Below are 71,453 nucleotides of genomic sequence, written 5' to 3'. Positions count from 1 at the left end.
ACTTGCCTAAGGTCTTACCCCGATCTGACCGGACTCGCCTGGGAATGGAACCCGGGTCCTCTCACAAGCGAGAGGAGGAGAAACTATTTCCTCTGGTGGGTGGGGAGGGGGTGGGGGGGGGTGACATCATCTTAAAATTAGAGCCAGGCCATTTAGGAGTGAAATCCTGGAATACAATGTCACGTTCCATTTGCACGGCGCCTTTCGTATTGAGAGGACGTCCCAAGGCGCTTAACAGGATGGGAGTGGGAACCGAGGAAAGGGAAGAGAGAAGAGGAGAGGGAAAAGATGTTCGACTGAAGGGAGGGAGGGAGTTTGGAGAGGAATTGATGACCGCTTTAAAAACGGAACGGAGGCAAATATTTGAAAAAGATAAAACATTAAAAGGTGGTGGGAAAAGGGGGAGGTGGGACTGAATGGAGAACTCTTTAATAATAATAATAATGATATGATAATAATAATCCTTGTTTTTGATACAGCGCCTTACTGCGCCGTCTCAAAGCGCTTCACAGAATATACCGTGAAGTGCAATGACCGCATGGCCTCGCTCCTCCCTACCTCTGTGACCCGCTAACCCCATAATCAACCCGTCAGCTCCCTCCGCTCAGCGGGCTCCAGCCTGCTCCATGTCCCCCTGCCCAGCCCGGCCCCACCATCGACAGTCGGGCCTTCAGCCTCTCTGCCCCCATCCTTTGGAGCTCCATCCCGCAGTCCCTCCGCCTCGCTCGCTCGTTTGCTCCCTTCAAGGACTGCCTCAATACCCTTCCTCTTTGACCAAAAGCGCCTTCGGTCACCCTCCTAACACCCCCCCACCCCTCCACTTATCCTGATCCCAAGTCCCTTGCTCAGCTCGGGTCCGCACCCCTGACTGCCCAGCCGAGCGTTTGGGGACGTCCTCCCGACGTGAAAGGCAGGCAGGCAGACAGACAGACAGGCAGGCAGGCAGCCAGGCAAGCAGGCAGCCAGACAGCCAGGCAGGAGCGCACTGCGGTGCTTGTGTATTTTTTTTTCGGGTTGAAACGCACAAGGGGAGACATTCACCTCAGTTTCCTTCTGCCTTGCGATCCCGGTAGGCGTGAAGGAGAAAACAAGAAGAGTGACAGGATTGGTGGGTGGGAGGGAGAGAGAGGGAGAGAGTGGGGGTGCGGGAAGGAAAGGAAAGTTTGCCCGACTCCAAGCGCGTACCCGCGACTACGTTTCACTTGCCTGGGTTCACCCTCCTCGTGCACATTGTCCTCCTCTTCCTCGCTGCCGCTGTACTCGTACTCCGTCTCGTCTGTTGAGTGGAAATAGAAGAAATATTCCTCCAGTTTGAACAGACTGTTTGTGGGGGAACGTCGCTGGGCGCAATCGGCCTCCGTAGTGATAAGAATGATAATAACAATCCCGCCATTTCACACAGCGCCTTCGAGACGTCTCAAAGCGCTTCCCGGGATACACTGTCAAGTGGAGTGACCTGTGTGCGCTTTGAGAGCGAAACGCGGCAGCCAATTGCGCCCAGCGACGCCACCACGCACCTCGTGGATTGAGCAACCGCATTATTATTATAAAAAATTTTTTTTGAAGGGATTACCTTGTCAATCAACCGACAAATAGGTTCCTACTTACCTCTAGGCAAACAGAGGTGTGTCTGCGCGTGTGTGTGCGCGTATGTGTATCTGTGCGGTAAGGAAACTTGCCTAAGGTTTCGCCCCGACCTGACCCGCCCGGGAATCGAACCCGGGTAGCCCTCTGGCTCGCGAGGCGAGGGCTCTAACCGCTACGCTCGGCGGGCTCCACGATCCTCACCTTTCTCCCCCCGCTTCTTGCGAGTCCTGTCGATGTGGTCCTTGAGCTGGATGCGGACCTGCCGCTCTGTGGGCTGGTCGCGAATGAAGCTGTGCTTCAGGAGCTGCTCGGTCGAGGGTCTTTGGGTGTAGTTTTTGATCAGACAGTTCTCGATAAACTCTATGAACCTCCGCGACCTGACGAAGAGAGAGAGAGAGAGAGAGGGGGAGAGAGAGAGAGAGAGACACACATACGCCACATTACGTTTCTTTCCAGAAAAAGCAAAGGAAAAGTTAGGCAACACTAACAACACGTTACATTTATACACACGGTTCGGGAGCACAACAACTTGCATTTTCGCAGCCCCCCCCCCACGCTGGGTAACGTCAGAGCGTTTGACACAATGCTGGGCCGTGGGGGTGGGGGGGAGGAGAAGCAAGGGGGAAGTCTTATGGCGCGACCCGCAGATGGGGAAGGAAGGGAGCAAGGCAGAGGGATTGAGGAAGAGTGGTCTAGAGTTCCTCAGCAACGGCAAACGACATTTACACAGCGTCTGCCTTCCACGTCGAGAGGACGTCCCAAGGCAGCGACAGATGCGCTGTGAAGCGAATCGACTGTGTGTTTTGTGGGCGAAACGCGGCAGCCAGTTGCGCACAGCAGCGTCCCACAAACAGCCGTAGATTGAGTGATCAATTTATTATTATTATGATTATTATTTTTATTATTATTTGAAGGAGCCATTTGTTAGGTCAGGGTATTAGGGGATACGGGGCACAGGCGGGTATCACTGGACTTGAGGTACAGGTCAGCCGCAATCTTATAGAACGTCGGAACAGGCTCGAGGGGCTGAATGGCCTCCTCCTGTTTCTACGGTTCAGCTGGCCACCAGGTGGCGACAGAATTGAAAAAAAAAAGATTTCTTCTCCACACACAACACACGCGCGCTCGCGCACGCACGCTCGCACACACACACCACGCGCCACACGCCGTGCGCACGCTCGCGCACACAACACACCACGCCGCGCACACAACACAACACACACACGCGCGCGCGCGCACGCACGCACGCTCGCACACACACACCACGCGCGCACACAGCGCGCGCACGCTCGCGCACACACACACCACGCGCGCACACAACACAACACACACACGCGCGCGCGCAGGGACAGACGCACGTCCAGCAGCAGTGGGCGGTTCTGAAGCAGCTGATAATACGGCTCTGTGCCAAGTTCTCAGGAGCAGATACCAGATTTACTGCTGGTAAAACAGGCGTGTGTGTGTGTATGTGTGTGCGTGTGTGCGCGTGTGCAGTAAGGAAACTTGCCTAAGATTTCGCCCTAACCCGACCCGCCCGGGAATCGAACCCGGGTCCTCTCGCTTGCGAAGCGAGGGCTCTCACCCCTGTGCTACAGGGACTCCGATAGTAGTATTTCACTTAACACAAGGAGTACGTCTCAAAGCACTTCACAGGATTTGTAGTGATGGGTTTCCGTGCGTGTGCGTGCGTGTGCGCGTGTGTGTGTGTGTGGGAGACACCCGGCTGACCCCCCACCCCCCCCCAAAATAAATAAATCACTTACCATTTCTTAGATTTTAACCTGGGAGGGGGGTTTCTTGGGATAAGAAACAAGGCCCGCATTGGATGCATATCACACAGAGCTGAGGTGAAACAGAAAAGAGGGGGGTGGGGGGGAAAAGGAGAAAATAAAGGAGGGGAAAAAAAACATAGGATATCACAAACTGACATTCAATAGAAACAGCAATTTATACAACCCCCCCTGCCCCCCCACCTACTGAGACTCGTTTCTTATGTGGAGTTATTCAGCTGAAATAACTGGGTGTGATCCTCAGCCTTGCATTTGGTAACCAGTGTATATGTCTCAAAAGGGATTTACTATAATAATAATCCTCGAGTTTGGACACAGCTCCTTATCACGTCGCTGAGACGTCTCAAAGCGCTTCACTGAATATACTGTAAAGGGGAGTGACTGTGTATTTTGTGGCCGCCTTCTGTGCTGTAAATCTAAATGGTTCCAATATAGCTCTAAGGTATTTTGGTGGACGAAACGCACTATTTATGAATTGCAAAAGGTAAACAAATTACCAGCATTTGTAGGTAATAATGTTATTACTAATAATTTGGCATTAGCGCCATCCGAATGGGCCCAGAGTCAGAAACCATCCCCTTTTCGCTTTTAATTCCATACTTCAATTATAGCAATAATAATAATCCTTGCATTTGATACAGCGCCTTATCACATCGAGACACTTCAACTTCACGGAGCATACCGTAAAGTGTAGTGACTGCGTGTTTTGTGGGTGAAACGCGGCAGCCAATTGCGCACAGTGACGTCTCACAAACAGTCGTGGATTGAGTGACCAAATTATTCTTTGTGGAGGGTTTATTATCCCCTGGTAAAGCGATCCGCCAATCGACTAACAAGCAGGTTCCGGCTTACTGCTGGTAAACAGAGGGGTGTGTGTGTGTGTGTGTGTGAGGAAACTTGCCTAAGGTTTCATCCTGACCTGACCCGCCCAGGAATCGAACCTGGATCCTCTCGCTTGCCACTATGCTACAGGGCTCCAGTTCATTCCGTAATTTAATTACAAGAGTGTAAATGACACCCCACCACCCCTCCACTGATACTCCTATTCAGTTTCCCCTCTTGCTCCCAGGCTGGGGAAGGGGCTGGTAGGTGGGTGGGGGTGAGGGAGGGGAAGAGTCAACGAGCTGTGACATTTCTGTCTTCATCTCCCACTCCCGTCCAAGGAAATACTTACGTGGTGCACCCTCTGCCATTTCAATGGCTGTGATTCCCAAAGACCAAATGTCACTCTGCAAAGAAAAACAACATGCGTTGAGTTCAAAAGCAGATGTTTTGGCACTCTCGAGATCTATGGCAGTTATTATTAACAGCACTATTATTATTAGGAGGCTATTATGATCATTATTATTAACGACAGTTTGTGGGACACCGCTGTGCGCAACTGGCTGGCGAGTTTCGCCGACCAAATACAGTCTCAATTAGTATTAATAATAATAAACCTTGCATTTGATATAGTGCCTTATCAGGTCTTTGTGACGTCTCAAAGCGCTTCGCAGGGATACACTGTAACGTGGAGAGGTGCGCGCGCATGTGTGTGTGCGCGTGTGTCTGGCGCAAGGAAACGTGCCCAACATTTCACCCGGCTTTGGAACGGAACCCAGGTCCTCTCGCTTGCGGGGCGAGTGCTCTGACCACTGGCCTGAGCTCAGCTGCCCACGTACCCTGTAGTCATAGGTGGCGTCTGGGTTCTCATCGCACGCTATTACTTCGGGTGCCATCCAGTATGGGGTCCCGATGAAAGTGTTTCTTCTTCCCACTGTCCGGTCCAGCTGAGCACTCACACCAAAGTCAACTGCAGAGAGAGAGAGAGAGAGAGAGAGAGAGGGAGAGAGAGAGAGAGAGATAGAGAGAGAGACCCATCATTCCATTGTTCAGAGTGTCCATCGAGCACAATGTAGCCCAACAAAAAACAGGGAGAGAGAGCAGGAGAACGGAGGGGGTTAGAGGTGAGAGCTCCAGCGTGTGGGGGGAGCGAGCACCAGCATAGACACGATGTAAGGGGGGTGGGGGGGAAGAGAGAGAGAGAGCAAGGGAATGGGATTAAGAGTCGCGAGCACCAGCAGACACGGCTCAAATAACTCCCTCACCCACCCCGCCAAACCCTTCCATAGTGAAACACCGAGTTGTTGAGACTACAGAAGACGTTCCCTTTACAAATCGCGGGTAATGCCGTCACCAGTGACTAGTCCATAAGAGTGCTCCTTATTCTAACGTCTGCCAGGGGAGGGCACTCACCTAGCTTCACCTCAGCGTTTTCCGTCAGTAAGACATTCTGTCCCTTGATGTCTCTGTGAATGACTTTGTGTGCGTGTAGATGTGTCAATCCCTAAGGGAGCAGGGAGTGGGGGAGAAAAGACACTTCACGTCAAATCTCTTCAATAATAAGATTATTATTATTATTATTGCATTTGAAACAGCCTCATCGGGAGGGTTGGAGGGCAGGGGTCGGGGGAGAGAGTAGGAGGGTGACCGAAGGTGCGGTTGGTTGAAGAGGAGGGTTTACGAGAGGTACCTTGAAGGAAGGGAAGGAGGGAGCGAGGTGGAGGGACTGTGGGATGGAGTGCCAAAGGGTGGGGCGGGGTCGGGGGGTGGGGGCGGAGAGGTTGAAGGCCCGAACACCGATGGTAGGGCGGGCAGGGCGGGGGACGTGGAGCAGGCCGGAGCCCGCTGAGCAAGGCTTACCCTCAAGATTTCCCGGCAGATGTAGGCAATCCACTCTTCTTTTAGAGCATTTCCTTTAGTGTTCTTCACCAGGTCCGTCACAGATCCAGCCCCGCAGAACTCCATCACCAGCTAGAGAAGGGGCGAGACAAGGCACAGCCTGGATAAGAGCTCCCGCTCTGAAACCTTTCCCCCCCCATTGTAACACTTCTCTGCTGGCGCTCACTCACATCCCCACTATCACCCCAATTCATTGCTGGGGCTCGTTCCCCACACTGGAGCTCTCTACTCTAACCCCATTCCCTGCTCTCTCTCTCTCCCCCCCCCCGCCCACCTTTCCCCTTTAATCTTCCACTTCGTTCCTCATCAAAGCTTTGGATCCAATTCCTTTTCAAATGCTCTGGCCTTAAAAGCTTCAGTAGCCACAAGGGCATTCCTTCCTCTAACATAACATGTAGGAGCAGGAGTAGGCCATTCGGCCCTTCGAGCCTGCCCCGCCATTCAATCATGGCTGATCTTCTAATCTATCTCCAGCTGATAACCTGACCCTGCCTTATCCCCATATCCCTTAATCCCTTTTGCAATAAGAAATCTATCTATCTCAGTCTTGAATATGTTCAAGGACTGAGCGTCAACAGCCCTTTGGGGTAGCGAGTTCCATACATTCACAACAGCTTTCATTTATGTAGCTCCCTTCACGCGGGTTAGTGTCAAGCGCTTGACAGTGGCCGAATCTGACCTGAGAGAGGTGACGGTCAAAAGGTGAGGTCCTCACGCAAGCTACACAAACGAAAGCTGCACGTTAGACGCGTCTCCTTACCCAGAGTTGATCGTCGTGTCCTGGAGGGCTCTTTTTGATGAAGGCCCCATAGTAAGTCGCTATGTTTCGGTGGTGTGAGTACTTCTTCAGCATGTTAATCTCCTGCTTGATCTCTTCTTCTTCATCCTACGGGAAGCAGGCACAATAGACATTCAATTCACTTCACAGTGTATCCCGTGAAGCGCTGCGAGACGTCTCGCAGACGCGATAAGCCGCCGTACCAAACGCAAAGATTATTATTAAGATGCCGTTACGTTTGCCTTTCAAAACACACAGTCTCTACGCTTTACAGAAGATCCTATGAGGCTCTTCGAGGCGTCCTCCCAACGTGAAAGGCTCCATATAAAATGCAATGAATATTATTTATTTTACCAGAGCCTTAAAGCGATTTCGGTTATTTTGAGGTGTAGTAACTATTACTGCGGCAGTGTTTACTGTCAGATGCTGGCGTGTGCTCATGCGTTGAATCTGAGTGTCCTGGCAGTTGGGGCCGTACGTTTAATATGACAATAATACTAGTAATAATCCTCGTATTTGATATAGCAGTTTATCACGCTGTTGAGACGTCTCAAAGTGCTTCACAGGATATAATGTAAAGTGCAGTGACTGTGCATTTTGCAGCCAAACGCAGCTGCACACATCGATCGGCGTCCCACACACAGCCATGAAATGAAACAAATGATTTTTTTGTGATGGGGTGGATTGTACAGTCAATTCACTTTACAGTACATTCTGTGAAGCGCTTTGAGATAGGATAATAATAATGATAATAATTATTATTTTTATTGTTTGGACAGGACACCGGGAGAGAGATGTCGTTGAGACATCTCGGAAGACGCGATAAGACTCGATATCGAACGCAAGGATTATGATTATATTATTATGTTCTAATATATATATATGTGTGTGTATTTTAAAAGAGAGGCCAGTTTGGTCGGGTGTGGGGTTGTGAGCAAATAAAAATCGGGTTGTGGCTTCAAAGCTGGGCTTCGAAATGATGACTAACAAGCAGCAATTAGAGAGAACGTGCTGGGTTTAAACTCAGTGGCCACACAGTGTGAATCATTCCCGAGGTAAAAGCAGACAGCCAACGTAATCGTCAAAGGTGCCCACTTGGTGGTGAATCACCACTTCAGCCCTGATGCTTTCACCTCACCAGCGACCAGTTTTATCCCACGAGCAATCAATGCGCTGAGTAACCAGCAAATAACTCTGCAGATTGCTGGTGATGATAATCCTTTCGTTTGATGCAGCGCCTAATCAGGCCATTGCGACGTCTCCAAGCCCTTCACAGGACACACTGTGAAGTGTTGTGACTGTATATTTTGTGAGCAAATGCGGCAGCCAATTGCGCACAGCAGTGGCCCACAAACAGTCAACTGAGTGATCGAAAAATTATTTTTTTGCTAGAATTTCTTTTGAAGGGATTATTTACCCCCAACCCCCTCCCCCCCCGCCCGTGGAGGTGACTGTAAGCACGGTCGAAAAGGAAGGTGTAGCAGTTACCCCCAACTCACACTCTGGGCTCCCCCCACCCCACCCCCAAGCCTTGGCTCTCGTCAACCTGCGCCTAATACTCTTCGGAATTAGGTAACCAGGATGTGTCCCTCCAGGGAAAGAGAGAGTGAGCATTCCAGTACAACCATCTATTTCAGGAATTTCTATATGTAGGTGGGTGCGTAGAATTCTCAGCTTGGTTTTGGAGACGCTTAAGCGACGGTGATGGCTTTCCCGTGTCACAGACACTCGACTCATCCCTCCCCCAATAAATCTCTCTCTCTCTCGCTCACCCCAAAAGTTATCTCGGATCAATGACAACACGGGTTTCACACATGTGGGTGAAGTTCCCCTTTACCACATTGCAGGCCTCAAAAGCAATTTGATTCTCAAAACGGATTTGAAGTCACAAAACCACAACGATTGCGAGATTCGCTTCGCAGCAGATCAAAGCTGGGCAAAGTGTGAATAAAAGGCAGTGGGGACAAAACAACATTTGCATAGCTCTTCCACGTCAGGAAGATGTCTCAATGTACTTCATATGCGCTGAGGTGACTAGAAAGTGCGGTCGAAAAGAAAACAACAACAACACATTACATTTACACGGCGCCTTTCACGTTGGGAGGCGCTGAACAAGAACAACAACTTGGATTTATATAGCGCCCTCCACCCCGGACGGCGCCTCAGAGCGCTTTACAGTAATGGATCCTGGGACTGAGCCAGGGGGAGGGTGGGGAGGGAAGGTGACCAAAGGCGCAGCCAAAAAGGTCTTCAGCAGAGACCTGAAAATGGGAAGGGAGGGAGCGAGACGAAGGGAGTGAGGAAGGCAGTTCCAGAGGCATAGTGGCTGAAGGCACGGCCGGCCGCCGAAGGTGGAGCGGAGGACTCGGAGGAGGCCAGACCCGGAGGAACGAAGGCAACGGGTACTGTTTTGAGGAGAGAGGACAGTCATGGATTTGCACCCGAGCTGGGGGTAGGGATCAGGAGGAGGTGGAGGTTGGGATGGGGGGGGTTGACCGAAGGTGCGGTCGCAAAGTAGTCTTGAGTTGGGTCCTTGAAAGAGGCGAGTGGGGGGATAAATTGTATATTAAGAAGGGGCTTTAGGCAGGTATTAACGGTGGGGAGAGAGGAGGCCAGTGGAGGGACCGTGAGGTGAACAAAGCACTTGCCAGTTATCCATTGAGGCATCTTGGGCTAATGGAAAGTTAATGACAACTGCTCACCAAAAACAGTGCTGGTCCCAGCATCCAGGACAACCCCTGCGTTGAGGGCAGTCCCGCCCAGAAGTGACCAAAGGTCTGTTAGAACGCTTACAACCAAACGGTGGGCTTACCTCCGTGACATCCATGACTTTGATCGCTGCGAGCTGCCCTGTTTTGACATGTCGACCCTGGGAAGAGGGAAACAAGATGGAACAAGATGTCAGATTATCTCTGGCTATTTGGAGAGAACAGACCTGCAGGTACCGGCTGCTCATCATCATCATAATAATCCTTGCATTTGATACAGTGTCTTATGTTTTCGAGACGTCTCAAAGCGCTTCACAGGATATAAGGAGGGAGTAACTGTATTTTGGTAGGAGAAATGTGGCAGCCAATTGCGCACAGCAGTGTCCCACAAACAGTCGTGGATTGAGTGATCAAATTATTTTATTTTTGGAAGGGATTATTACCCCCGCAAAAGTTTTGCTCTGCCAGGAATCAAACCCAGATCGTCTTGCTTGCGAGGCGAGTGCTCTAACCACTAAGCTACAGGACTCATCCCCACAGAGCTCAATAAACACAAGGTTCCTTGTTGCCTGCATAACATGTGAACTTGTTGAAACACATTGAAAATGCATCCATCTGACTTACGCAACATTGAATCCCGTGGCCTAGTGGTTAGAGCACTCGCCTCGCAAGTCAGAGGACCTGGGTTAGATTCCTGGGTAGGCCAGGGGCAGAGGGAGTCTGACATCGAGTCAGGGGGTGAGGGAGGGGGGAGGTGACCGTAAGCACGATCAAAAAGAAAAGTCTTTAGGTGAGGTTTGAAAGGGGGAGATAGGGAGGGGGGGGGTAGCTGGAGGGATCGAGGGAGAGAGTTCCAGAGTTTCGGAGCGTAGTGGCTGAGGGCACGGCCGCCGATGGGTGGGACGAGGGACAAACAGGAGGCCGGAGCCAGCCGAGCGGAGGCAACGGGTGGTGGAACGGGTGGGATGGGTGGGTGGGCAAGCAGGTCGGAGAGGTAGGGAGGTGCGAGGGAATCGAGTGATTTGAAGACGAGTGAGTCACGCCGACCGAAAAGTCATAACACGGGTTTTTATTGCAATCCCTGAAGAGCGAAGCGCACAAACACACACCACACGCACACTTGAGGCTGACTGCATCTGTGGAGAAGAGACTGCAGTGCAGACATCACATGATTCAACTGGCATTTACTGGTCTACCCAGCACGGATCGAAAGGAATCCTTCCCACTATGCAGCGAGCGAGATCTTGGGAGGAAGAACGGCCCAAACAACAACAACAACAACAACATGCATTTATATAGCGCCCTTCACACGGAAATAGCGTCCCGGAGCGCTTGAACGTAAGAACTGGAACATGTCGCCCACAAAATACAGTCACTGCACTTTGCAGTATATTCCGTGAATCACTTTGAGACGTTTCAACGCACGGTGGGATTCCGTGAAGCGCTTTGAGACATCTCGTGGGCAAACGTGGCAGCAAATATGCGGCAACAAACAAAGAAGAAGAGACGTCAATTAATCAGGCTGCTTACTTGAAGCTTTTGCCATCTTAAAATTCACTAAGCTTTTTAAAAATGTAAACCAATTGAAACCCGATTTGTCTCCTGGCCAAGTGTCTCGTCTCTAAAAGCAAGTGAAGCAGAGCCCAATGCTTATATAATTCCCAGCTGGTTCATTTACAGAGGCCATATTGTGCAGAATCTGATTCTTTTGTATTGTAAGTCGCTCTGAAACCATCACAAGCACAAACTGCTCATAAGAGGAAATAACACGCCAAACAACAACAAACGACACTTACACATCCACGTCGGGAGGATGTCCCAAGGCCCCGGACAGTCAGGGATTTGGACCCGAACTGGGGGTTGGGATCAGGAGGGGTCGGGGTGGGCGGGGAGGGTAGGGGTAGGAGGGTGACCGAAGGCACGGTTGGCCGAAGAGCATCTTGAGACGGGCCTTGAAGGAGGCGAGGGAGGGAGCGAGGCGAAGGGACCGTGGGATGATGCTACGGAGGGTGGGGGCAGAGAGGCTGAAGGCAGAGTCAGCCGGGTCCATGTGTTAGCACCACGTTATAAGCCAGATGGTGACCTACATCACCTCCCTCTGCCCCCCCCCCCAGCTCGGCATCGTGCTCCGCCACTTGTCAAGCGCTATCCTGCGTGAGGTGACGCTGTGTAAATGCAAGTTGTTGTCTTCCACATGTTGTGCCACTGACGTCACTTCCAGAGTAAACACCAGCAGCACCATCATCACCACCCAATCGTCTGGTCTGGTGCGTCGGTAATATAACAATCCTTGAATTTAATACAGCGCCTTAACACGTCTTCGAGACGTCTCAAAGCGCTTTACAGAATACACTGTAAAGTGAATTGACCGTATATATTTTGTGGGCGAAACGCAGCAGCCAACTGCACACGGCAACGTCCCACGAACCCCGTGGATCGAGTGACCAAATTATCTTCTTTGGAGGGAATATTAACCCCGGAAAGCGATTCCCCCCAATCGACCAACAATGGGGTTCCTTCTTCCTGCGAGGTAGACCGTGGAGTAAGGAAACTTGTGTAAGGTTTCGCCCACGAACTGACCCGCCCGGGAATCGAACCTGGGCCCTCTCGGCTCGCGAGCTAACCGCTGAGCTACAGGACGCCATGTAGTGTTGCAAACCCACTGAATCACTCACTAGGTGCATTTTTTTTTAAGGCTCTGCCTCCTCACTGATCTTTGACTCCACGACAGATGATTTCTTTACCTTTGATCCCACTGTACTCTGCGAAACTACAGAGTCAGAGAATAATCACTTCAGATCAGATTGGCTCCTGCCATGACTCACAGTGAGATTAGAGCACATTCCAGGGTTGATGGCCTGGACATTCGGAGAGGGAAACTCCCTTTGATTTCAAGCTCCTCTCGCTCGTCTTCAAATCCCTTCACGCCCTGGCACCTCCCTACCTCTCCGACCTGCTTAGCCCCCACTCCACTACCCGCTGGCGACGCTCGGTTGGCTCCGGCCTCCTGCTTGTCCCTCATCCCCTCCACTCCTGGTGACTGAACGAGGCTGACACATGGGGACTGAGCCAGGTGATACGCACGGCGACTGAGCCAGGCTGCCTGTGATATCTCTTTGAAATAAAATAGGTCACCCATCGCCGGGTTGCAGAAGCGATTACATTAAAATCGCTCTTCCTGAGCGTCAACTGGGCAGAACAATGCTGGTTCCAGGCATGAGTGGAAATTTGCCAAATAAAACAAACCTCAAAACACTGTCAAGGCAGCAATTCTGTAGCACTTTCAATACCAGGGGAAATTCTCCGCAGCTTGCTTAACTAATGCAGGTGCGAGGCACATAGAACCAGTAAGGTTGGATGTCACCAACATGTTCTCTGGTCTTTAAGCTTGCCCTGAAAGCAAGTTTGCGTAGCTCCACTTTGGTTGATGGAAGCTTTAGTTAGTGTGGAGTCCTGCAGCGAAGCGGTTAAGAGCACTCGCCTCGCAAGCGAGAGGACCTGGGTTCGATTCCCAGGAAGGGCGAAATGTTAGGCAACCTTCCTTACTCCACACACACTATTTACTGCTGTTTACCTGGCAGTAAATAGGATCCTGATTGTCAGTTGATTGGTGGATCGCTTTTTCGCAGGTATTAATCCCTTCAAAAAAAATGATCATTTGGTCACTCAATCCATGACTGTTTATGGGTCACTGCTGCGCACAATTGGCTGCCGCATTTGCCCCACAAGATCCACAGTCACTCCACTTTGCAGTATATCCGATGATGCGCTTTGAGACGTCTCAAAGACGAGATCGGGCGCGATATCAAATGATAGGATTATTATTATGATTAGGATTATTATTAATAAATACTAAAAGCGGCAGCACAGAGTCAAACAAATCTGAAGGTGGGGGATACAACTTCCTGCTTTAGCACCACAGGAACCACATGTTAGTTGAGCAAAACCACAGCGAAAGGAGCAGAGAGTCTGTGAGGAAGAGCGAGGCGGGTTGAAGCCGAAAGGAGATTCACCAGGGAATACTGTGTGTGAAGAGAGTGGGACTCATTAGCGATCGCCCTCTATGCTCCGCCATGTAAAATGATTTCAGCGTAAGTCAACTCGACTAAACTGCAGACAGCAAGACTTTAAAGAGAACCGACTGGATTCAGCTGCCAGGGCTCCGTTGCCCCACACGGGAATTACTTTTGACACGGATCAAGTGGAATACATTCACCTACAAACAATCGCTGCACTTCACAGAAATCTCTGAAACCCCCTCCAAGACGTTTCGACATAAACTTCTCTATCACACGCAAGGATTATTAACACAGGGAAAGACTGAAAGCGAGTAAGAGTTCGGAGAGGGATACGGTGCTTACAAAATCTCAAGAGGCCTCGATGAATAGAGCGCAGAGATTTCGTAGCAAGATTATCCGGGGTTCATTTGAAACCCGCCGACTATTTGATCGAAACGGATCGATTCCTGGGAAGGTCAAGTCGGGGAGAAACCTTATACACACACGCACGCAATTGGCTGCCGCATTTCGCCCACAAAATAGGCAATTCACTTTACAGACGTGATAAGGCGCTCCATCAAACGCAGTAATAATAACAATTATTATTATGATTATTAATTAACCTGGACTCAATAAATAATAATCTTTGCACTTGATAAAGCACCTTCTCATGCCGTCGAGACGTCTCAAAAGCCATTCGCAGGATATACTATAAAATGTAGTGACTGTATTTGTGCTAAATGCAAAAGCCCCAATTGCACACAGCAATGAAACAAACAAACAATTTTTATTTGGGGGACTGTTGGCCAGGTAACTGGGAGAGAGACACTCCCTTCGAAGAGTGCCGCGGGAAATGTTTGACGTCTACCTGGACAGAGGTGGGACAGAGGTTTAATGTCTCGCCTGAAGGTCGGCACTTAAACACTGCATTGGAGCTTCAGACTAGACTAAGTGAGTTCCAAGTCCTGTCGTGTGGCTTCAACCCACAACCTTCTGACTCAGAGGTGAGTGTGCCACCAACTGAGCCTTGTCCAGCTAGGACCACCCTACCCGTTAAGGCTTTGGCTTGCAGGGTTAACAGGAGGTGAGTCGGAGGATTCCCTAAAGAGGAAGGAAGGAATCACGGCAGCTATCAACGGACATTGATATCCGAGCAACGACTTGCATTTGCAGAATGCCTTTCACATGAAAGAACGTCTCAAGGCAGACCAGTGATCAGAATGGCATGCCGCGTTTCAGGCCCATCTTACAGCAAAAGTGGTTTTGGTGGGGAAATCGCGCTTGAACAGATCTTTACTTGTGGAGTCCTGTAGCTTAGTGGTTAGAGCACTTGCCTTGCAAGCGAGAGGACCCGGGTTCGATTCCCAGGCAGGGCGAAATGCTAGGCTAGTTTCCTTACACGCAGGAACCCGGTTGTTGGTCGATTGGCGGATTGCTTTCTGGGGGTAATAATCCCTCAAAAAAAAGTATAATAATTTGGTCATTCAATCCACGACTGTTTGTGACTGCTGTGCGCAATTGGCTGCCGCGTTTCGCCCACAAAATGCACAGTCCCTACACTTTACAGTATATTCTGTGAAGTGCTTGAGACGTGATAAGGTGCTATATCGAATACCGGGATTATTATTATTATTAAAGCCTCTGTGGTCTCATTTCAGAAGTAACTACATTATATAAATTCTCCTTTGAAAGGAAGTATTTTCTGCAAGCAATTCGTGCAGCAATGCTGTCCTTTTTTAAAAAAGAAACTCCATTTCGCAGTTGCTTCTAAAAATACTGCAGTGCAGTTCAGGGACGCAGTGTTTTTTTTTATTTTCCTCGGCTAGCCTTAACCCTTTGGGGACGTATAGCATCACTGCACCAAAATAAAAAGCACTTTGCAAAGAAACTAGTCCTGTAGGTGTGGAGTCCTGCAGCATATTGATCAGCGCACTCGCCTCGCAAGCGAGAGGACCCAGTTTCGATTCCCAGGTGGGTCAGGTCAGCGCGAAGCCTGACAGGTTTCTTGCTCCACGCACACCCTCCTCTGTTTACCTAGCAGTAAGTAGAGCCGGATTGTTAGTCAATTGGCTGATCACTTAACCGGGGGTAATAATTCCTTCAAAAAAGAAATAATAATAATTTGGTCACTCAATCCATGGCTGTTTGTGGGGCATCGCTGTGTGCGATTGGCTGCGGTGTTCCGCCCACAAAAAAATATTGACAGAATATACTGCAAAGTGAATTGATTATATATTTTGTGGGTGAAACGTGGCAGCCAATTACACACAGCAGCGCCCCACAAACAGTCATGGATCGAGTGACCAAATTATTATTATATATTTTTTGAATGTGCTTTTTATTTTAATAATTTTTTTTTGAATGAGCATTCTCTCTCGCTGGAGGGATGCACCCTGCTTACCTGACTCTGGAGAACATTAAGTGCAGGTTGGCAAGAGCCAAGGGCTATTGAACAGTAAGGGCAAATTATAGACTACACCGTTATTTATATAATAACCAAGAAATTACCCATCGAGAAGCCAGTGATGGGGGTTTAAAGGGCTTGTCTACAACCACTTGAAGTGGCTTTTGTCCGACATCAGCCATTATTGGGCCAGTTTGCCAGATACCGCCTGCAACCGACATTTCCCCTTTGGCAAGGTTAGCGTTCAAACAACAAAGCCAGGAAGGAAGACAATAGAACAAAAATCACTTAGCAAAACACGTTGCGTAACCTGAGACAACTGAAACTCACAGGGTGAAATGTGCAGCCCATGTGATAGTGATAAAATAATAACCTTTGCATTTGACACGGCAACAACAGCTTGCAGTTATATAGTCATAGCGCCTCTCACGTAGGGTAGTGTCTCAGAGTGCTTGCGTAAATCCAAGTTGTTGCCGAATTACCTCCTCCTTTGTCGCAAAACGCCAGGTCTCAGGACCTCACAAAGGTTCGGTGTAAACATCTGGCCGAAATCACCTCGTCTCCCAACAAGAGATTCTTTGAAATCCAGGAACAGCGATTTTGAGGGATTATGAGGCAATAATAATAATAATCCTTGCATTTGATATAGCGCCTTATCACGTCATCGAGACGTCTCAAGACGCTTCACAGAATATACTGCAAAGTGAATCGACTGTGTATTTCTGGGGGTGAAAACGCAGCAGGCAATTGCGCACTGCAGTGCCCCATAAACAGTCGTGGATTGAGTGACCAAAATATATTTTTTTTAAAAAAAACAAGGCAAGCACATGGGACTCGCGCCCTGTTGCAGCAGCACAATCATCATCCCATTTCCTGTATCCTCTGGGAACAAGTCATAAGTTTAGACAGCTTGCCACTTGCTTGTGCAAACCCTATACCGGCTTTAAGAGTTACGCAACTGTGTCGAACAGCGCAGAGTTGATGTTTTTAAATGCAAATTTCACACGTCATTGATGTCCACATTTCTGCCTCAAAGCTGGTTCAAACAAAACTGGTTATTGCCACGCGTAAGTGGTTTCAGCAGCGAAAGAGTTTATGGATCGTTTGAGTATTCGGAAAAGAATACAACTGCTTGAGTTTACATACAGCGACCTTCACGGGGTTAGTGTGGGAACGCTTTAACAATGGTGGAATTTATAATAATAACAATCCTTGCCTTTGATATAGAGCCTTATTACGGCTTCGAAACATATCAAAGCGCTTCACAGAATCGACTGTAAAGTGAACTGACTGTACTTTTTTGGGGCGAAACACAGCAGCCAATTGCACACTGCAGTGTCCCACAGTTGTGGATTGAGTGCCTAAAGTATTATATATTTTTTAGAAGGATTACTACCCCCGGAAACGTGACCTGTCAATTAACAAACAACGGGTTGCTATTTACTGCTGGGTAAGTAGAGGCGTGGGGAGTAACAAAACCTGCCTAATGTTTCACCCTGCCTGGGAATTGAACCCAGGTCCTCTCGCGTGCGAGGCGAGCGTACTAACCAATATTAATTTGACACAAATCCAGAAGAAAGGGGAGATGACGGGCAAAGAGAAGGGCAAGGCAGAGCGATTGAGGCAGGGAGTTCCACATGATCGGGGCAAATAATCCTGATAATCGTCGAGCTTGACATAGTGCCTTTCGGGTGAACCCAGTACTGCAAAAACGGTTGACTTGACATTTCATTGGATAAATAAATATGTTCCGGGTGATAAAAGGTTCAGAGAAAACTTTCTTTTTACCTTGTATACTTGTCCGTAGGTGCCATTTCCCACAACTTCCACCAACTCAAAGATACCAGCGGGGTCCTGTGCAAAACAAAATGAACGGGTTTGAGCAAAGCAGTCAGAATGCACGACACAATTTAGATTAGGCAACGCCTTTCACGTCGCGGTGTCTCTAAATTCTCAATAAAGTTGGATGGGCAAGTGCGAAGCGAGTGTTGTAACCGCTGAGCTACAGGACACCACAATGGCTAATTATGAAGAGCTAAATGAAGCCCCCTTGTGATATAAAAAATTCACACTATTTTGCTCAGCAGATGGAAAGTGATGAAGCACCAGAAAAAAAAAACGTAATCTAAACAGCGGCAGCTGGTGAGGCTGTGGGCGAGACAACACACATAGCAGCAAAGTCTGCTTGCGGTTTATGACTGCAGTCTGCAGAGGGAATTACAGGTGCAAAGCCACGCACACGCACACACTCACACACACACTCACACCAGTGAACAGACAGCAACCAAAGCAATCAAGCTGAACCCGAAGGTGAATACCGCCAGGATAACATCAGAGCTGAGCTCTGACCACAGCAGCACGTTGGAAAGTTACGTACGTATATAACAAGAGCATGGCGGAAGTCAAGGTCTCTCGCTCAGAATGGTAGATGATACTCCTTCGATTTGATGTAACACCCGATCAGGTCAAACTACTTCAACAACAACAACAAGTTACATTCACACAGCACCTTTCGCGTTGGGAGCACGGCCCAAGGCGCTGGACAGGCAGGGGTGTGGATCTGAGCTGGGGGGGGGGGGGGGGTTGGGGATCAGGAGGGCTGGAGTCGGGGAGGGTGGAGGGTGACCAAAGGTGCGGTCGAAGAGGAACAACAACAACAAAATTCCATTTACATAGCGCCATTCACGTCGGGAGGACAATCCGAGGCGCTGGACAACCGGTGTTTCGAACCTGAGCAAGGAAGGTCTTGAGACGGGCCTTGAAAGAGGCGAGGGAGGGAGGGAGGAGGGAAGGAGCGAGGCGGAGGGAACTGTGGGTTTACTGAAAGGGTTTACTGGGTAGGTTATAACAGGATTGGGAGGTCCAACCTTTTGGCTGCCGAGAGCCAGATGCCCCATTTGCGAAACATCTGCGGGCCCCATAAGCAATATTTTTGCGTTTCCCTTTCAGAAACGTAACACAGGGGTTAAGGAGGGAGCGGATGGGACAGATGAAATGGGGGTGGGGGGCAATTAAATTGATCCACAGGCCACAAGTTGAACCACCCAACCTCACTCTCTCTCTCTCTCTCACACACACGCGCGCGCGCGCGCGCGGGCAGAGTTCAATCCATAACGGTCCCCGTTAAAATTCAGGGCTCATTCTCCTCACAAAGAAATGTATGGGACCATTTTCTAACCGTTTTGGGGTTATATTCAGTCTCGAGGGATGGAAAACACCCACACAGCCTAAAAAAAATAACACTGCAAGACAGCCATAAAAGAAACTCCTTTATCCTCCTCTTCCCCCTCCCCCAGGAGAAAATAAGCACGACACGGAATTTTTTCAACTGTAAAAAGACTGGAACATGTCCTCAACTCAGCTGTTTTGTGTGTCAACAAGAACTCATTGAGTTTACGGACTTTCCCTTCAATGGAGCAGATGGGCTGAATGACCTCTTAGGCTGGAAATTGCTCCGAAAATGACAAAACAGGCCTCAATTATCCACGACTGAGGCAAACCATAAATGACTGTGCTTTCTCGGTTCCTTGGCCCCATTGTCGGAGAGGCCGTCCGCGTAGACACACAACACAACACGACTACTGTATTGGCAATTTGGAAATCATTTCAGAAGCTGCAAAATTGCTTGCCTGAGAAAGGCAGGATTTGAGAGGGTTTTGTGAAATCGACATAAAACTCTTCAAAACAAAGACGGCTTTCATTCCTGGTATTTACCACCCCTGGAATATTTTGCCCGATTAGTAGGTTTATAAACAGGGGGCACGCAATTCAGCGGCAAATTGCTGCCTTTTAAAGGGACGGGTTGGAAACCCGCCAACGTTTCCGCCAATCGCGGAACGTTCGGCAGATTCCAGTTGCCCGAGAAAATGACAATCTTTTATGCCGTTTCGATAATAATCCTTGCATTTGATAAGAGCACCTCATCGCGTCATTGAGATGTCTCAAAGCGCTTCACAGGATATACTATAAAGTGGATTGACCAAATTATTTTTTTTTAAAAAAAACTGGAGAGACTATTACCCCCGGAAAGTGATCCGCCAATCAACTAACAACTGGGTTCCAACTTACTGCTCTGGAAACAGAGGCGTGTGGAGTAAGGAAACTTGCCTAAGGTCGAATAAAACGAAACAAAACACGTAACCTAACAGTTTAAAACTACTGGTGTGGAATGAGTGCAGGACTGAGGCGGCGAATAAAGATGCCTTCACACAGAGGGAAGCTGGAACATGCAATTCACTGTCAGAAACTGTTCTTGGAAGCAAAATCCATCAGTGTTTTTTTTTAAGAAAAGGCAATTGGATAGATACTTGAGGAGGAGGAATATTGAAGGGTGTGAGGGAGCCAACAACGATTAGATAGGCTACTGCGGAGGAAACCTTTCCTGTAGCTCACTGGTTAGAGCACTCGCCTCGCAAGAGACCTGGGTTCGATTCCCGGTAGGCGAAACGCTGGGCAAGTTTCCTTACTCCACACACCTGTTTACCTAGATTGTAAATTGTAAATTGAACCCAGGTCTCTTGCGAGGCACACATAGAACCTGATTGTTAGTCAATTGGCAGATCGTCTTTCCGGGGGTAATAATTCATTCAAAAAAATAATAATTTTGTCACTCAATCCACAACTGTTTATGGACAATGCTCTGCGCAATTGGCTGCAGCGTTTCGTGGGACAAAATACGGTCAATCCACTTAATAGTACGCCCTGTGAAGTGCTTTGAGATGTCTCGAAAACGTGATAAGGCGCTATGAAATGCCAGGACGATTAAAAAAATCTCCAGACCAGACTTTGATAGGCCCGGTTCAGTGCCGTAACACTCTGGGACTCAATGAGACCGGGCAACCTTCAAAACAGCCAGTGGAAAAAAACGAGGCAGACAACAATTAGGTTTGTCATGATATTTTGGGTTTTAGGAAATTCAGATGAGAATATCTGTGCATTTCCTGAGAGAAACCAGCCCGCTATACATTTGACTCAGACATCCTCCACAACAAACCTGACGGGCTTGGACTTAAAGAGGAAGTATACCCTGTCCGTCATGCTTGTTGACTGTCGCACAATTCTATTGTGGTCTGCGAGAGTATATCTGTGCACTTAAGACACATTTCATTCAGCTAAGTTTTAAGTCATACCACTGCTGCGCACTATGAGGGGCACTTACTCTTAAGAGTCCTGTAGCGTACTGGTTAGAGCATTCCCTCGCAAGCAAGAGGACCCGGGTTTGATTCACGGGTGGGCCAGGTTGGGGTGAAACATTAGGCAAGTTTCCTTACTCCACACACATGCCTCTGTTTACCTAGCAATGAGTAGGAAGCCGGTTGTTAGTCGATTGGCGGATCGCTTTTCCGGGAGTGGTGGGGAGGGATAATATAATTTTTTAAAAAATAATAATTTGGTCATTCGATCCACGATTGTTTGTGGGACGCTGCTGTGCGCAATTGGCTGTTGCGTTTCGCCCACACAATATACAGTCAATTCACTTGACAGTCGAAGGCTTTATATTAAACGCAAGAATTATTATTATCAGTTCCCAACGCACACTTTGGTGCGCACCCAAGCCTTAGCTTTTGCCAACCTGAACCTGATACTCTTTCCGAATAAGGCAAGCAAGGCTGCAAACACACAATTTTATAAAAGTACAGGATTTGGATAACATTTGGACTCAGTTATTTTAAGTGGTGTCACAGTCAAATCTCGCAACTGATAACATGGCTGCAATTTCAGCCACTGACCCTCACCCTGTGACCGAGCCGAGAACGAACAAAATTGTTCAGGACAACACCCTACCCCCGAACACATACCCTACCCACTGCCCACCCTCACCCACGCACAACTCAGCCTCACAAACGCACACCTATCCGCAGCCCCCCCAATACACACACTGCCTGCAGCCCCCTCCCCTGCACACACACAACACGCACAATCAAATTGAGGCATTTCCAGAGCAGACAAAAAGATTCACACGCACACGTTAAAAAAAAAAATTGATTCCAAGTAACAGCTTCTCTGATAGGAAAAAAAAAGATTAAAAATACAACAACGTGTGTTTATATAACGCCCTTCGCACGGGTTACCGTCTTGGAGCGCTTGAACCCGAACCAGGGGGAGAGGGAGCGGGGAGGGGACCGTAAGCACTACCAAAAAGGAAGGTCTTTAGGTGGGATTTGAAAGGGGTGAGGGAGGGGGCAAGGCGGAGGGATTGAGGGGGGGAGAGAGAGTTTCAGAACGGAGATAGTTATTGAGGAGTAGGCACATTACAAGGTGTGGGGGAGCCAGCTGCAGATAGAAAAAAATAAAAGGAATCGAGATTCTAGATGGCTAGATTGCTTTTATTTCTATACGCACTGTCAGCTTACATGTCAACAATGGTCTGCAAACCACAACCCTCGTGCAAGTGGTGGGATTACATGATCGAGCAAAGGTTAGTACAACTCTTTGTCAAATTACCAAAGATTAGCTGAGCACATGATTCACAAAAGCCCATTACAAGGTTGTCTAACTACAGATTGCAGTGTTAGTCAGGTCACGGCGGATGGAGGCACCAAATGATATAGACGAGTGGGGGATGTGATGGAATTTGTGTCGTAAATTTAGCGAGGACGGTTTAACAACAAATTACATTTACGTAGCACCTTTCACACCCCAAAGCACTGGACGGTCAGGGATTTGGACCCGAGCTGGGGTTTGGGATCAGGTGGAGTGGAGGGCAGGGAGGGTGGGGGTAGGAAGGTGACCGAAGGCTCGGTCGAAGAGGAGGGTCTTGAGACGGGCCTCAAAGAAGGCAAGGGAGCGAGCAAGGCTAAGGAACTGTGGGATGGAGTTCCAAAGGATGGGGGACAGAGTCCAGCGACCTCAACCAACGCATAACCGATTTGTCAGCTACATTGTTGGCATAGTGCAATGCAACTCCTGCAACAAGTTGCATTCGAGTCAAACACTAAATAAAATATTGTATAATAATCCTTGCATTTGATATAGCGCCTTATCACTGCGTTGAGATGTCTCAAAGCGCTTCACAGAATGTCCTGTAAAGTTGATTGGCTGTACATTTTGTGGGTGAGACGCAGCAGTCAATTACGCACAGCTTTTTTCCGGAGGAATTATTATGCCCCGAAAAGCGATCCGCCAATCGACTAACAAATGGGTTCCCCACTTACTGCTAGGTAAACAGAGGCGTTTGGAGTAGGGAAACTTGCCCAACACTTTGCCCTGCCGGGAATCGAACCCAGGTCTTCTTGCTTGCGAGACAAGGGCTTTAATCACTGAGCTACAAGACTCCAAAGAGATATATGTATATATATATATATTTCTTAAAAAGAGCTGTCAGTTGTCAGTGCCTTGGTTAAAGGAGGAAGCAGCCAACTGAATGCCAGCTCGGAAGCTGGCATTGAGGAGCTGGTAGGTGGATGCATCACAGGAGGACATGGATTGAATGCTCCAGCAAGCTTTTACTCACGTGACAAAGCAAACCACTACAAGACTGGAGTACCCATTTGCTTGAGCCTAGGTAATAGGCAGAGAACTTTCAAAATGGCAGCACGGTACTGAGTGTTTTGTGGCCTGCTTCCTGACGCTCCTTACTTTTCAGCTAAATTCACAGCGCTGCAATTGCGCAGCCACGGAGAAGACCATTCGGCCCATCGCGTCTGTGCTAGCAGTCTGCAAGAGCTCTCGGTTTAGTCCCACTCTATTCCACCTCAAACACTTTATGTGGAGTCCTGTAGCGAAGTGGTTAGCGCGCTTGCCTCGCAAGCGAGAAGATTTAGGTTCAATTCCCGGGCGATGCAAAAAACTTAGGCAAGTTTCCTTACTACACGCACACGCGCCTCGGTTTACCTAGCAGTAAATACTTACTGACAATCCTTGCATTTCCTATAGTGCCTGATCAAATCAAGGCGTCCCAAAGCGCTTCACAGGATATACTGTCACGTGGATTGACTGTGTAATTTGGAGGCGATATGCGGCAGCCGATTACTCACAGTAGCGTCCCACAAATAATTGTGGATTGAATGCCCACATTTTTTTTCAATGCTTGGGGAGCCCAGAGTGCACGTCGGGGCACTGCTGGAGTCTAACCAGCTAAAATCATATAAAGTATGAGTTACGTCAATCTTGCATAGAATGCAAACTTTTGGACAGATGTACAACTTAGGCGATTATACGGGTTCTGCAGATCAGATGCTGTTCTTCAGGTGAGACGTTAAACCGTCTGTGGCCTGTTAAGATGCATTTTTAAATTTCCCGCGTCAGTATTCGTAAAGCTGTCAGCTTTGTATTTTATGAAAGAGTGAATGAAGATTACCTTATCCACTGGATTAGTTTGGAGAGTATCCACTTCAAAGAAATTCCACTTAAAATGCAGACCACATGGTAAAATAATTTATCTTTAAATAGTAATCAGATAAAAAAGCGTAACCCAGTGTGCTTTAAAGATTATTTTTAACTTATTGTGTGTTCACAGCCTAAACCAAAGAGCGTCCATAGTATTAACGCAAAATTACCGTCCATTACTACTAAATTCTTTCTTAACCAAATCTAGAACTAAGTTTGATGAGTTAATTCAGTGAAAATATTGCAGGTAGAAAATAAGTTTCATTTACTCTTGATTAGAATTTGAGTTATGTAGCTCAGTGGTTGGAGCACTCGCCTCGCAAGCAAGAGGTCCTGGATTCAATTCCTGGGCAGGAGGAAACCTCAGGCAAGTTTCCTAACGCCACATGTCTCTGCTTCCCCAGCAGTATGTAAGAACCCGTTAGTCAATTGGTAGATTGTTTTCTGGGGATAATAATTTAGTCACTCAATCCGACTGTGTGTGGGACACTGATATGTGCAACTGACCACAAAATATACAGTCAATTCACTTTACAGTATATCCTGTGAAGAGCTGAGACATATCAAAGATGTGATAAGGTGCTATATCAAGTGCAAGCATTATTAATTTGCTGACTTCAGTTCTTTTCCGTACTTAAACTCCCCGAGGATGCTACTTCTGTGATAATCTTTGTTTTTAGCTTTTGACATTCCTCTGTGTTTAATTTAGCCACATATTAAAGTGTTGAGGGCGAGTGTGAGATTTAATAAGCGATTTAGCACAAAGCTTTGCTGAGCATCTTATAATGATCCTTGCATTTGATGTAGCGCCTTATCATGTCACTGAGACGTCTCAAAGTGCTTCACAGAATTTGTGGAGCCCTGTAGCATAATGGCTAGGGCACTCGCCTCGCACGTGAGAGGACCTAGGTTTGATCCCTGGGTGGGGTGAAACTTTAGGTAAATTTCCTTACTCCACATCTCTCTGTTTACCGAGCAGCAAGTTGGAACCCGATTGTTAGTCGATTGCCGGAAAGCTTTCCGGGGCTAATAATCCCTTCAAAAAAGAATTTGGTCACTCAATCCACGACTGTTTGTGGAACAACGCTGTGCGCAATTGACTGCCGCACTTCGCCCACAAAATATACAGTCAATTCACTTTACAGTATATTCTGTGAAGTGCTTTGAATTGTCTCAAAGACAATAGCTGATGGTGGAGTGGACTGGACGAGGGACAAACAAGGAGGACAAACAACTCATTTCAACCCAAACATTGTGTATTCAGGAGAGTAGAGCCTTTGAAAAGCCACTCACTGGTTCCCCAAAGGTTCATGTACTTTGATAAGCAGCATTTACACATCGAACAAAACCTTTTGAAAAAAAAATGAGGTTACATATTTACTTCGGAGACAGTTTACATGTAGATTTGACAGAATATTTGCACGGCCACGGTTCCAGTGAATTCACGAGTTAGTCACCCATTTGCATCACATGTCGGCAGAGTCATAAAACATGCATCATCGCCAAAAAGCAATACCTAATCTTCGAGACCAGTGCAAGCAGGTAGAGAGTGTCAGTCACTAACACTAACACTGAATCATGTTGCACTGGGGTAGGGCTAAAGGAAATTGATTGCTCAAAAATCTCCAGCATCGCTGCGTCACTGTGACCCTGTTTGAAACGTTCATTTCATTCAGGACATTTTTTTTTTAAAATTGGTGAGGCACAGAATTACATACAGTGTTACAGCAAAGAAACAGGTTTTTTTTAGGCCTGAATAGTCTGTGCCAGTGTTTCTAATCCACTCTGCCATACCTCTCTATCTCCTCTGCTGGATTAGAGGGGGCTGTTTAACCCACATCACACCCAACCCCTCTAGGAACGATTAATGCAGCCGTAGAATATTGGAAGCAATGAAATGTTCCATTCCCACTGCCAACATTGCTCGTCTTGACAAAATAAATGGTTTGAAGGATTCCCGTGTTGATCTCTCGAAGGATGCCTTTTAAGTTTGCTTCTAAACTGCCAGATTGAAAAAAGGAGAATGGACGGAAACAGTCACTGAACAAGTGAGAAAATGCACTTGTTTGGGGGGGGGGGGGGGGAGGAGGGGAGAGAGTAAGAGAAAAGATGGGAATAGAACCAAACTTTGATTTGCTATGACACCTTATCACTCAAGACATCTTATAGCACCTCACAAGAGTTTTCTGTAAAATGCAATATATAAGAATAATCCTTGCAATTGATTCAGCTCCTTGTCACGTCTTCGAGACGTCTCACTGCACCTCACAGAATATACTGTAAAGCGAACTGACTGTTTATTTTGTGGGCGATTCAATGACTGCATTTGTAGGACCCACAAATTACGGCAGAACTGCCTTCACAGAAACGCATACTACGCCTGCTGCCTAAAGGCTTTAATATCATAATAATAAGGCTCTAATAAACAACCATCAGAGAGTTGGCTAACAACAACAAGATTGCATTTATAGAGCGCCTTTCACGTCGGGAGGACGTCCCGACGTGATAATTATCTTTCCATTAAAAATATTACCAACATTTTTGCTTACAACAACAATTTGCACTTGTATAGTGCCTTCCAGGCAGGGCAGCATCTCAGAAAGCTTAACAGTCGCGGAGCCAATTCCGAGCCTGGGGGAGTGGGGAGGTGGCCGCAAGCACGGTCCAACAGGAAAGTCTTCAGGCGGAACCTGAAAGAGGGGGAATGAGTGGGCAAGGCATTGCACGGGATTTCAAAAAGAAATGGGACTTTACTTCAGAGATATACAACACTTTGAGTCAGTAAACGCGCTGCGAAATGCTACGTACAAGATAAAATCTTCATCGGTTGTTGGATCTTGTGGCAATCTCCACTGGCTCAATGCAAGAAGTATATATCAAACGCAAGGATCATTATTATGTTCTTTGAGGACATCTCTTCACAGAATATACTAAGTGGATTGATTGTATATTTTGTGGGCGAAAAGTGGCAGCCAATGCACACAGCAACGTCCCATAAACGTAGGAACAGGAAGCCATTTGGCCCATTTTGTTTTTTGTTGAGGGGAGGGGGGGTGGGAAGTGGATTGAATCAAACCCGAGCCTTTGTATGCCTCATTGTTGGAAGTCAAGTAAATTGTCTACTGCTTCTCCAGGTTTCTAAAGATCACGTTAGAACATGCCCGGCTCTGCACCGCAGAACAGTCAAACTGATAAAGGCTCAACAGCAGGGCTGACTTCATTACAGGGTCCATGTTAGCAATTGCAATTATTCAGTCGCTTCGAAGACCAAAAAAAAGTCCCTTCCACACCGTCGTCTCGAGTTCACATCCAGTACAATATTTCTGCTGTCAATTTTGGATTGTATAGTTAACCAGTCACCAGAGCAAGTACAAAAATCTGAAGATAACAAGTTATAATTGTTCTGTATGCTAAAACGTCCAGTGTAAACAGGACAGCTAGAAATAACTTTGCAAGTTGATTTAATTTTATTCATTGACACATCCGATCATGCGGCGCTCTCCATTATTGCCCTGGACTGTCAACCTCAGGACTATGGAGTCCTGTAGTTCGGTGGTTAGAGCACTCGACTCGCAAGTGAGAGACCTGGGTTCAATTCCCGGCAGGGCAAAACCTTGGGCAAGTTTCCTTACTCCACACGCCTGACAATAATCCCTCAAGAAGAAAAAAAAATAATAAATTGGTCATTTCAATCCACGACTGTTTGTGGGACACTGCTGTGCGCAATTCGCTGCCTTGTTTGGCCCACAAGTTTAGTTAATTCACTTTACAGTATATTCTATGAAGTCCTTTGAGACGTCTAGAAGACGTGAAAAGCGTTATATCAAATGCAAGATTATTACTATTATTATTATAACCTAGACTACAAGCTCAAGTTTTGATCATACACTATTTGGGGTAGTGGTGCCAACGAACAACAACCAATTACATTTACACAGCCCCTTTCACGTCAGGAGGACGTCCCACAGTGTTGAACAGTCAAGGATCTGGACCCGAGCTGGGGGTTGGAATCAAGAGGGGTGGAGGCCAGGGAGAGGAAGAGGATTGAAGGCGCGGGCGAAGAGGAGAGTCTGGAGACGTGCCTTGAAGGAGTCAAGGGAGGGAGCGAGGCAAATGGACTGTGGGATAGACTTCCAAAGGGTGGATTAGAAACATAGGCTGAAGGTCTGGCAGCTGATGGTGGGGTTGGCAGGGTGTGGGACACAAAGCCCGCTGAGCAGAGGGAGCAGATGGGTCATCGCTATGTGATTCTTCACTGCAAATTACTATTACAGTACTAGTTTAAGAATTGGTGCTGTTGTACCAGCATACAGATTAACGTGTCCCGTCTCGCCCGCCCCACCATTGGCAGGTGGGCCTTCAGCCAGTCTGCCCCCACCATCTGGAAGTCCATTCTGCAGTCCCTCCGCCTTGGCCCCTCCCTTGCCTCGGTCAAGCCCCGTCTCAAGACCCTCCTCTTCGACCGTGCCCTTTGTCACCCTTCATACTTCCCCTGCCATCCACCCTCCCCGATCCCGACCCTCAGCTCGGGTCCTAAACCCTGATTCTCCAGCGCTTTGGGATGTCCTCCCAACGTGAAAGGCGCTATATAAATGCAATTTTGTTGTTGTTGTAAGGTACGGGATTCCACGAATGCAAGGAGTATTATCTAAACCAGCTCGTGCCCTACGTATATATTCAACCTACTTCGCAGATTTTCCTGCATCTGGAATGGAATGTCCACTTACTCCCTGAACGAACCCAACAGATTATTAGGTGCAAGTTGGCAAGAGCCAATGCTTGGGGTCCACCGGGGTGTTTAATGCAGCAACTACTGGAGTCTAACCAGCTAAACCACATAGGTCGCCATTGTGAACACTGCTTATCCAACTTTGGGATACATTCTTCCCATTCTGGCTTTAGGTGACAGGGTTATAAGGAGCCAAATGCCCTCAGCAATTACTGCCCCTCCAAGTCCTACCAACAGGCCAGCTGGTCTGCGATCGGCAGTGCCAGTAATAAGGTCCATCAGGGTATCTTTGTGGCTTTTCAATCACTAGAATCACTGCTCAATTTTAACACCATTAGGCTCTACATATATTCGTTAGTCCGGGTCTGGCCTCCTCTTCGTCCCCCGAGTCCTCCGCTCCACCCTCGGCGGCCGTGCCTTCAGCCACTGCGCCCCGAGGCTCTGGAACTGCCTTCCTCACTCCCTTCGTCTCGCTCCCTCCTTTCCCATTTTCAGGTCTCTGCCGAAGACCTTTCTTTTCGACCGCGCCTTTGGTCACCTTCTTCCCCCTCCCCCTGGCTCGGTCCCGGGATCCGTTACCGTGAAGCCCGCTGAGCGGCCGTCCGGCGTGGAGGGCGCTATATAAGTCCAAGTTGCTGTTGTTATTCACAAAATATCTTTATCCCGGCAAGAAACTGGAGCTTTTGCCAGAACTTCGCACTCCGGTGATCAAATGTGTGGCCACCAACTGGCTTATTACATGTGGAATCAGGTGACCCTGAGCAATACAAGATGGATGTTTTAATTCAAAGGAAATTATTTCTTGCATAGACCCCAGACATTTTTTTTTCTCTCTCCCTCACGCACACACACACACACCACAATAGCAGATGGTAAGGGGATAAATTACTGCCCACGTATATCAGTGGCTCAAAGCCTAGGTGCGAACTCTCAATTTGGATATTATTAAGCATGGTGATGAATTTTTGCAGGCGTCAGGACATCTGACTGAATCCCCCCCCGCCCTAAAAAGGTACAACATAAACTTCAGAGACCAACTTCGCCATGAGACTTTACATTTTATAAAACAGTCTCCCTAAGAAAGTAGCACTAATTTGAAACGTGTAATATTCTGTGTGTATCACCCTGTCCCGGCGCTAAATTCCATACAGTACATCACTTCGAAATCCAGAAGGGCAACAATTGAGCCGAAGGATGATTTTTTTTGTCTAATCATTCAACAGAACGGAAAAAAGCATTTCGACTAGCAGCAAAAACAAATCTGTGGGCTAAAAAGCAATGCAGATATGAACCTGGCCACTTGCAAAAAAAAAAGAAAGACTTCACATCCAGTCTAAGCAGCCCGCTTACATAATACTAATAATAATCCTTGCATTTGATTCAGCGCCTTATCACGTCTTCGAGACGTCCCAAAGCGCTTCACAGAAGATACACTAAAGTCAACTGGCTATATTTTGTGGGCGAAATGTGTAACATAATAAATAAACCATCAGGAGATGATTACAGACTGCAATACAACATCGGACAATCATTATTCCTTCAGACAGAATCAGACGCATTTCCTCTATTGCAAAGATCATACACACGTTGCATACTCATAACAACAAAGTATATTTACACAACGCCTTTAACATCAGGAGGATGTCTCAAAGCGCCGGACAGTCAGGGATCTGCACCTGAGCCGGGGGTTGGGAATCAGGAGGGGTGAGGGTGGCGAGGATAGGGGTAGGAGGGTGATCAAAGGCACGGTTGAAGAGGGTCTTGAGACGGGTCTTGAAGGAGGCAAGGAGGGGGCGAGCCGGAGGGACTGTGGGCTGGAGTTCCAGAGGTTGAGGTTAGAGCCTAATACCAAAAAAAGATATGTGAACAAGAGATAGAAGAGCAGTAACAGCAGCACTTCAATGCTTTCTGCTCAACACTATTCCTGCAACAAACCTAATCATTTTGTTCCCAAGAACATCGGATATAATGACCATACATGTCCATATCATCATTGGTTTCCTGTTGCTGTACTCAAACACGCCACAGCTTTGATGACATGTGGAAAGGCAATTTATTTATATGCATTAAATCGTGATAATTTGGAGGATTGGGGGGTGGTGGGTGGGGGGGGGGTGGAAGAGGAGAAGCTCATTTTTAAAAAAATGCAGCACAAATTAAATTCACATGAACATGCAGCCATTAATCCAGGATCTGGACAAAAAGCTTACAAAAGCTACATTATATATTAACCAAACCAAAATTTATCGTCGTCCCTCTAGCATACCGTGCCTGACTGCGGAATTTTCATTCAGTAAATGCAAGTGCACATTCTGTGCACCTTATTGGAAAGGGAGCTTCAACAATGTAAAGCCAAACTTGTCCTGCAACATGCCCGACGAGGAAAAGCACTGACTAACTAGTCTTTGCAGTTGCTTCAATTCACCACAGAGCCCTGCGAAGTTACTCTGTAAACACTATTGCAGTAAATCTTTGTGTTAAATGGAGCCAAAATCTAAACACTGGTTTTGCACAAACAGTGTATATGATAATAACAACAATATATTTACATCCGATCATAATTTGAAAGGTGGGGGTGGGGGGGTAACAAAAGAGAGAGGTGTCAATATCCTGCTTAAGATTAGGTGTGAATCAAAATAAATATGTTTCAGGTAAAACACAGTAACACAAGACGTCCATCAAGCCTGCTGACAGATTAATGGGTCATGGAAGATCTTATAAACGCACGCCTCTTTTCTCCATACCCTTCATTTCCCAAGTGTCTATCAGCCTCAACTCCTGTTTAAACAACCCAATCGATTGTGTCTGTAAGGCCTTTGGGGCATAAGTGCGTTCCACACTCTCACCACCCCCTCTCTGCATGAAGAAATGTTCTCTGACTCACATCCAATCATCCACTCTCTAATATTAAGATCAAGTCCTCACTTCCACTTTCACCTACAAATACAATTAATACACTTCACGGTAAATCCACTTCATGGTAAGTCCAGCAAAGCGCTCTGAGGCGTTTCAACGATATGATATGGGACGATATCCAATGCCAGCATTCTTATTTTGGTAAACTCATACAGCAGCACGTCAATCCCTTCCATTATCTTTTACATACCTTGAAGCTTCTTAAAGCTGCTTTACAGGCACCTACAAAATACAGTCATTACCCTTTACAGTAATTCCCATGAATTGCTTCCAGACAGCCTCCCAATATGAAAGGCACTGAATTGTTGGGCCGAATGGCCTGTATCCATGCCGCATCTATACGCTTCTACATACTACTGTATAAAGTACAAAACAACGTGTCGCTAATGCCAGCTCGACCCATTTTTCCCCCCAAATTCGATCCAAAACACACAGCCAAACAAAAATGAGCGAGCAGAGCAGTGAAAGATTTGACCAGACTTTAAAAGGTTTTTTTTCAAAGTGCTCAACAACCTGTAAGGCCACAGTCCTCGTCTTCCCACACCCCTCCTTCCCAAAAACAAACCATGCAAAAGGCAATGGTGTACCCTCAGTTCACAGTGGTGTATTAATATTAATAATGATAATAATCCTTACATTTGATACAAAATCTTACCACATTGGTGAGACGTTTCAAAGCCCTTCACGCTGGATATTTTGTGGGTGAAACATAGCAGCCATTTAAGCACAGCAGTCTCCCCAAAGCAGTTGTGGTTTGATTGACCAAAATAAATATATACACATTTTTTTTTAAGCTGATTATTACCCCCAGAAAGCGACTGGATTCCTACTTAATAATAACCCTTGCATTTGATGTAGCGCCTTATCACGTCGTTGAGACACCTCAAAGCGCTTCACAGAATATACTGTAAAGTTAATTGACTATTTTGTCGGCAAAATACTGTTAGGTTTTTTTTTACGTTTAGCGAAAACCAAAAAGGGCGAGACATTTAAAAGAGAAATTGGGGTTTATATCTTTTTAGATTACAGGTGGTGGGGGTGAAAGAGGGGGAATAAAGGGGCGCTAGTCATTCGGCAGATCGCTTTTTTTGGGGGGGGGGTAATCGTCCCTGCGAACGATAATTTTGGTCGCTCAATCCACGCCGGTTTGCGTGGGGACGCTGCTGGATGCAATTGGCTGCTGCGTTCCGCCCACTTAACATCCACACACGGCCGATCCGCTTTCCGGCGCGAGGCGCTTTGAGACGCCTCAAGGGCAGGGTGAGGCGCCGCTCTCGGCGTTACGACTTGCCGCGCCTCCCCGCGAGGCCCTGCGAGCCGGCGTCGCCACGACCCCCCGGCAAGGCGCCGGCGTCGGAGGCACGGCTTCAAGCGGTGGTCGTTCGCGGCGCGGCGTCCCTCGTCGGGCGCTTCGAGGCGGCTCCACCACGCGGGCGAGGCGCCGCCGCCGTCCGACCCAAGCGCCATCGCCGTCGTTATTATTCGTGTCAACGGCAAGACGGGTACGAACGAAGACAACGGTTAACTGACCCGTAAAGCCGAGAGGTCGATGTCATCCAGGCTGCGGGCCGGAGGCTCACTCGCCATCTTCTTGCTCTTTCTTTCTTTCTCTCTCTCTCTCTCTCTTTCTCTCTCTGTCTCACTCACTCACTGTCTCTCTCTTTCTTTCTTCCTTCTCTCTCTCTCTCTCTCTCTCAGGAGCGTATGTAGGTGAGAGAGGGAATGAAGGCGGATAAAAAAAAAATCTCAGCTAAAACACCCAACCGCGCCCCCTCACACACACACACACACACAGGGAGGGAGGGAAGGAAGGAGGGAAGGGAGGAGGAGGAGAGCCAAGGTGAGTGAGTGAGTGAGAAAGAGTGAGAGAGAAAGAGAGAGGAAGAGTGGTGGGGGGGGGGGGGGTGGGTTGAGGGGGCAACAACACTTTAATTTAGAGATTTCTTTTTTAAAAAAAAATCCCCCCCCCTTTTTTTTTCTACCCGTCAGAAAGTTTTTTTTTGTCTCTCTCTCTCTCTCTCGCTCTCCCTCACGGAAAATTAACCCCTTTCTCTCTTCCCCTCCCACCCACCCCCAACTTGAGGAGGTTCGCTGAGGTGAGGCGAGGTGAGGGCGAGGCGAGGCAGCGCAGGCAGGTAGGTAGGCAGGAGTCTTCTCCGTCTCCTCCACCACCTTCGGGCCTCCCTCAAGGCTCAGGGGAGAGCGCCGAGCTCTTCTCCTCCGCCTCCATCGCCGGCTCGAGCCGACATGGAACGAACCTTCTTCTCCCTTTCTCCTCTCGCTCGCTCGCTCCGCTCCGCTCTCCTCTGCGCAGGCGCGCCAGCCCCTCGGCGCCGCTCGGCGCCGCTCCGCGCGCCTCCTCCCCCCCCCCCGCGTAACCCGTGGCAACGCCCCGCCGCGCGTGCGCAGCTCGCAGGTTCGCTCGCGCGGCCTGGTGGGGGGGGGGGGTGGGGGGGGCGGTCAGCGCGAGCCGCGGCGGTTTAACGGTCGCCCACCAGTACAGCCAGCCAGCCTGACGGCTCTGCGCAGGCGCCCCGAGCTCGCCCGGCCTCTGCGCCGTGACGGCAGAGCCGAACTGCCACCGCGCGCATGCGCACGGTCGGGCACGCGCCACCCCCCCCCGCCTCCGCCTCCGTAACTAGGCAACCCTGCCACCGTGCGCATGCGTACGCCGCTCCTCCCATCGGTCGTCCGCTTGGCGCCAACCGCCCGCCCTCCCGCCCGTCGAAGGTCGGCTCTCCGCTTCGCACGTTTGTCCTCGTGGCTTCTCGGCAGCGGTGAGTTGAATTTATTCCGTCGTGTTCCCTCAAGTGAGTGAACTTATAACGGTAATCATGTTGTTACTATTGAGGAGTATTGTTACTTATTCCCTTCAAGTGAGTGAATGTATTACTGATTCCCTTCGAGTGAGTGAATTTATTACTGATTCCCTTCAAGTGAGTGAATTTATTACTGATTCCTTCAAGTGAGTGAATTTATTACTGATTCCTTCAAATAAGTGAACTTATTACTTAATTTCTTCAAGTGAGTCAATTTATTACTCATTTCCTTCTTTATGAATTTATTACTTATTCCCTTCAAGTGAGTGAATTTATTACTTATTTCCTTCAAGTGAGTGAACTTATTACTTATTCCCTTCAAGTGAGTGAATTTATTACTTATTCCCTCAAGTGAGTGAACTTATAACAGTAATAATATTGTTACTATTAGGGATTATTATTACTTATTCCTTCAAGTGAGTGAATTTATTCCCTCAACAACACCGTAGCACAAAATATACAGTCACTGTACTTCACGGCTGTCAATTGCACACAACGATGTCCCACAAACAGTCGTGGATCGAGTGACCACATTTTCTTTGAAGGGATTATTACTCCCGGAAAGTGACTTGACAACGAGTTCCTCCTGTGGTGTAAGGAAACTTACCGAAGGTTTCGCCCCAACCCGCCCGGGAATCAAACCCGGATCCTCTCGCTTGAAATTTCTTTGCTTTGAGACGTTAACCGTAAGGCAGAGTTCCCCCCGCGGTGACCTTCGGAATATTCCTACAGCGTCGCTGTGCAGCTTTCACCCGTAAAATCATTATTTTTGGGGGGGTCAGCGGGTTTCTGACCCCCCAAAAAGGTGAGCTGGGTTGCCTGGCCGCTGTCGAGCGCTTCGGGGCAGCTACCCGCCCCCCACGCCCCGTGAAGGGCGCCATCTATATAAATGCAAGTTGTTGTTGTCTGTTTAAAACCGCTCGATTTCTGGTGCAACTTTCTTGCCTGCATTCAGCAAGCAGCATCGAATTATAAAGCGTGTGCTTGGACCACCATCTAGTGGGCGAGAGCTACAACTATCCGTCTGAAATGCCGGCTTCCGGGGAAGCTATGCAAAAATTGAAGGTCATCATGCTCCGCCCCACCTCCCCAGGTATATTTCTCGGCAGGATTTAAAGGGGGCCGACCGGGTGTCTGACACGCATGGAAGCCCATCACCGTTGCTTAAGAGTCTCCAAACCAAGCTGAGAACTCCATGCATCCCACCTACACATGGAAATCCCAGAGATCGATTGTTGGAATAGAATACGCACTCTCTCTCTCTCTCTCTCTCTCCCTGGAAGGATGCATCCTGCTTCCCTAATTATGCGTAGGTTGGCAAGAGCCAAGGCTTATAATAATAATAATCCTTGCATTTGATACAGCGCTTTTCACGTCTTCTCGACGTCCCAAAGCGCTTCACAGAATATACTGTAAAGTGAATTGACTGTATATTTGTGGGCGAACGCGGAAGCCAAGTGCGCACAGCGATGTCCCACAAACAGTCGTAGATTGAAAATGACCAATTTATTATTGTTTTGCTTTTTTGGAGGGATTATTATTAGGTGTGTGGAGTGAGGAAACGTGCCCAAGGTTTCGCCCTCTGCCTGGAATTGAACTCAGGTCTCTCGCTTGCAAAGCGAGTGCTCTAACCACTCGCTTTGCAAGCGAGAGACCTGAGTTCAATTCCCAGTGTATGCGTGGGGTACTCTGGGGCAGGCTGCTCCAACCTTTTGGCTTGCCGAGGGTCGGATGCCCGATTTGAGGAACATCTGCAGGCCGCATAAGCAATATTTTTGTGCCTCCCTTCCAGAAAGATAACATTTACGGCTTATGGAGAAAGCGGGCGGGCCAGATGAAATGGAGGGAGGAGTGGGGGCGGATGAAATCGGCCCACGGGGCTGCCGGCTGGACCACCCTGCTCTAGGGAAAGTAACTGGGCTACCATTATTGAAAATTATTGAAAAATTGGGAAAGCACTGGTTTGTGAGTTTTCCAAATACTGTAAATTAGCCCAGTAACATTTCAAAAGTGGGTTATTTAAGGAATAATCCCTCTGAAAACTCCACAATTCCATCACACATCACCAGCTTTTCTGTACTCGTCAAACCATAATTCCCAGCCCATTCATCTCAGCCGCCATTACTGACTCACTTTCAACGCACACAAGAGGAAGAAAATCTGCTACAAGTCTATTTATAGACAGAACATTTCACAGTAAACATTGATGTTGTGCAGTAAACACCTTTTGCCGTTTCATTCCGTCAGTTAACATGGATTATTTTAATGAGGATGGATTTCTGCACCTTTTGCAGGCATGGTGTGCTGACTGTCCTCTCTCAATGCTGTCAATTTCTATAACAGAAGGAGGACATTGAGAAGGGTTCTCAAGAGTGTTAATCTACAATGTGGAGATTGTACATCAATGTTTTCCCAGAGGTTCAGAATTTTGAAAAAATCTGTAAGAACAATTATTTGTACCACCATTGAATTTTGACAGGAATATTCAGATTCTTAAAACGTATGTAACGAACAAGCTCCATAATACATAAAAATAATAAACAATGTGTAATAACAGACACCGAATCAGAATCCAAATTCATATTTTATTATAAGTATCACAAAATATCACATTTATCAGTGTGAGCTGCTGAAAGGAAACCATGCAAACACATCTGGAAACTTCTACAGCATTAAACTATGGAAGCAATTTTTATTCTTGTGCATAAGTGTACTATCTGAACTGGGTGGGGGAGAGAGGCTATTTTTCATTTCAGAATCAGTTCTAGTCTTGAGACTTCAGAGCAATAACTCATATCTCTTCCTCCCCCCCCCCTCCCCCATAAGAACATGCATACAAAAAGCATATGTAAATATATATATATAAAATGGAATGCTGCAATATAAATTGATTTTAGTCATTGTGAGATTAATCTGTCCAACTCTCCCGCTTCTTTGAATTGTGAAACTTATTCCTGAAACTTATAACTGGAGATGTTTTTCTGGAACAGGTACACAAAAAGATAGGCTGCAGACTGCAAGTAGCTTTATTTAAAGGTGATATTTACTGGTATTTACCCAGGTGCTTTACCATAGAGGAAAATAAGAATACAAAAAAAAGTTAACTACACTCTCAATTACTTTTAATAGAAAAATATTGATTTGTTCCAGTAAGTTGAAATTGTTTGATTTGTTTTATAATAATAATCATCCTGACATTTAATATAGCGCCTTATCACGTCATCAAGATATCTTTTTGTTGTAACCTCATGGATTCCAGACTTTGTAGACTTGGTGGCCGAGTGGAATTACGTCAAGAAAGTGGTCACTATATATCCTGTGCTAGTTTCTCTACCGGTGAACCGATCCAACTCCTTCCATTACCACATGAGGGCTTTGTATTGGAACTAAAGTTACATTAAGTCTAGTGTTATTTAAACTATGCGTGTTCGAAGACATTCAAAGCTGAAGTGTGGATAATCAATAAAGTCAACAGGCCTTCAAATCTGCTCCCCCCAACTCCCTCCACCCACCCACACAGTTAAATTTATAGGAAATGTCCTTATTTCTTATTCTGTTTGAAGCAGATTCCTTCCCAAAGAAAATTTTCCAAATTTCTCAATTTCTGACACATAGGCCAAACGAATTCCCTGTAACACTATTTCTCCAACTCTTTGACCGCGGTGGGCACGAGTAGATTTCTTCCTACCACAGGACGTGCAACACTTCACAAAAGACAACAGAAAAGAAATTAAGAGGATAATTAACATGCACTGCTCTCTGAAAGCAATCCAGAGTTATGGATTTAGTCAGAGTATACATTCAGGTCTTTTTCATCATCTCCCAAGTTTTCAGAATGGGCTTAAAGACATGCTGAAATTTGTTTGGCTCACCTGTTCTCACAAAGTGTCCATATAGTCCAGCAATAATGCATCAGTATCCCTCACAACGGAAGCCATTCGAGTTAATTCTATCAGTGTTTTAAGCCATTCAAACAGTCTTGAAACGGACCACTATGCAGGAATAACAAAGAAGTTCAGAATTGAAAAACTTGCAGTTTGCTGCTGGTGTAAGAACTCCAGACTACTGGTGGGGGAGACCTTTTGCTGTGCCATCAGCTAAATGGAAACCATTTTCATCAAGTCCAAACTTCCGTAGGAATCATTCCCTCCTTACTATTGAGTGGGGGAAGAAGATACTCTTCACACAAGAAGAAGAGTGGGTACTGCACCAAGAATCCTCTAATACTTTTAAGCTTTTCCCGAGCTTGCTCAGGATCCTCAGCCGCAAGAACCGGGGTCGACACAAAGTCTCTTAACATGCTAAGACTGCGAACAGAGTTGGAAGGAAGACATCCAAAAACCTAAGGGAAGAGACGGAAAGCATTTGTTCAAAGGATTTGCAAACAATTCTGTACCTGAGAATGCTTCTAAAGCTATTTAAGATGGCCCAAAAGATACTGATGCATTCTCCTGGATAATCATCACTTGCCACATGATATCAACTCATTGTACAATGTTTTGGGGTTAAAGTAAAAAAATACTTTAAAAAATACTTTAAAAAAGGAAAAATGCGGTTGAAATGGTTATAGCCATTTATTCCCTTCACAAATAATAATAATCTAATCACTCAATCCATGGCTGTTTGTAGGACACTGCTGTGTGCAATTGATTGCCACATTTTGCCCACAAAGTATACAGTCAATTCACTTTAGAATATATTCTGTGAAGTGCTTTGAGACATCTCAACGACGTGATAAGGCACTATGTCAAATGCAAGGATTATTATTATCATTGGATTCAGAAGTTCACTTGGGCATCAATTTGCACTTCCAAGAAAAGATCAATATGTTCATTTTGTAATATTGATCTAACTTGGGTCGAGGGATAAACTCCAATGACTTGGTTTCTTCCTCTTGTGGTCAAACTCACCTGATCATAAATAGCTGCATTTGTCGTGGCTGTTGCATTCCAGATCTCCTGGAAAAATCGGTCACTCACTGGATCCTGAATATCTGGAGTGTGTTCATCAAGTATTCCAAGTTGTACCCTATATGCAAGGAAGAGAAGAAAAAGATAAATGGTTCCACTGACTCCAAAAGTACCAGAAAACTGAAGAGAGAGGCAAGACTGTTGCTATCACCCCACTTTTAACATTAGCCACAATTCTCATTGAGGCACATAGAACAGACACAAGGGATTTAACGTACTTGAAACACTGGAGCCGGAGACGTAGGGCAAACTTTCCTGCTTGATACTCCTCACCGTCCATGATGGATGTCACCATCTCAGTGTCCTCAACAAGAACCGCCATCTCACTGTCACGCTTCCCCAGCATGCTGCGGTCATTGATGTTGGCCGAACCTGTTGGGAGAGAAGGAAAGACATCGAAACTCACTGTACATTACAGTAAGTATAGTCCAGACACGAAAAGTAATGCTTGAACACTTAGGTGAATTTCAGTTCCCAGCCTTACTTCTAGACGTGCAAGTGACAATGTGACATTAAATAATGCTATTTAAATACAATCCACCTAGAAATTCTTACCAGCGCCTTGGGACATCCTCCCAACGTGAAAGGAGCTATACAAATGTAATTTGTTGTTGTTATTGTTGTTGAAACTGTAAAAGGACCTTCAGGGTACACTCACCGATGATTACTTGTCTATCATCAGCAATCAGCATTTTGCTATGGACGTAGATTAGTTCCGTCACCAATTTGTTGTCCAGCTCAGCGTTGGTCCTCAGCCCAGCAAACGATATGTATTTGACCCAGTCGTCCCCCACTGCGGAACAAGAAAAAAATAACACAAGGGTGTGATAGCTTCTCTTTTCACCTCACCCCACTTGGCTCAATGACCAGGAGTGCCTAAATTATCAGAGGTTAAAGGAACGAATGCAAATCCAACTCACTGAACACACAAAAAAATGAATTGCAAATGCGAGTCTTTGATTCCTAAGTAAATAACATCACACCTTAATGTATTTCTGAGCAAGGACAGAGTTGTTCAAATGATGTCAAAAATAAACCTGATCCTGACCTTGACATGCCCACCAATTGCACCATTAAAGGTCTTTATAACCTTCTAACTGAGAAACTGAAATAACTAGCTTTTATATCTTGAATTTCTACTTACAGCTGAGTTTACAGCCTGCCTGACTCAAGAGCAATCTCGTCTGCCTGGTTTTGAACAACAGAAAAGCATTGATAGCCTTGCCCAGAGAGCTGACTTTCTCTACTTTGAGATCCCATTTGAATCCCATCTGCTTTGGGTGAAGAGTGAAGAGTGTTTCCTTTAATGAAGAGCCAGTCAGAATCCAATAAGTAGGCAGCAAATTGTAGAAACAGACAAAACGTTAGAAACACTTACTGTCGAGTTTTAAGCGTTCTATGATTGAATGCTCCCCTCTGCACATGGTGCTAGATTAAAACAAATTGAAAGAGTTATTTAGCAGTAAACGCATTTATAACATCCAGGCTCGACTATGGAAATTCCTTGCTTGTCGGCCTCCCCGACTCCTCCCTCCATCGGCTGCAGATCAGCCAGAACTATGCAGCCCATGTCCTCTCCCGCACCAGGCTCCATGACCCTATCACCCCTATCCTCGCCCGACTCCACTGGCTTCCCATCACACAGAGGATACAGTTCAAGATCCTGGTCCTCACCTTCAAACCCCCCCCCCCCCCCCCATGGCCTTGCTCCCCCCTATCTGCAACTTCCTAACCCCCTACCAACCTGCCCAGTCTGTCCGCTCAGTGGATTCCAGGCTGCTTCACGTCTCTGCCTCGCCCACCCCACCACAGGCCTTCAACCACTCTGCCCCCACCCTCTGGAACTCCATCCCATAGTCCCTCCACCTCGCCCCGTCCCTTGCCTCCTTCAAGACCTGTCTCAAGATCCTCCTCTTTGACTGTGCCTTCGATCACCCTACTTCCCCTCCGCCCTCCATCCTCCCTGATCCCGACCACCAGCTCAGGTCCGAAACACTGATTGTTCAGCGCCTTGGGACGTCCTCCCGACGTGAAAGGCCCTCTATAAATGTAATTGTAGACTGGGGTTTTAGTCCCTTTATTATTACCAAATTTGAGATTTTAGAGGCAGACGTGATAAGGCGCTATATCAAATGCAAGCATTATTGTCATAACATAGATCTGCAAACGCAGTGATCTCAGGAGAATTGGTTTACCGGAAAGTGAAGTGCAGAATGGTCTGGATTGAATTCCCCCCGCCAGTTGTTATGTCGCCTTGAAATCCAGGTAATAACGGAACGAGAATGTAAACACGATATGTCTTCCCCGCACTGAGAAAAAAAATGAAAAGATTAATTAATACGTGTGCAATATGAAGCACCATTAATGAACGTAAATCTTCTTCCTCCAACAACAAAGGAGTCTGATCTGTGAATCACATTTAGTTTGGGGGATTTTAAAATGTGATAAGGCGCTATATCAAATGTAAGGATTATTATTATTCCTCTGCTCAGCGGGCACTGGCCTGCTCCAGGTCAGGCCTTCAGCTTTTCTGCCCCCTTTGAAACTCCATCCTGGATACCCTAAGCCTCGCCCCCTTCCTCGCCTCCTTAAGGACCCACCTCAAGACCTTCCTTTTCGACTGTGCCTTTGGTCAACTTGACCTCACCCACTCTCTGATCCCAAACCTCAGCTCGGATGCAAACTCCTCATTTTCCAGCGCATTTGGACGTCTTCCTGACGTGAAAGAGGGAGGGGGTGGGTGGGGGGGGGGGAGAGAAAGAGAACCAGAACACCCTCCTCTTGAATTACTCAGAACTAGCATCAGCAGAGTTGATAAAAGGATTGTCTTTTTATGTTGTCTCACATCGAGAATAGGAAGAGGTACTATATCGAATAAATTTGACAGTTTTATGAACCCATTTGGCCCCATTCCGGGACTTTTCAAATCAATTTTGTCGCATCATTGAATCATGCATTGAAATGGCAGGATTGTTTGGGCACAAAAGTAGTTATTTTGAACTTGGGAGTTTGGAGTCAGATAACTTAGGAGATGCTTTTGAAACCAACTCACTTGTGTGCTTTGAGAATCCTATCTACAATAACATCTCCAATCCGATTGTACACATTTCGTTCATCCGCACAGCTGATGAAAAACTGGTTCTAAGAGAAAACGAAGAAGATGACTGCGTGAGATTAAATCTACATCTGCATAGTGTTGTTTAGCACAAGTTGTAAATTCAGGATGCTGACACTGGATCAAAACAAAGTTTACATGGCAGAAATGTAAGTTAAGATCAAATTATAAGCCTTTTTACTGGTTCATTTTTACCTCAATGTATATGAAGTGTTCACTGTCACGAATCACTTGCAAATAAGCATTGTAGATGGAACTTTCACATGAACCAGCAGACCAACATTCAACTGATCGGAGGACCTGAAAGAAACGTTGATCCAAACTGATTAAAGGTTTCTGCGTTACAATGCATTTGACACAATGCCATCGACAGCTCAAGTTACCACTCACCTGAACATTAGAGGTTACACAGTCTGGAATGACAAACGGCAGCTTGTCTGCAGTATCGTGAGACCTTGGCAATAGGTAGGGGAAGAGAGGAGCTTTGTATTTTGCCTTCACGATCTGAAACATTAGAATATTTGGTTTTCTATATACTTAAAAAAAACTCGGTTGAACGGTTTCCTCAAGCAGTGGATGAAAGTGAGTCAGTTTTTCCTACCTAATCGATCACTCTCTGTTGTATAGAATGAGTCAGACCTAAAATAAACCTATGCTATTCTGTCCCAACAACATAGAAATAACAAAAAAAAAAAAAAGCCACAAAATGCTCCTCAAAGCCTATTTCATTTATTTAATGTCATGTTTCCAGAATAGTTCCAGTTGTCTGTTCTGGATAACCCATTCCAGTTCTTGACGCTCGCCAATCGAAGTGAGTACTTCCTGATGTCTCCTAAACTTGTGCTTTATATGCCTGAAACTTTACCCTCTTCTCTCACTGCCTTAGAGCAATACCTCCTATACAACTACCGATTGCAATACCTCCTATTTTAACAGTCTTCAAATTTATTGAGACCAGTTAGATGGATCGCAATGTCCTTTATATTGCTTCTATTTCAGGAAAATTAGAAGTCTGTTAGCTCTCAACCGTACCCAATTATCTTCTCAACATATCCCTCAATCCCTTCTTGCTCGTGTCATAAAAAATTCAGCATTCAATTCAAATTGATTATTGTCCTAAGCATGAACAGCAGTTTCAATATTTTTCTGGAAAAAAATGGTAATACAAAGCACAAGAATGTAGCTTTGGATCGTGGAAACTTTTGGTTCCTGAGATGCTACCTTGGTGAAGTTCCATCGCTGTATGAAGTGCCGGGCTACATCACGTGCCGCTCCGCCGTGCACCACCACGCCAATGTCACGCCATGGCATGCGTGGAGTCGTGCATCGGTCGATGAAGTCTACAGAGGAGATAACAAACATCAATCTTTCAGAGTTTCAAAGATAAAAGGCTGGACAGTTAAGACACAAGATCAGTGAGCTTTATCTTACCCTCAAAAGGCTTGTCCAATTGCACCCAATCCTTCAGAATGAAGTTGCAATAGTCTTTTCCTAACCAGAACTTTTGGTTTGTTTGGTCAGGAATAAGCAGATGTTCCTTAGGCTTCTCATTGCTGAAGTCCTCACTTTCCTGATGCCTCTCTGAATGGTCTGCGTTGTTGTGATCAAGAATCTTGAAGGAAAAAAAGAACAAAAGAACAACACCTATACACTGGATTTATTACCCTCCCTGCCTTCCTCCACCGCTCCTGATCCCAGCACCCTGCTCGGGTCTATATCCCTGAATGTCCAGCACCTTGGGACGTCCTCCCAAAGTGAAAGGCACTGACGAGGGGTCGTGGACCCGAAATGTTGACTCACTTTCCTTTCTCCATAGATGCTGCCTGACCTGCTGAGTTTTCCCAGCTCTCTCTGTTTTTGTGTGTAAATGTCACTTGTTGTTCAAAATTTTTGAATCATATACCAGCTCGGACTTGTGATCGACTTGATCTGGGTTTTCCAAGTCTGTGATACGATACTCATGATCATCAAACCGCCCGTACGCCAGGTCAATTCCACCGAGAAATGCTACCGACTGATCAATCACCACCAGTTTCTCATGGTGCGCCCACAGCAGTACGGTCGAGGAGACGTGATCTGGATGCCTCATCACCTGCTCGAAGAAAGAAAGGAGAAAAGCTGAGTCATTTGGGTGAAGAACACAATGCATTACACGGGGCAAAGTTGGCAAGTCCTCGGAACTTTCCTGCTTCATGCATTTCTGCCCTCACCCTCTGGAACTCCATCCCGGGAACTGCTCCGTCTCGTTCCCTCCCTCCCTCCCGTTGTTCAAGGTCCAACTCAAGACTGACCTCTTTGACTGCCCTTCAGTCACCTTGGGACACTGGTGCGTAATTGGTTGCCGCGGTATGCCCACAAAACGTACAATTACTATACAATATGTTCTGTAATGCACTCTTTGAGACGTCTCAAGGACGCGATGAGGCACTATATCAAATGCAAGGATTATTTTTATCTTTCCCTTCCCCACTCTCGGCTCACACTCCCGGCTTGGATGCTATATCAGTATTGGGATGTCCTCACAACGTAACACACTATGCAATTGTAAATATTTATTATATTGTATTGCGAACTAACTATATAATACTTGCATTTGATATTGGGTTCCTACTTACTGCTAGGTGAACAGGCTTGTGGAAGAAGGAAACTTAGAAAAAGTGAGAGTAGACAGAGTGGGGAAATGTGATGGTAACTAAGTCTGTTTTATTGGAGGAATTTCAGAGGATTTAATTCCCAAACCATCTTCATCGGCATTTATTTCACATCTTCCAATAATCTGTGGACAGAGTGGAGCACACCAGAATCCAGCCAGATCCAGCCAAGATATAGAAAGCTATTTCAGATCCCATATTCACCACCTTCAAAAATGTCAAACGAGCAGGTTCTCATTTATGATTTAAAGACTCTTTAATTCTTGCACTTTGCATAATGATGATGAGGTACCAGTTTGGGTTGTTTCAAACCAGTTATCATAGGTCAAACAAACTGGGTTTGGCAGAGGAAAGAGCATTAGATTACATGTTCTGAACCTGTATGAATCTCTTAACATCTGTCGCTAGAGGTGAAGTGGAGCCAGGGCACGTTGCTGTCAATTTGAGACTGAGACAAATGAAAACCTGTACCGTTATATTCGAATGAAGAGATGTCAACGTCCTCTTGCTATAGTCACTGTTAATGCCTAGTGCCAATTCCACCTCTTTATACAGCAAGACAAAGATCTTCACTCCCTGCTCCTGAGAAAAAACAAACAAGCAGAACATTATCTGTACGTTAAATAGGGATCAAGCAGTTCATTCAGTTCATTTTAACCCAAAAGACGTTAAATTGGATTCAGAATCCGAGGTAAAATGAACATAAACTGTCAGATTATGTACAGATTCATACACATACACATAAGATCCAGATTAAAGATGGGAAATCCCAGTTGTCAGTGTCGTTTGGCAACTCTTACTGGTAAGAAACATGCCAGGAAGGGGGGAGAGTTGTGCTAAAATGTACTGCACAGAACATGGCAACCTAGTCTCTAGGTATTCTCAATTGATATTGAAAGTGTGGATGCATCAAGAAGAGAAATAGGCCCAAGAAGTGACAAGTTCATGATCTAGTTCTGCCACATTGACTCCAATGAAGAGTTTGTATCCCAATTGAACACGAGATCAAGATCTTCTGCGCACAAATTGGACCGTCTTATCAATGTAACAAAGCAGATTGGTGGAGTTCCATAATTCTGCCACTAGGTGGCACTAGGGCATTTGGTAAATACTTCACTATAGTTCTATATTACATTTCTAAAACATGGGGAAGAGAGTTACAGCAGCAACAACAAATTACATTTATACAGCGTCTTTCATGTCAGGAGGACATCTCAAGGCGTTGGACAGTGGAAAGGTTTGCACCCGAGCTGGGGGTTGGAGTCAACAGGAGCGAAGGTCAAGTGAGGTGGAGGTAGAAGGGTGACCGAAGGCACGGTCAAAAAGGAAGATCTTCAGATGGGCCTTGAAGGCGGTAAGGGAGACGCTGATGGGAGCCAAAAAGGAGGGCCTCGGTCTTGTCAACATTCAACTGGAGAATATCGATTCTCATCCAGGAATTGATGTCTGACAGACAATCCATCAGACTGGAGTCAAGGGTGGAGGCAGAGAGATAGAGTTGCATGTCACCCGCATACATATGGACGTTAACCCCATGTCTGTAATGATATCACCGAGCGGGAGCACGTGAATATTAAAGAGTAGAGAACCAAGGACAGATGCCCCCTTGTTCTGGCACCAATTTACCACCTGCAGACGGTCACATTATGAATGAAGGATGCCATGGTGCAATTAATGAAAACTCTATTAGATTCTCATTCTCAGACCTGATTTTTAAACACGCATTATTAGTTGTAGATATAAAATGAAGGCTGAGATCAGCTCACTGGTTACGTACTGCTTTGCGTTTCAGAACATTATCCAGCTGCCAGTAGTCATCCTTTGCTGGTCTTTTCAGGTAGATTTCAGGGCTCAGCCTGCCACAAAACAGAAGCTTGGTATTATTTACTGCTTTAACTCGATAATCAAAGCAATAGCAGAGGATAGAAATCTATCAAAACACTACTTCAGCGAGCGAATAGTAAACATATGGAACAGGCTCCCTAGGGAGACAGAAGGTGGAAGCAGAAAGTGTCGATACTCTCAAAAGCAAATTAGATCATTTATTTTTAGGAAATAATTTCGTGGGATACAGTATTTAGGACCCAACATGTGCGTGTGACTGCCAGGATGGCGGAAGCCGAAGTGGATGGACCTTGGTCTTCTTTCGTCCATCAAATTCTTATATTCTTAAGAGAGGCTCTATTCAGTAATCTCTCTATGCAGGGGTTCAAATTCAAACCAGGGCTAATTATTCCCTTTTTTTCTGATTTAATTGTAACGTTATCTGGAAAAGCCAAGGCAGTGTGGGTAGTCCAGCTCCTTGTGCCACAAACACGTGCAGTCTGCGTGTCTCTGGGGATAGAATACTCCACCCCAGACAAACGGAAACCAAACATAGAATTGACTCGGATACTGTTAAGCACAGTGACGGGTTTCTGCATGTGTCGGATATTCTAGCTGACAAAAAAAACACCCAAGCAATGGGAAAATGCTGCTTGTTCCAAACAGTCATTGAATTAGTCATTTTGATTTATGATTCCGGAGTGCACAATCTCGTTGCTGCTTAATCAACGCGTTCTGTGTAAACTGGAAGAATAAATAATCAGAGGGTGAAAGACATTAATTTGCACTTTTCTTTGAAAAAACGCAATACACAAATTTTGCATTTGAGAGATTTATCAAGTCTCAAAGTGCTTCGTAGAATATACTGTACAGTGAATTGACTGTATATTTCCTGGTAGTCAATTCATTCCCCCATCACCAAAAAAAAATCAAGAAACTCACCACCAGTCAGCGATGAAGATCTCAGCTTTAGCTTGTTCCAAAGCATCTGCTACAGCAGAGAAATACGAACTGCCATTCACAAACCTACAAGCAAGAAGCCATCATTAGGGCAAACCTCTGATGGGTTCGGTTCCTTCAGAGTCGACTGGCGTTTTTTTAGCCAGGTGCAAGGCCGAAAACATCAGAGATCTAGCTCTTCGCAAGACATTCTGTTCAATGGAGGGTGGGGGGAAAGTTAATTTCACTCTGAAGACAGGATCAGGCAGTTGACAGGAACTTTAACCAGCAGTTTAGCAGTTATACAAAGGGAGTGAGAATTACCATCGGGCCAGAATGTTGTGTCGGGCTGGAACAAAAGAATCAAATCGATGCTCCGTCAGGAAATCTTGACCGTGCCTTTCAGCCAGATTGGTTATCTCCTGTTTCCACCAGCACGCCTGCCGGTAACTGCTGCATTTGATGATTAACGTCCTGGAGAACAAATTGCAAAGAAATCAAAAAAAAATTGCGGGAATGGATGAGTGGCGTTTCTAAAGGTGCCGTGTTCACTTTCCAATCCCAGAGGAGTTAATGCCGGTTTATCACAGCCCCGCAGACACTGAATGTTGAACTAGACAAAGCCTTGATGAAAATTAAGACTTTTGGGGGTTGTTGTTTTCCGTTCTTAAGAATCTTACAGCACAGAAGGAAGCCATTCGGCCCATCTTGCCTGCGCCGGCTCTTTGAAAGAGCTATCCAACCAGTCCCACTCCTCCACTCTTGCCCCATAGCCCTGCACATTGTTCCTTTTCGAATACTGCACATATCCAATTCCCTTTCGAAAGCCACTATCCAATCTGCTTCCACCACCCTTTCAGGCAGTGCTTTCCAGACCGTAACAATATCTCCAGGTAAAAAAAAAAAGGTCCCCCTCATCTCCCCTCGGTTTCTTTTGCCAGTTATTTTAAAGCTGTGTCCTCTGGTTACCAACCCACCTCAGGGGAGCAAATTTGTCTTTAGATGTGAGTTCAGAGTTGCTGGGTTGCATTCCCCTGGATCAGAAGATAGTGGGAATCAAGCCCCACATTGGTCTGGATCTTACAGTTCATGGTGGCAGTCCAGTTGGAGGAGGAGGCACCAATAACAACGGTGCTTACAGTCACCTACCCCTGGCTCGGTGTCGTGCTTTGCCACTGTCAAGCGCTCTGGGGCGCTACCCTGCATGAGGGGCACTATCTAAATGGAAGTTGTTGTACATTTGTATAGCAGCATTCACGTCGGGAGGACGTCCCAAGGCACTGAAAGGCTGAGGCAACATTCAGATGGGATGCTAACCTGAGGCTCTACCTGCCTAGCCAGGTAGGCTTGAAAGATCCCACGAGACTTGAAAAAGAGAAGGGAGTTTGTCCCGGTGCCTTGGCCAAAAAACCCTCCGGATTAATTGGTCATTCACCTCATGGCTGTTTGTGTCTGCTCGATGCAAAGAGGCTGTTATATTTGCCTACAAAAATGTGAGCAACCTGAGAGTTTGTAAGTCGTGTGTTAAAGCTGTGAGACTGTTCTGCGTCGGCACACGGTACTTTGAGATTTTTTGCAGGCACAGAGGCATCCTGTTAAAGCTTGGTATCAGTACACAAACAAACCCCCACCCCTGAATTAGAATTGAACCAAGGACTCTGTTCGATTTCAAGATCCTCTCATTCGTCTTCAAATCCCTTCATGCCCTGGCACCTCCCTACCTTTCTGACCTGCTTACCCCCCCAACTCACTACCCGCTGCCTCCGCTCGTCCAGCCCCGGCCTCCTGCTTGCCCTCGTGCCCTCGGTTCCACCATCAGTGGCTGCGCTTTCAGCCACTATGCTGTGCCCTGAAACTCTGGAACACTTTCCCTCAATCCTTCCGCTTTGCTCCCTCCTTCCCCATCTTCCGGTCGTGCCTGAAGACCTTCCTTTTCGACCGTGCTTACGGTCACCTGCCCGCTTCCCCGGCTCAGTGTCATGCTCCGCCACCGTCAAGCGCTCTGGGACGCTACCCTGCATGAGGGGCGCTGCATGAATGTGTTGTTGTTTGATACAAGGCATTGACTATCAGCAGTCAAGCTATTGTGGGAAGGTCTAAACTGCAATCCATTTACTGGGTAACAGTACACCTATAAATGACAGACACCAAATACCGTACACAGAAGCTGAGGTAAAGAGAAAACACCCAGAGAAAATAAAGGCCTCAAACCTGGACAGATTTTCAATCATCACTCCATATTTAGCACCAGTATCCTTGCTGCCAACTTGGACATTGAATCCTTTGTCAAACAGCAAAACAAAGGAGATGATCCCATTACTGGGTCTCATATATAGCAAGAAGGAATCCTTAATAACCATCCACCTGCAAAACAATGTCAGATTTAGTGATGTTCGTGTGACTCACGTAAGGTTACATCAGGTTGGTCCAACTGGCAGACTAATTTCATCCGCCACCCACCTCTCCCAACCACCCTCTACCCGCTCCCTCCATAAGCCGTAAATGTTGTTATGTTTCTGAAAGGGAAACACAAAAATATTGCTTGCTTATGGGCCCGCAGACTTTTCTCAAATAGGTCATCTGGCCCTCAGCAACCAAAAGGATGGATCTTTGAGGGCAGACCAGTCACCGGCAGGGAGTCATCCCACTCAGTACGTTTCCACATGTGTCAGACACCCGGCTGACAAAATAAAGACTCAGTTTGGCCAACAGTCCCAAACAGCCCTTTTGGCCTATGAACTGGGAGCATTTCTTTACGTGACCTTCTCTGGAGTACTGCGTATAATTGTCAACAGTTTATTGCACCGAGCGCATCTCAGCATTGGGAAGTCAAGGGGCAACTAAACTGAATAGAATTAAGCATCCAAGATATCAAGATAGGCTAGAGAAGATTGGGGATGTCCACGAGACATCTTGTTGAAGTATTTAAGTTCCTGAAGGATGTCATTTTACCACGTGGAAGAGTGCTTAGCAACAATAACGAGCATGGAATAGACTTTGAGCTTGAATCAGTATGTTGTGCTGAACAGACAATCCACGGAATTGCTAACATTAGTGATGTTTTGTCTGAAATCTTCAGGCCATTATCCTAAAATCTGGTTTCTTTGATACTGTTGGCCCAACAGTGTTGAGGCAGGAGGGGGAAGGGAACTGAGATTTGTTTTTCCATCTCCATAAGTTTTTATTAATAGAATTGCACAGTACACAGAGTACAATGAGAACAATTGACTCCTACCTAATACCAGTTGCCTTATGTGTGCCTCCTGTCACAAAATATTTCCTCCTACCTACTACTGACAACATATAAATATTAGTCATCTACTCTGCACTAAGTATTCATGTGAAGCCACTAGCTTAGTAGTTAGAGCACTCGCCTCGCAAGCGAGAGGGTTCGATTCCTGCGCAGGGCGAAATGTTGGGAAAGTTTCCTTGCTCTACATGCCTCTGTTTATCTAGCAGTAAGTAAGGACCTGGTTGTTAGTTGATTGGCGGATCGCTTTTCCAGATGTAATAGTCTCTTTAAAAAAATATATAATAATAATTTGGTCACTCAATCACGACTGTTTGTGGGACACGGCCGTGCACAATTGGCTGCTACGTTTCTCCCAAAAGAAATATACGGTCAATTCATTTTACAGCATATTCTGTGAAGCAGTTTGAGGTGTCTCGAAGACGTGATAAGTCACTATATCAAATGCAAGGATTATTATTATTCACACTTACCTCTTTGACCACCTGTAACAAACCCGATGTCGGCCACAGCAGTTTAAGCCAGGAATCCTGTGTCCTCCGGAGCGTTTTACAATCATGCCTTCCCTGCCGATAGCAAACGAAAGCTCACACTTTGACCCCAAGACACTAAATCATGTATATTTCACTAAACTCAATGTCAATATGTTTATTCTGCTTGCCACCATCCATATTCAATGAGAGACAGCTGGCTAGGACCATTCACGCACACATATAGTTTGTTTATCGTCTATCCTAGCAAGAAAACTAAAGCCGGGAACTTTTCAGATGACTCAACTGATGTTCAAGAACTCTGCTGGACACGAGAAGACTCCTTTGGCCACGTTCTAGATTCAGGAAGTGAACCTTGAGATCGGATTCCAGAGAATCAGCTTGAGCAACTGGATATCTCCAGGATCTGTTGTTTTGCAAATCTCTCTCAGCAGATCCCAGTATGTTTCACTGATGGAAACCCCACCATCAACACTCGGGCCTTCGGCCTCTCTGCCCCCAACCTTTGGAACTCAATCCCACAGTCTCTTCGCCTCGCTCACTCTCTTGCTTCCTTCAAGGCATGTCTCAAGACCTTCCTCTTCAACCGCACCCTCCTTTCCCCACCTCCCTGCCCTCCACCCCTCCAGATCTCAACCACCTGCTCGATTCCAAATCCCTGACTGTCCAGCACCTTGGGATGTCCTACCAACGTGAAAGGTGCTGTGTAAACGTCATTTGTTGTTATTGTTGACCCCTTCTCCCAGCCATGCACCCAGACTGCCACCATCACTCTTTGCTCGGAAATGGGGCTACCCATATGAGATGCTCCGTCCCAGTTGTCCTTCATCCTGCTAAAAGGTCCATCCTTCAGATAAGACTCTAAACCGAGATCCCGTCTGCCTGTCCCATGGCACTATTCAAAAAGGGAAAGGAGTTTCTCTGTCCAGGTGACCTGGTCAACAATTCCCCCAAATAAATGTGGTCATTGCCATGGCTGTTTGTGGACATTGCTGCATGCAATTTGGCTGCTACGTTCACACCACTCTACAGTATATCTTGTGAAGTGCTTTGAAATGTCCTTCTGATTTGAACGACGGTGTAACAAATGTAAGAATTATCATTGTCATGGGTCAGATCGGACTTGAACCCATACCTTCCCCTGCTCTACAACAACCCAAATAGTTAGCATGCTGACACAAAATGTCAACGCACAAGTCGCAGTACTTGCCAATCGGCAAGCATCTTGGCAAAGCTCAAGGACACGCAATGCAGCATCTTCTCGTCAAAACATGTCACCTTGGAAAATTATACACGGGCTGTTCCGCCGATCACTTCAGCTTTGAAATCAGCTGTTCGTTTTTATAAAGGGAACAAAGAAAAAAGTGCTGCGGGGCATACTAAGATAAAAGCAATCATGGGATCAGAATAGAACAGTCAGTGCGTGTCCACAAACAATCAATTCTAATGTAAAATGTCTGTTTAGAAGACACTCATTTGTCCAGCTTTATTCTACATCACTTAGAAAAGGAGAAAACACACAGACACACACATATGCAAACAACCACCATTGGCCAAAATGTTCTGAACCCTTTCGGCTCAGTTGGCATAGTTACTCTGCGGCATTCAATTTCAATTGGACAAAAAAAAAAAAATTCACTTACAATCCTTTCGGACCCAAGTCTTGAACGAAGGACAATTCGCTCACGTCCAGAAATGCCATCTGAAATGAAATGTATGGAACTTAACTGCCGTTTAATGACCCAAAGCAAAGCATCAGACTCCCAAGCAGAGTTGCACAGCGAAATAGAAAGCAGTCAGCCTGTCAGTGTATCTCATTCCTGTTAGAATGAAGCTACTAGGTCATAGAAAAGTTAACAAAGAGCTTCTTCCAATCATGGTCAGCTACATACATACATAATTTATATATATATATATATATATATATGAACAGAAGGAGGCTATTCAACCCCTCGAGCCTGTTCCGCTGTTCTAATAGATCATGACTCAACTCCAGTTAACCGGCTTTGCCCCATATCTCTTGATCCCCTGACCTAACAGGACCTCTATCCTCAGTCTTCAAAATGTGAATGGATCGAGCCATAATCCACAGCCTTTTGGGAGAGGGAGAGAGTTCCAGATTTCCACTCCCCTTTGAGTGAAAAACTGTCTCCTGATTTAGGAGTTAGGATACAGAGGGCATGAAGGAAATCAGACGTAACCCAAAAAGCTCCTAACGGAGATACCAGAAGACTGAAATCGGAAGTTCGGAAGATACCCTTAGAAATCGTAGGACAGACATCAGGAGGAAGAGAAGTCAGGGTGTGATGTTACCATTCCATGGTAGTTTCTGTAGAAAGTCTTCTCAAGCAGTATGTTCAGATACTCTTCCAGACGTTTCTAAAAATACACAACAAAATAATAATAATCCTTGCATTTGATATAGCACCTTATCATGTCTTCAAGACATCTCAAAGCGCTTCACAGACGAAACTGTAAAGTGAATTGACTGCATATTTTGGGGGCGAAAGACGGCAGCCAATTGCGCACAGCAGTGTTCCACAAACAGTCGTGGACTGAGTGACCTAATTATTATTTTTTGGAAGGGATTATTACTCCCGGAAAAGCCATCCGCCATTCGACTAACACCTGGGCTCCTACATAATGCTAGGTCAACGGAGGCGTGTGTGTGGCGTAAGGAAACTTACCCAACGTTTCGCTCAGCACGGGAATCAAACCCAGGTCCTCTCGCGTGTGAGGCAAGTGATCTAACCACTGAGCTACAGGACTCCAAAAGCCCAGATGGATAAATTATTTAATATTTTTTTTCAAATTCATATATTCACTCCCACACATCATTATGCATCTTCTGCATTTCCTTTCGCTTCTTGCACACGGTGCCCGCAACCCCCCATTGTGAGTGTGGGTAGACAAGTCGATGTGCTGCAACCATAACCCAACAGACACACGCAGTGCAAACAGCGTGGGGAGAGCAAAGAGTTGGCAGAGTAATTTTTCTATTACCACATGTCAAACCACACAGAATTCATGACGTGGGGAATGACAAATGATAAAATCAAGGTTTTGGGTGCAGACTTTCGTCTTTAACCTTCAATAATAATAATAATAATCCTTGCATTTGGTATTATCACATCGTTGCGATGTCTTGCAGCGTATACTGTAAAGTGGATTGGCGGTGTAGGTTGTGGACGAAAAGCAACCGCCAGTTACCCTAAGCAGTGACCCACAAACAACCGGGGTACGAGTGGCCAATTTTATATTTTGATAATAATGATGATGATTATATTTGATACAGCATCTTGTCACCATCGGGCGGGCAATCCAAAGCGCTTCACGTGTTATACAGTAAAGTGCAGTGACTCTGTCATTTGTGGACAGCAATGTCTCACAAACAGCCGTGAAGTCAATGGCCAAATTTAATGGGGGGGAAGGGGGAGGAATTGTTGGCTCGGCCACCGGGAGAAACTCCCTTCTCTTTTCGAATAAGGCCATGAGAACTTTAATGTCCACCAGAACAGGCAGACGATGGAGACTCGGTTTAATGTAACGAAGAACGGGACCGCCAACAACACAGCACTGCCCCCCCCTACCACCACCCTAACCTTCTGACTGAGATGAGAGTGCTACCAATTGAGCCAAGCTCTCACACAATCCCCCGCTTGTAGTCTGGCTTTTCTGATGGATATCATAGCTGGCTCGGAGCACAGGCTATTGCATTTTGTAGACAGCAGAAATTATGTGACCTCCAGCGTCATTGCACAATTTGCAAGAAGACACAATTATCCTGAGGATGCCAGAGATTTTAATAGTAGCCCATCAATGCCCTCAGGCATCTTTTCCTTAGCTCTGCTATCAGGCAATAATGTCTTGGTGATATAATTGGATTCGGGATCATTAACGGCAACGATGCAAACCAATTCCACGAGAGAGAGAAAAAAAATCCTCCTTGTGGGGGCTGGGGGCTGGGGCTGGGGAGAGAGAGAAAAACACAAGTCTGCTTCAGGCTGAGCTGGCTCTAAGGTAACCAAATATCAGACTGAGTAAAGCCAGTGTGTAGCGGTCTTTCGCTCACTCTCATTGAGCCAGAGATGGGTTCCCCCCTTGACTTACCTGTTTACTAGAAGCACTTCTCATGGAGGTCCACTGTGGCTGGCGAGGAAGAGCTGGTACTGAGGCAGCCCTTGGTTCTTGCCTGGCTCCTGATGCATGCCCCCTCCCATGAATGGATTTAAGCCTATAGATGATAATAATAATAATATAATAATAATAGTCCTTGCATTTGACATAGCGCCTTGTATCGTCGAGGCGCCTCAAAACGCTTCATAATATAATAATATATAATCCTTGCATTTGATATAGTGTTTTATCATGTCGTTGAGACGTCACAAAGCGCTTCACAGTATATATTGAAAAATGGAGCGACGTAGTATTTTGTGGGCGAAACACGGCAGCCAACAGCGCACAGCAGTGTCCCCCACACTGAGTAGTCTGACTCAAATTCACTCATAGAATTCCGCAGTTCATCCCCAACGGCATAACGTTGGAACAGATGTGCAGCTACGTTAGTCTTCAGTTTGTTGACTTAACTAATAGGATGTGGTGCTCACTCAAACAAGGATTGGCACTCAGACTGAATGAGGGGGAAACATACCTGGTTAAGGGCTGAATGACCTGGAGCTTTAATTTGTGCTTCAGAAGTTCTCGGTGGAGTTCTTCAAAGTGCTTGAATTTCTTCTTCACCGTCCACGTGAAGTCGCCGTGCACAATCCGCACCATGTAGAGAGTGCTCGGCCGCACCTTCAGCAAAGACGTAAAAAGGATAGATTTCTTATTGCAAAAGGCATTAAGGGATATGGGGATAAGGCAGGGTCAGGTTATTAGCTGGAGTTAGATTAGAAGATCAGCCATGATTGAATGGCGGGGCAGGCTCGAAGGGCCGAATGGCCTACTCCTGCTCCTACATGTTATGTTATGGAAGGTTAGCTCGCAAGACGAAACACCAGCACCTTTCTGACCAACTGTCCGACAAGGACCCGCTGTAAATCAGCCTGGCTCAGTCGGTAGCACTCTCACCTCCGAGTCAGTAGTCCCCACATCATTGGAACTCACATAGTCTCAGCTGACTCTCCAACACAGTGCTGGGGTTGTGACCGACTCCTGTATGTCCCTAGTGCTCTCCGTTCCACCATCGGTGGCCGCGCTTTCAACCACTACGCCCTGAAACTCTTGAATACTTTTCCTCTATCCCTCCCTCCCCAACTTTGGATTGCGCCTGAAGCCCTTCCTTTTCGACCGTGCCTACGGTCACATCCCCCCACCCTCCCCCTGGCTCGACATCGTGCTCCACCACTGTCAAGCGCTTTGGGACGCTACCCTGCTTGAAAAGTACTATATATGAATGCAAGTTGTTGTTGTTGCATTGTCAGAGGTCATTAAAGCTTTTTCGGGTGGACATTAAAGATCCCATGGCCTTCAACCACCTCTCCTGGCAACCTGTTCCAGTTGGTTAGCCTTTGGGTAAAGAAAGAACTGGGATTACTTTTTAAATGCCATTTTATACACCTCTACAGGGTCTCATGAAAGGCGCTAATGAAATGTAATTTGTTGTTATTGTTGTTGTCTCCTTTGAGGCATCTTCTCTCAAGACCGAAGAGTTCCTAGCTTGTCTAATTGTTGCTCATAGCTCATTCCTCTAACATCGGGGATCATCGTTGTTACTCTCCTCTCTACCTCCTCTACGGCAGGATTATTATTACTATTATTACTGATGCTATAAATGTTCACCTTGAATCCCCGGAGGTGACGCTCAATGCCTTCAATGTAAGCAATCACTGGGACTCCTCTCATAAACACCTGTCGGTTGCACTCTTTGAAAGGCTTTATGTTGTAGACCAATAAAAACGGACTCAGGAACTTCTCTGAAAGCAGATTTATAGCTGTCATTGTAAAACATTCAATAGGTTTCGTTCAAATAAAGGCAGCACAAGAAGTTACAGTTTTATACAGCGAGTAGTTGTGACCGGGACGCCGATAATTACAACAACAACTTGCTTTTAGATGGCGCCCTTCACTCCGGATAGTGTCTCGAGTGCTTATTTATTATTATTATTACTGTTATTATTATCATAATTAGTCTCAGTATCTAACCGGGATAGGGAAAAGTCGCTCTCTAGCAATGGCCGGCATCACAGTTGTGGGTGCTGCTGGACTGTATTAGTGGCCAGCTATTATGTCGAACACAATTGAATAGTTGCTGATATTCACAGTTAAGGCTGACAAATTAGTTAATACAAATATCTCTCAGAGGGGAGATGAGGAGAAATTGTTTTACACGGTGAGTTGTTACGATCTGGAACGCGCTGCCTGAAAGGGTGGTGGAAGCAGATTTGATAGTGGCTTTCAAAAGGGAATTAGATAGGTACTTAAAAAGGAAAAAAAAATTGCAAGGCTGTGGGGAAAGAGAGGGGGGGAACGGGCTCTCTTTCAAAGAGCTGGCCCAGGCACGATGGGCCGAATGGCCTCCTTCTATGCTGTACGGTTAAAAGATTCACAGGCTCAAGGGGCTGAATGGTCTACTCCTGTTTCTATATACCCCTGAGATCTGTCCTTGTGCTGCTTTAGTTTAGATATTAAAATAAAAATTAGAATTTAGGATCACATTTCGCTGCCGTTAGGGGACAATGACAGACGAGGAATGAGCACCACAGCCAAGCTGGATCCTAATAGCAAATTTGGTGTGATGAGGAGCACAGTTACTGCAAGCACTTCTATAATCAGATCCAGTCAGAGCTACTTAAAAGCACATGACAGCGTGATACTCAACTCGCCTGTTCTCATGTGACCACAGGTTCACACACTAACGCTGTACGTATGGATTGGTGTAGCTGCACAATCCACGATAGTGTGCGGGACATTGCTGTGCGCAAGTGGCTTCCATGTTTCTCCCACAAAATATACAGTCACTACACCTTATTCTGTGAAGCGCTTTGAGACGTCCTGACGACGTGATAAGGCACTATATCAAATGCAAGGATTATTTTTATCATTAGTTCACTTTACTGTATATTCTGTGAAGCGCTTTGAGACGTCTCGATGACGTGATAAGGCACGGTATCAAATGCAAGGATTATTATTATTTTCATCGATAATATACCCACGTTCATTCAACCCAACAACGTTTTAAAGCAGAAAGCAAGGTCTTACCTGGATTGTCTTCCCCATCAACGTGGTCAATGAAATCCTCATCCAGCTGGAGCTCATTCGGGTCAAATTGTATCTCTCGTTCATTGGTGGAAACCTCAATAAACTCTCGGTGTGACATCCTTCAGGGCTCAATAGGAACAGCTCCTCAAATCACCTAAAACAACAAGAAGATTACATTTGTATAGCGCCTTTCACGTCGAGAGGCGAAGAGATAGATTCAAATGACAGAATTACATCATGGAGCAGTCGGTGTTAAAATGTTTCACGCTCATGTTTCATGCACATTGAAATGTTGACCGTTGTTAAGAACAGCAAGCCAAAATTTCCATTCCTGTAGGGTGCAAGGGGAAGTGGGAACTGAAGGAAAATCACTACGGGGATAAGGAAAACCTGGGCGTGGAAGAGGTTTGGAAAAACCGCGTACATATAACTGCTTTGTGAGTCTACCGGGAGCCTTGCAGTGAATAGACAGCTTAAATGCTCCGCTGAGACAAAGATGGCATATTTCTGTCTGTCAGTCGGTTTTAAGATTACACAAAATGAATAGCTATCAGTTTCATCCTCAGGCACTAAAGAACTACAAATGAAAATAAACTGCTTCCTCTTCAACAAGTGAAATAAAATTTGACGACAGCTTGGCTCAGTCGGCAGAACTCTTCTCTGCATTTCAGAGAGTTAAGGGTTCAAAGCCCCACCTCAGGACGTGAACTCACGTCGTCTAAGCTGACGCTCCATTGCAATGCTGGGGTGCGTTTCACTGTCAGAAGTGCCATCCTTCTGATGAGACGTTAAACCAAGGCCCTTTCTTGTCTGCCTGTTCAGGTAGACATTAGAGATCCCATAACACTATTCGAAAAGAGAAGGCTACCTCCCCTAGCCAACCATCCACCAAATAAATTGGCCCTTCATTTCATGGCTATTTGTGGGACATTGCTGGAATTGGGCTGCCACATTTGCCCACAAAATATGCAGACGCTCTGTTTCACTGTGAAGCACTTTAGAACATCCTGACCCAAAGGCACGATACCAAATGCAGGGATTATGATTTCTTTATGAAACTGAAATCTTACATTTATTCGATGTCAAGCTCCTCGCACTCGTTTTCAAATCCCTTCATGCCCTAGCACCTCCCTACCTCCCCGACCCGCTCGCTCCCCAACCCTCTACCTGCTGCCTCCATTCGACTGGCTCCGGCCTCCTGCTTGTCTTTCGTGCCCTCTGTGGCTACGCTTTCAGCCACTACGACCCGAAACTCTTATCACTTTCTCCCCCCAACCCCTCCACCTTGCTCTCTTCCTTCCCCATCTTCAGATCATGCCTGAAGACCTTCCTCTTCGACCGTGCTTACGGTCACCTCCCCCCGGCTCGGTGTCGTGCTCCGCCACTGTCAAGCACTCAGGAACGCTACACTGCGTGAGGGGCGCTGTGTAAAAGCAGGTAGAACATATTTGCAGTAACCTCACCTGACATCTCACCACCTCCTACAATGTTTACACTGGAAATGTCAACTACATTTAATATGCCACCATCCTTTCTGCTAGTTTGTTCCTGCTGTCGATTCACATCAGTGTAAGAAACTTCCTGATGTCTGTCCTAAACTTGTCCTTATCATATTATCACTGAGTCAGGCAGGGAGAGAATTGCATTGCCTTGTACTGCAGTGGTCTGTCAAAGAATCCATAAAAATTTAGGAATTGCTAATAAAAACAGCCAGAACGTGGGAAGGCACACCAAGCCTTGTGATTTTCCACAGGAAACTCCTCCCTGTGGAATAAATGTCAACCTGACTCACCCATCGCCTTCCTTTCTGTTCATGCCCCTATTTGTGTGGCTCCGTCCTGTTGAACGCAGCCCCTGAACACTAGCAGCAACAGCACATGCACACAATATAGTAGTTCCGTTGTTCCTGCAGTGAACGGCAACCGAGAACCAGCATTATAGCAATTCTCAAGCAGCTACATGCAACCTTTGACGAAACACCCAACTCCAGGAAGCATATGTCTCTGCCTATTGCATTATTCAAACGTGTTACTTGATTAGCCCCAAGTCATCGTAACAGTTAACCCCACCCTTTCTCAGACATTGCAATGCCCCATCCTCTCACTTTATGGGAACAACTTTCTCTCCTACCCCCCGCTCTTTAGGCAAAACTCCAATTGGTTGGGGCTATGGGTTGAACAAACCGCGTAATTCTATAACAGGGATTACGTTTATGACATTGCAGGAACAGTCCACTGATAAATCAGGGGAGCAACCTTAATTCACATTTTCAAGACTGAGTTGAACAGATGTTTGTTAGATAAGGGCATCAAAGGGATGTGAAGCAAAGGCGGGTAATTGAAGTTGAAGTACAGATCAGCCACGATCTTATAGAATGGCGGATCAGGCTCCAGGGTCTGAATGGCCTCTTCCTATGTCTCATAGATCTACATTGGACAATACAGGCCATTCGCTTCTCAGGAGCTGAGAGAAAATGAAAATCTCTCAGAGATCAGGTTATATTAAGGTAATCAAATTGAGAGTTTAACATGACAGGGTAAGGGATGAAACAAAGCAGATTAGATTACTGCCTTCCATTCATCAAGAAAATAGCAGAGTCCTGATACTCAGACGAGTTTATCATCCCCTGTGCATTGTCTATTATACAGATCGCGGGGCTTTAAAGGAGCTTAAATACGACACTCAGAAGGTTACTGCTGCAAATTCAAATAAGCCATGGCGACTTAAAATTGAGGTGAAAATCGGAAGTGATCGAATAGGGTGTCAGCCTGATTTAGCAGCTCTCACATTCAGCTGGGGGAGCGATGCTTTGTCAGAGACCATGTCCATGCAAATTAAAGATCCTGTGACTATTGAACAACAAAGGCAGCTTTTCCCAGTGTTCTGGCCAGATATACCGCTTAATCACTTCATGGCTCTTAGTGGAGCTTTGCTGCGTGCAAAATAGCTGCCGTGTTTTCCCAAATATATATAAAAAAACCCGTACACAACTCGACTCATCTTAGGCTGGCGAACTTATAACAATAATCCTTCCATTTGACACAACCAACGCCTTTCACCTTGATAGGATGTTCCAAAGCGCTTTACTGTAAAAACGTAGAGACCTGGTGTTTTGTGGGCGTAGCTGTCAGCCAATTTGCGCACAGCAACGTCTCACAAACAGCTACGAAGTGAATGATCTGTTTTATTTGGGGGTTGTTGGTTGGGACACTGGGGAGGGAAACTCTCTTCTCGAATAGCGCTGCGGGATCTTTAACCTCCGCCTGAACAGGGCACAGATGGGAGCTGGGTTTAATGTCTCTTCCTTGTCTTCTTTCGCAAGTGAAGCTCAATAGCCTGATTGCATCAATGCCACACGAGCCTTTCTCCATTTAAAGACCTGGATCATGTTCCCTTTTCATCCTCATTACTCCAGTGACAGAGACGTCAGTTGTACTTAGAACTGCTACAATTCTCATCTATTAAACTCGCCTCGCAAGCGAGAGGACCAGTTTTGATTCCCGGGTGAGGCGAAAACTCAGGCAAGTTTGCCTTACTCCACAGCCCTCTGTTTACCTCGCAGTAAGTAGGAACCCGGTTTTTAGTCGATTGATGGGTCGCTTTTCCGGATGTAATAAACCCTTCAAAAGATATTAGTAATAATTTGGTCACTCAATCCACGAGTGTTTGTGGGACATTGCTGGGCGCAATTGGCTTCCGCGTTTCGCCCGCAAAATACAGTAAATTCACTTTACAGTATATTCTGTGAAGTGTTTTTAAGACGTCTCAAAGACCTGATAGGAAGCAAAGGAGAAAGCAAAACAAAGGGACTGCGGGACGGCGTTCCAAAGGGTGGGGGCAGAGAGGCTGAAGGGCCGACCGCCGATGGTGGGCTGGGCGGGGGACGTGGAGCAGGCAGGAGCCCGCTGAGCAGAGGGAGCAGACAGGTTGATATGGAGTTAGCAGGTCACAGAGGTTAGGGGAGGAGCGGGGCCATGGAGGGCTTTGAAAGCGAGGACTAGGATTTTGAACTCTATCCTCTGCGGGGGTGGGGAGCTAGTGGAGCCAGGCGAGGGTGGGGATGATAAGGTCATGGAGCCTGGTGCGGGAGAGGACACAATAATCTGCAGGTTGCGGAGGGAAGAGTTGGGAAGGCAGACAAGCAGGGAGTTGGCGCAGTCGAGCCTAAACCTCAGTGTTAACGTCTCATCCGAAATACCTTAGAAAGACAGCTACAGGGATGCGGGGAAAGAGCAGGTAAATGGCACTGAAGGGATTGCACAGACACAGTGGGCCGAAAGGCCTTCTTCTGTGCCTTAAATTTCCACGGTTCTATCTTTGGTCAGACAGCACAAAACTCTGCTCTTTCCCATAGTATTCAGTGATCAAATGTAGGTTTGTACTGCGCTTCTAGAGATTATTGAATGCAAAAGGCACAGCAGTTTTTGCTCTCAAAGTGACCTTGACCTGCCTTCCAGTACATAACATGTTTTGTTGCCCAGTTCCACATTCACTGAAGATTTCAGCCAATCTACACACTTCACGTCTCCTGTGGCAACCTACGCTGCCTTACCCTTAAATGCAATTTGAAACCTTGTCTTCATATCAGTTATAAACTTGTTTGCCCACTCCGTACCGATCACTGTCACCCAAGTTAAACCACGCAATCAGAGAAACCATCGCAGATTCCAATTCTCAAGAGTTTTCAAATTCCCCCGTGCAGCAACGACAACAACAAGTTACATTTGTACAGCGCCTTTAATGTCAGGAGGACGTCAGGACAGTCACGGATTTGTTAGCTAGGGGTTGGGATCGGTGGGGGGGGTGGGGGTGGGGGTAGGAGGGGTGACCGAATGCAGGGTTGGTCAAAGTGGAGGGTCTTGAGACGGGCTTTGAAGTAGGCGAGGGTGGGAACGAGGCGAAGGGACTGTGGGGTGGAGTTCCAGAGGGTGGGGGCAGAGAGGCTGAGGGTCTGTATGGTGTTAGCAGGTCACAGAGGTAGAAAGGAGTAGGGCTTTGAAGACGAGGGTTTTGAACTCTATATGCAGCCAACAGATATGAGAGAACTAAACAGTGACAAAAGCCAGGCCGACAGAGCTGAGGCTGTGTATCAGTGGTTTGCAAACATCCACTTGAAACTGGTTTAGACAGATTCGTCAAATCGCCACTGAATCAGGGATCAGTATCAATTGATCGCTACCCATCAAGGTAGCAGCGCCAGAGCATTTGACAGTGGCGGAGCCCAATGCCGAGTTATGAATTATGAACAATACTTTCTGAAGAAAACAAACCAACTTGGAACAGTTCCTGATATGGTAATATATGTACTGGGTGGGTTCTGTCAGCAACCCACAAGGACAGAATGCATCTGAAACAGCAGCCTCTTGAGATTATGAAAAGCACATGATTAGTCCCTGCTGTTAAGCAAACATTTCACTGACTCCTCCAGATAAAATGGCTTATTCTGTCTGCACATACAGTAAGTCAGGTCATAAAAATAATAATAATAATAACCCGTGCATTTGATATAGCGCCTTATCACGTCTTCAAGCTGTCTCAAAGCACTTCAAATGATACTGTTAAGTGAATTGTAAATGTGTATTTTGAGAGCAAACGCGCATAACAGTGTCCCACAAGCAATTTTTATATAGTGGAATAGTAAAGGATTCTGCTTGCAAGACCTCTCACATAAAGAGGTAATCTCACACAAAGAATAATCCTTGCATTTGACATTCACGGTCAAAACATCTCTTCAGAGCGCTACACTTGTAGAATGTATTCTGTAGACAAACAGTTTGCACACAGCAGTGTCTGTGAAGTGAATGACCAACTGAGGGGAGATTTAATACAGGTGTTCAAAATTATGAGGGGTTTTGATAGAGTACATAGAGAGAAACTGTTTCCTCTGGTGGGTGTCGGTCACAGATTTAAGGTAATTGGCAAACGACCCAGAGGGGAGGCAAGGGAAAAAAATTTCACCCAGAGACTGCCGGTCTAGTATGCACGGCCTGAAAGGGTGGTGGAAGCAGATTGAATAGTAGCTTTCAAAAGGCAATTGGATATTTACTTGAAAAGAAAAAAAAATTGCAGGCCTATGGGATAAGAGCGGAGAGTGGGTCTCGTTGGTAGCTCTCGCAAACAAGAGGATCTGGGTTCAATTCCTGGCAGGGCGAAACCTTGGGCAAGTTTCCTTCCTCCGCATGCCTGATAATAATCCCTCAAGAAGACAAATAATAATAATTGGGTCACTCAATCCACGACTGTTTGTGGGACACTGCTGTGCGCAAGTGGCTGCCGTGTTTCACCCACAAAATATACAGTCAATTCACTTCACAGTATATCACAAAGACGTGATAATTCGCTATATCAAATGCAAGGATTATTATAATATATAACCATAATGGAGGATTGTAGAAACAGCATTTTGTGTACCACACTCAAACACTTACAGTGCAGGAACTAGCGAGAGAGATATAAACAGCCAGCAGGTCACATGTTGGTAAACTATTAGCCTTTAGTTCCTAATTTACAAAACATTTCCTGAAATAATTTTCATAAAAGCACACAATGCAAATTCACACTTTTGCAGCTCATTTCACATCAGGAGCAAGGCTATCAAATCTCTCGCAAGAGCGCTTCTACTGAGGTCATCTCACCAGCAAGGTGTGCCGCTCCAACACGTGACTTATCTTGCATTTATTATAATATACAATCCTTGATACAGCACTTTATCGCGTCTTCGAGACGTCTCAAAGTGCTTCACAGAATCTACTGTAAAGTGAATTGACTGTATATTTTGTGGGCAAAACGTGGCATCCAATTGCGCACAGCAACATCCCACAAACAGTGGTGGATTAAGTGACATTTTTTAAGGGATTATTAACACCCGGGAAAGCGATCAGCCAGTCGACTGACAACCAGGTTCCTATTTAATGCGAGGTAAATAGAGGCGTGTGGGGTATGGAAACTTGCCCAGCGTTTCGTGCCCGACCTGCCCGGGAATCGAACCCAGGTCCTCTCGCTTGCGAGACGAGCGCTCTAACCTCTGAACTGCCGGACTCCACTTGCATTTGAAAGTTGCACTTTCGCACTGGGAGGACAGCTCCAAGCATTTCACGGGATTTACTGTCAAATGTGGTGGCTGTATATTTATTTCATTGGAAAAGTTTCAATTAAGAATCATATAAATTCCTCCTGGAGGCTCTGTATGATGCCTAATTGACGGAACAGGCTCCGCTAGGCAGACGGCGGAAGCAGAAAGTGTTGATTCTTTGAAGAACGAGATAGATTTCTGTTAGGAGAAGCATCTCGTAATACAATATATAGTTTGGGACATGACATGTCGTGCGACTGCCAGGATGGTGGAAGGCGAACTGGATGGACTTTGGTCTTCTTTTGCTTAGGAAATTCTTAGGTTCTCTTGGAGAGCAAGGTTTGTAGGTCTATCATGAACACAAATCACACACAAAAACAACGCAGGATTAATATACCACTTGCATTTGATAGCACCTCCATGTAAACGTCTCAAAAGTGTGGTGACCGTATATTTGTAGGCAAACCCAACCATCAACTTGCTAACAACGATAGCAACAGCAACAAATTACATTTACACCACGCCTTTTGCGTTGGGAGGATGTCCTAAGGGGCTGGACAGTCAGGGATTTGGACCCCATAGCAAAACAATGTGCATGTTTGCCTTTTCTTCTTACCCTTACCAGCCAAGTATTTAGCAACGTCGCTCACTCATTCCCACCGACTCTGTATCAAGTGAATTCCGCAACTCTTGATTGAAGAGATATCTCGTTTCTCTTCTAAATTACATCCGGAGTGGACATGGGTGGTGCCCTGCCAGTTACCGTCATTTGCAACTGCACAAAACCCTTTTTAGGAATGAATTCAATTCAGGTCCAGACGCCTTAAAATATGTGTACCAGCTACTCTGCCTCGACTCGCTTTGCTCAACTGATCAAAGCTGCTCTCGAAAGCACCTCCAATGTGGGCGTTGTAGTGTTCTTCACTGAAAGAACTACACAGCTAGATAACATATTTACCAGTACACAGGAGGCTCGTGTGAAGGAAGGGTGGAACGCTTCCAGGTTTAACTTGTTAACGTCTCAAGCCTCGATGCCGAATGCCGATCACACACAAGTGCAAGTTTGGACTTGCACTTGCGAGCTCGGACTCATGGTGTGGAGCAAACCAGCAGCTGACCTGCTCTCTGAACTGCCCCATTCCCCCACGCACTCACTCACTCACTCACTCACTCACTCACTCACTCACTCACTCACTCACGGACTCACAGACTCACGCACTCACTCACGCATTCACTCACAAGCTCATTCCTGCCACAGAACTCCTCTCTGCTGCAGTGATTCGTAACAATGCGTGTGTGGAGGCCGCAGGAAACCCAAGGAAGTTGTCCACGGGTCTGAACAGCAATCTCCACAGTAACAGTGGCGCTCACTTCAGCTCTTCTGTTTCGGCTCCATTGAAGCTGAAACTTCGTTGCGCACTGAGCACTCGCACTCACAGCTCGAACGGATAAATACAGGAATAAATAAATAATAATAATTTGGTCACTGGATCCACGACTGTTTGCGGGGCACTGCTGTGCGCAATTGGCTCCAGCGTTTCGCCCTCAAAATACACAGTCAATTCACTTTACAGTGTATCCCGTGAAGCGCTTTGAGACGTCTTGAAGACGTGATAAGATGTTATATTTTCTCTCTCTCCGTGTTCTGGCCCATTCCCCCAGTTAAAAAATCAGTCATTTCCTGCGTGGGAAATTACAAGCCTCTAGAGTAAAAACTGGCTGAATGTTAATAATCCCTATATTTAGTACAGCGTCAGGAAGATAACCCAAAGTGCTTCACAGGATACACCATAAAGTGCAGTGATTGTTTTGTGGCAGTCAGACACAGCAGCCCAATTTGCACACAGCAATGTCCCACAAACAACCATGAAACGAATGGCCAATTGAATTTGGGGGATTGTTGGCCAGAACATCTGGAGAGAGAGAGAGAGAGAGAGAGAAACTCCCTTATCCTTCTGAATAGTACTACGGGCAGGACATAACATGACTAACGTCCACTATTGTCAGACAAGACTTTGGTAAGCCAAAGGCACGTCAATCCCTTTGATTGCTTACTAAAACGCAGCTCGCCCAGGCCGAGTTAGAAAGCTGTGGGTTCAAGCCCCACGTCAGGACTTCACGCTCACAATCCAAGCTGACCACCACAGTGTCAAAGGTAGTGCCTTTCAGGTGAGATATCAAACGCGGCTCCCTTCCATCTGCGCGTGTTTGAGTGGACATTAAAAGATCCCATCACACTGTTAGTAAAGAGAAGGGAGTGTCTCCTAGCGTCCTCCTTTCAGATAAAAATCGGGACTTGGCTGGGCACAAATTAGCTGCTACCCCTCTACAAATAAAGACAGTTTCCTATGAAGTGCTTTGAGAGGTTTGGACCCAGACACAGGTTGGTTTTTTTGTCGATCGGAGGATTGCTTTCCAGGTGTAAATCAATCACTCAATTCACGACTGTTTGTGGGACACTGCTGGGCGCAATTGGCTGCCGTGTTTCGCCCACAAAACACACAGTCACTCCACATTGCGGTTTAAGCGCTCCGGGATGCCCCCCCCCCCGTGTGAATGGCGCTACATAAATGCAAGTCGTTATTATTCTTTGAAGCGCTTTGAGTCTTCTCAATGGGAGTGAGAAGGCTCTTTATCAAATGCGAGGATTATTATTATTATTATTCAGGAAAGCGCTCGAAGAAGTGGATGATTTTGCGTTATTAAGAAACCTGGCTACAATGCTCTGTTGCGATCACTTCCACAGCGGGGAGTTCCGTCGTTTCCCATACCCAAAGTTGCGCTAAGGCAGATTTCCCAGTAAGAAATCTAGATCTTAAGAAATGTCTTAAATCATTGAGAGCCCCACACACACAGTTCTACTCACAATCTGCATCGCCGACTCGATTTTTTTTTAATAGTGTATTATCCACAGGCGCGGTTTGTTCCTGCTCGAGCTGACTGAGACACTCATCCACCATCAAGCTTTAGGGTTGGGTAGTAAACACTGGCTGCTTCCCACGCTCACATTTCTAGTGCGGGTTCAGGCAGCACGGACTCCCCGCTGAGCTGAATAATTCCAATAACATTCCTCGCAGTTCACACGGCGCCTTATCACGTCTTCGATGTGAGACGTCTCAAGGCGCTTGGCAGAACATTCTGTGAAGTGAATTGACTGGATACAGTTTGCGGGCGATACGTGGCAGCCAATTGCCCACAACCGTGTCCCAGAAACGGTCGTGGATTGAATGACCTTTTTTTTTAAAAAAAAGTGATTGTTACACCCAGAAAAGCGATCTACCAGTCGACTAACAAACAGGTTCCGACTGACTGCTCGGTAAACAGAGCTGGGTGTACGTGTGCGGCGTAAGAAAACTTGCCTAAGGTTTTGCCCTGCCTGGGAATCGAAGCCTCTCGCTTGCAAGGCGAGCGCTTTAGCGGCTATACCACAGAATTCCTCCAGACGAGAGGAACAAAACACCGTCCCCACTTTCTCACGCCCACGAGTCGCAAAAAAAAGTGCCACAGAGACTCGAAAGAAGGCTTCAAAGAAACAGAAGAGGCTAATGATAAAACTGTAGGGTCGCGCGTCATCCTTACATAACTTGGTGCGACTTAGATACTCACTGATTTTTGATCACAGCAGACCTTCGCAGTTCTTTCCCCCCCACCCCCCCCAACCCCACCCCGCCCCAACTTGCTCCAAGGATTCTTTCAAACTGGTAAACCAAATCCCTCGGGCGAGACCATTTGTCGGAGGGAGATCCCGCCACAGAGCTGAAGGTTTTTCCACTCTTTCCCGCAGCACGGATGGTTGGCAAGGCAGGCAACTTTGCACACAGTTTTCAACGAGCTTTTCAATCGCACCTCTCTGCGTGCGTGTGCGTGCGTAAAAAAAAAATCTGACTCACATCGAGCCCCACACAGTTCCAGCGGTCTGTCTCTCGTACGTTATAAATTTCAAAGTTGTCAAATGTTTGGTATTTCAAGAGGAATCACTCACTCACTCACTCACTCACTCACACTCTCTCTCTCTCTCTCTCCCCCACAAACAAACTGAGGGTGTTTTTTGCATTGACCCAGTTCAGAGGCCTCCCTGATTATGCTGCAGATATTTAAAGGGGCCACCACAGGGCTTGGATATAAGTGTTGTGCTGTTTTATTCAGGGATTTAAAGGGACAGTTCCATTTCGCTGCGGAAGTAAATAATAATAATAATAATAATCCTTGCATTTGATATTGCGCTTTTCACGTCGGGAGGACGTCCCAAAGCGCTTTGAACACACTGTAAAGTGAATTGACTGTATATTTGTGGGCGAACGCGACAGCCAAGTGCGCGCAGCAATGTCCCACAAACAGTCGTAGATTGAAAATGACCAATTTATTATTGTTTTGGGTTTTGGAGGGATTATTATTAGGCTCTGTGTGGAGTAAGGAAACTTGCCCAAGGTTTCGCCCTCTGCCTGGAATTGAACTCAGGTCTCTCGCTTGCAAATGGCCTTTGCTTCTGTCTCACATGGATTTAAGTGGCAGTGGCTTCGTATTGGGGCGGAACAATGAAGCAGGAGGATGGAATTTGAAGGGAATTTGTACTACATTTGGCAATTTAAAGAGCAGTGCCACTGCGTCGGGGGATTTAAACACGACTGCTTTGCACAATTGCCTCTGTTTACCTAGCAGTAAGTAGGAACCCGCTTGTTAGTGGATTGGCGGATCGCTTTCCATGGGTAATAATACCTTCCCAAAAAGAACAATGGGTAGAATCGGGGAGAGGAGGAATATTAAGGAGGGAGCGATGGGAGAGTTGGATTAAAAAAAAATTATAATTTGGTCGCTCAATCCACCACTGCTGTGTACAATTGGCTGCTACGTTTGGCCACAAAATACACCGTCAATTCACTTTACAGTGTAACCTGTGAAGCGCTTTGAGACGTCTCGAAGACGTGATGAGGCACTATATCAAATGCAAGGATTATTATTATTAGACAGAGTGGCTCCTGTCGGCACAAAGTATCACAGAACCGAATGTGCCCAAATGGCCTGTTTCAGTGCTTTTAAGTCAGACTTGTCTTCTCGACTCTTAATATTGACCTTGCACTTGGCGATGAGCCATTTCCAAGCCCCCAAATTGAATCCCTTTTCGCGGAAGCGTTCTACATAACCGACCCCCTAATCACATTG

At 46.3% G+C, this 71,453-nt stretch overlaps 2 protein-coding genes across 10 annotated transcripts in view; both read right to left on the bottom strand.

The window, feature by feature from the left end:
• Positions 1–33,598, bottom strand: part of LOC103190579 (misshapen-like kinase 1) — a 51,564-nt gene extending 17,966 nt beyond the window's left edge. For all 7 annotated transcript variants that reach the window (XM_042345812.1, XM_042345814.1, XM_042345813.1 and 4 more), the window contains exons 1-11: positions 33,490–33,598; positions 17,775–17,840; positions 9,689–9,745; positions 6,859–6,984; positions 6,060–6,170; positions 5,613–5,703; positions 5,039–5,169; positions 4,552–4,606; positions 3,351–3,429; positions 1,789–1,964; positions 1,207–1,276 (exon numbers count right to left, since the gene is read on the bottom strand). In XM_042345812.1, coding sequence (XP_042201746.1) covers positions 1,207–1,276; positions 1,789–1,964; positions 3,351–3,429; positions 4,552–4,606; positions 5,039–5,169; positions 5,613–5,703; positions 6,060–6,170; positions 6,859–6,984; positions 9,689–9,745; positions 17,775–17,840; positions 33,490–33,546 — 1,019 coding nt within the window. In that variant the 5' untranslated portion in view covers positions 33,547–33,598. The remainder of the gene's footprint in view (positions 1–1,206; positions 1,277–1,788; positions 1,965–3,350; positions 3,430–4,551; positions 4,607–5,038; positions 5,170–5,612; positions 5,704–6,059; positions 6,171–6,858; positions 6,985–9,688; positions 9,746–17,774; positions 17,841–33,489) is intronic.
• A 3,745-nt stretch (positions 33,599–37,343) lies between these two features.
• Positions 37,344–70,397, bottom strand: LOC103190576 (phospholipase D1). 3 transcript variants are annotated; one of them, XM_007911410.2, is made up of 25 exons: positions 70,184–70,397; positions 59,222–59,375; positions 57,803–57,936; positions 56,670–56,815; positions 56,129–56,252; positions 54,332–54,397; positions 53,662–53,720; positions 52,001–52,093; positions 50,489–50,641; positions 48,602–48,751; positions 48,281–48,364; positions 47,292–47,370; positions 45,986–46,096; positions 44,767–44,955; positions 44,295–44,475; positions 44,085–44,203; positions 43,254–43,367; positions 43,059–43,163; positions 42,801–42,889; positions 41,944–42,057; positions 41,127–41,176; positions 40,407–40,541; positions 39,967–40,120; positions 39,689–39,806; positions 37,344–39,120 (listed from the first exon to the last, which is right to left on the bottom strand). In XM_007911410.2, exons 2-25 carry the CDS (start codon positions 59,337–59,339, stop codon positions 38,896–38,898), a joined length of 2,910 nt encoding a protein of 969 aa, XP_007909601.2. In that variant the 5' UTR covers positions 59,340–59,375; positions 70,184–70,397; the 3' UTR covers positions 37,344–38,895. The 3 variants fall into 3 exon arrangements, with proteins under 3 accessions (XP_007909601.2, XP_007909600.2, XP_007909602.2); XM_007911409.2 differs by lacking the exon at positions 70,184–70,397 and adding an exon at positions 69,900–69,959; XM_007911411.2 differs by lacking the exons at positions 56,129–56,252; positions 56,670–56,815; positions 57,803–57,936; positions 59,222–59,375; positions 70,184–70,397 and having other exon boundaries at positions 54,276–54,332.
• Positions 70,398–71,453: the final 1,056 nt, after the last annotated feature.

Source organism: Callorhinchus milii, unplaced genomic scaffold (assembly GCF_018977255.1).
Source record: "Callorhinchus milii isolate IMCB2004 unplaced genomic scaffold, IMCB_Cmil_1.0 Scaffold105, whole genome shotgun sequence".
Classification (NCBI taxonomy): Eukaryota; Metazoa; Chordata; class Chondrichthyes; order Chimaeriformes; family Callorhinchidae; genus Callorhinchus; species Callorhinchus milii.
Note: the sequence above shows the minus strand (reverse complement) of the source record. Positions and strands in the feature narration are given on the sequence as shown.

Excerpts from the sequence above, each read along its gene's own strand:
- LOC103190576 (XM_007911410.2), bottom strand. The coding sequence starts at position 59,339 with ATGTCACACCGAGAGTTTATTGAGGTTTCCACCAATGAACGAGAGATA. Across the intron at positions 54,398-56,128 it reads GAAGTGCTTCTAGTAAACAG|AAACGTCTGGAAGAGTATCT; the intron begins GTAAGTCAAGGG and ends GTGTATTTTTAG. Across the intron at positions 43,164-43,253 it reads GTGTAACCTCTAATGTTCAG|GTCCTCCGATCAGTTGAATG; the intron begins GTGAGTGGTAAC and ends CGTTTCTTTCAG.